General features: G+C 58.0%; 4 protein-coding genes across 5 annotated transcripts in view; all 4 read right to left on the bottom strand.

Moving 5' to 3' along the window:
- Positions 1 to 1,650: 1,650 nt before the first annotated feature.
- Positions 1,651 to 12,181, bottom strand: CACNG8 (calcium voltage-gated channel auxiliary subunit gamma 8). Its single transcript, XM_087827337.1, has 4 exons — positions 12,013 to 12,181; positions 5,080 to 5,163; positions 3,937 to 4,077; positions 1,651 to 2,393 (listed from the first exon to the last, which is right to left on the bottom strand). The coding sequence occupies exons 1-4, from the start codon at positions 12,179 to 12,181 to the stop codon at positions 1,651 to 1,653; spliced, it is 1,137 nt and encodes a 378-aa protein (XP_087683463.1).
- Positions 12,182 to 26,147: 13,966 nt separating this feature from the next.
- Positions 26,148 to 39,766, bottom strand: CACNG7 (calcium voltage-gated channel auxiliary subunit gamma 7). Its single transcript, XM_087827336.1, has 6 exons — positions 39,699 to 39,766; positions 36,887 to 37,111; positions 36,167 to 36,253; positions 35,643 to 35,783; positions 26,671 to 26,816; positions 26,148 to 26,454 (listed from the first exon to the last, which is right to left on the bottom strand). Exons 2-6 carry the CDS (start codon positions 37,080 to 37,082, stop codon positions 26,197 to 26,199), a joined length of 828 nt encoding a protein of 275 aa, XP_087683462.1. The 5' UTR covers positions 37,083 to 37,111; positions 39,699 to 39,766; the 3' UTR covers positions 26,148 to 26,196.
- A 2,354-nt stretch (positions 39,767 to 42,120) lies between these two features.
- Positions 42,121 to 58,299, bottom strand: PRKCG (protein kinase C gamma). Its single transcript, XM_087827335.1, has 18 exons — positions 58,130 to 58,299; positions 57,745 to 57,776; positions 56,738 to 56,820; positions 52,407 to 52,518; positions 52,170 to 52,301; positions 51,588 to 51,744; positions 50,894 to 51,028; positions 50,604 to 50,691; positions 50,292 to 50,321; positions 48,403 to 48,555; positions 47,782 to 47,970; positions 46,790 to 46,881; positions 46,645 to 46,707; positions 46,383 to 46,521; positions 45,087 to 45,167; positions 43,929 to 44,036; positions 42,543 to 42,683; positions 42,121 to 42,309 (listed from the first exon to the last, which is right to left on the bottom strand). The coding sequence occupies exons 1-18, from the start codon at positions 58,297 to 58,299 to the stop codon at positions 42,121 to 42,123; spliced, it is 2,094 nt and encodes a 697-aa protein (XP_087683461.1).
- A 2,929-nt stretch (positions 58,300 to 61,228) lies between these two features.
- MYADM (myeloid associated differentiation marker) overlaps positions 61,229 to 67,808 on the bottom strand; it is a 6,959-nt gene continuing 379 nt past the window's right edge. The window contains exons 1-3 of one of the 2 annotated variants that reach the window (XM_087827334.1): positions 66,884 to 66,985; positions 65,245 to 65,310; positions 61,229 to 63,489 (exon numbers count right to left, since the gene is read on the bottom strand). In XM_087827334.1, coding sequence (XP_087683460.1) covers positions 62,519 to 63,487 — 969 coding nt within the window. In that variant the 5' untranslated portion in view covers positions 63,488 to 63,489; positions 65,245 to 65,310; positions 66,884 to 66,985 and the 3' untranslated portion in view covers positions 61,229 to 62,518. Of the gene's footprint in view, positions 63,490 to 65,244; positions 65,311 to 66,883; positions 66,986 to 67,808 lie in introns of those variants that run through there. The other variant, XM_087827333.1, reaches the window with a different exon arrangement.

Here is a 67,808-nt window from a genome sequence, read left to right as displayed (position 1 = left end):
TCACACGCCTTGCTGCCACTTCCACTCCTTCACCGATGCTCAGCACAACACGGCTCTGTGGTTTTGGTTTTTTAATAGAAATAGAATCATGTCGAGCCTGTGCTCAGCCTGTGGAGTCTAGACAGTCACGTTTCTTCCTAGGGCTAAAGGCCCCCGGCCTGTTCTGACCTCACCCTTGTTAGTTAACCTGCCCGCCTCCTCGGAGCATCCAGGCCAACCTGGGAGTCCTGGGGCTTTTGTGCAGCCTTTGTCCCTGTTCCATTTCTTCTCCCAACCCCAGACTGTTTCAAAGTGACCCCCGCTCCATCACCGTCACCCCATCTGGCTCGCTTTTTAAAGCAGTTCCCTGGGACTGAGATTCTCTCCCTTGCCTCTCCTATACTTATGTGATTATTTGCTTTTCTCCCACGAGTGTGAGTTTCAAGAGCCAGTGCCCGTGTTTGATGCTGAATTGCAGGGCGTCTCTGCCTCTCATCTCAGAGTTCCTGCCTCCCCTTTGTACACCATTCACGTTGCACTCCCGCTGAGGGCCATTCATTCCAGGGCTCCCCACTGCCCCCAGAACAAAATCTAAACTCCTCGCCTAACCTACAAGTCCCTGGGAAGCCTGGCCCTGTCTGTGCCTCCAGCCTCATCTTGTTCCATCTGCACCTGGTTCACTACACACACACACACACACACACACACACACACACACACACACACACAGCCTTCCCTGGAAGCTCCTCCTGCCCCAGGGCCTTTGCATATGCTGTTCTCTGGCTGAAACACTTCCCCTGCAGCATCACCTGGCTGCTTCTTGCCATCCTATCCGTGTAAGCTAAAATACCCCTTCCTTTTAAACTGGATTAAGCCCCACTTCCCATGGAGCATATTGTAGCATTTTGGATTTTTCCTATGTCCTAACTGTAATTTACTGTTTGTAGACACAATTCCTTGATTAACGCACACGATGTAAACTCTCTGAGGTCGGTGGGGACCCTGTCTCTTTTCCTCCCTTCTGTAGGCTCAGCATTCAGCACAATGCCTAGCACTTAGGTACACAAATAAATTGCTGGTAATGACTGAACCAGTCACTCTGTGCCTGTTTACATCCTCGCAGTGCCGTCCTGGTACACAGCAGGCGCTTAATAAACCCTTGCGCCGTAATGAACGGAAAGCGAGTGAACGTCCAGGCCTCGTCGCTCCGCCTTTCCGCATCTCGTCTCTTCACCTGACTCTTTATAGAGAGCGCGTATATAGTTTGTAGGTATAACGATATATTTGTGTGTTATGGGCCCCTCTCCAGGAGTTGGGCTGGGCTGGGAGTCCCTCCCTCCCCCCGCCCCGCCCCCACATGCACACAGCAAAACATTAAAAAGAAAACATCTCAAAACTGCAAAAAACACCACAGCCCTCCCCCCCCACCCAATCCCACAAAAAAATAAAACACGACGCTCCCTCACGCGGGCCCCTCCCTTCCCCTCCCGTCCCCCTCCCTCTGGGTCCCTGATCCGAGGGCGCGGGCGCTCCCGCACGCCTGCGGGGCGGGGGCGCGGGGGGAAGGCCCAGCAGTCTCCAGCGCGCTCACGGGGAAGGAGGGGGCCCCCGACCCCTGGCAGCCCCGTTGCACGCGCGCCCGCGCACGCGCCCCGGCGCCCCCGCGCGCCCCTACACCGGCGTGGTTTTCCTGTTGAGCGTGTTGGTGTTGGAGGCGGCGGCCTCCTTGGCCAGGGTCCCGGGCGCGGGCGCGGCGGGCGCGGGCGGGGCGGGCGCGGGCGCGGCGGGCGGCCCGGTGACCGTGACCGTGACGCCGCCGCTCGCCTCCTTGGGGAAGGCGTTGTGCAGCGTGAGGAAGCCGGGCGCCCCCCCGCGGTCCCGCTCGGCGCCCGCCCCGCCGCCGCCGGCGCCCGCGCCCCCCGCCGAGCCGCCGAACGCCCCGCCGCCGGCGCCCGCCAGCCCCGCCGCCACGCTGCCCTTGGACGGGTCGCGGCTGAGCGTGTACATGGAGATGTCCGTGGAGGCGAAGCCCGGGCCCCCGGCGCCGCCGGGAGACACGTCCCGCGACGGCGACGGCTCGCTGGAGCGGGAGCTAGAGCGGGAGCGGCGGCGGTAGCGGAAGCGGTAACTGGGCAGACGGAGGATGGCCGAGGGGCCGCTCCCGCCACTGCCGCCCGCGCCCCCGCCGGCCTTGAGCAGGTCCGAGCGAGACTGGCAGTGCGCCTCGCGGCTGCGCTCGATGTAGATGTTGACGGCCAGCACGCCGATCACCTCGGCCAGGATGAACGACAGCCCGCCGAAGTAGAAGGACCAGCCGTACGAGTAGTGGCTCTTCTTCTCGTCGTCGCGCTTGGGGCCCGGCTCGCCCGCGTTGGCCGAGATGTACACGATGACGCCGATGATGTTGCTCAGGCCTGGGCGGGGACGGTCAGAGGGAGCCTCTAGGCCACCCCGGCCCCGCCCCGCGCCCGCCCCGGGCCCGCCCCCGGAGGTCTAAGCCCCACCCCGGCGGTCTAGGCCCCGCCCCAGGTGGTCAGTCCCCGCCCCCACGTAGCCTAAGACACGCCCCAAGTGGTCCAGACCTCAGCCTGTCATGTCTAACCCCGCCCCTAGATAGCCTAAGGCCCACCCCCAGATGGCCCAGGCCCCGCCCGGACTGGCCTAAACTACACCCCCAGATGGCCCAGGTCCCGCCCGGACTGGTCTAAACTACACCCCAGATGGCCCAGGTCCCGCCCGGACTGGTCTAAACTACACCCCCAGATGGCCCAGGCCCCGCCCGGACTGGTCTAAACTGCACCCCCAGATGGTCTAAGGCCCGGCCCTTATTAATTCAGACCCCGCCCCCGACGGTCCACATCCTCCGCCCCAGCTGGTCCACGTCCCGCCTTAAGATGGCCTAGGCCCCGCCCCCCGGGTAGCCTAGGCCACACCCCGCAGGGCCCAGACCCACCCTGGCTGGCCCAGGCCCTCCTCTGATTGGTCTAACATCACCCTTCCCGTTAGACATCTGGGTTTCCCCGAGGCCCACCCTCTGCTAGTCTAAGCTCTTAGTGAGGGGATCCCGCTCCGACGCCAGGCCCTGACCCCGGCTGACCGAAACTCCTTTCATGGTTACCGTACCCGTCTGGCTGCCTTCTCTCTTCTAGGCCCTCCCACCGCTAGTCTAAAGTGCATCCTTATTGGAGCAGGTCCCATTTCCACTCTAAGTCCAGCCTCCGGATTGCTCGACAGCGCCCCCCGCGGGCCTAGGCCGGACTCTTCCCCAGTCCCAGGCCGAGCAAGCCCCGTCCCCTGCAGGTCTTGGTCCATCCTCAAAGTACCCTCAGCTTTTGATGCTAATTCCTCTCCCTTCTCCGGGTTCCCCCACTTCAAAAAAGCTCTGCTCCCCCCCCCCCCCCCGAACTTCGCAGCACTACTCATTTCGGGTAGAAAGGGCGTCTTACTCCTTAATGAGCTGCCTCACTCAGAGCTGGTCTGGAGGGTTTCCCAGGAGCAGCTCCTTCCTAAAGGATCCGCCAGGAGCCACAAGGCCCTACCCACTAAAGTAGGCTCCTCCCCGTCTGCGTCCAGATCACTTTCTCCCTCTGAGGGCTGGTCTTCCACTGTCCAGCCCGCCCCTCGGTCTTCAAGACCCCAGTGATGTCTGAAAGCCCAAGCTGCTCCTCTTGCGTCAACAGAAGCGCGGGCTTTGGAACCTAAACTCCCCGCATCCCAGATTACGCGCTAGACACCTGTCTGTGCTGGGTTCACTCCCCCGGAAACAGCGCGAAAGCGACACCCGCCTTGCCCAGCGGGTGGCGGTGGAGCTGGGGAAGAGCCTAGGCGGGCTCCCGGCCCCAGGGGGCGCCCGGGGCACGGTGGCTTTACACACACACACACACACACACACACACACACACACACGGCGGCGTGGGTGGGCTGCCCCGACGGCCGCCCCCTCCCTCTGCCTCTCACCTGCTGCCACGAACAGGATTCCTGCGCCCAGAATGATGTTCCTCTTGGACTTGTAGACCCGGGAGGCCGCCACGCACACGCCCCCCAGCAGCAGCAGGATGGCGCTGAGGATGGGGAAGATGCTGGAGGCCCGGACGACTCCTGCGAGGGAGAAAGGAGAGCACGGGGAGACAGAGGGAAGGGGTGGGCGCCAGGGCGGTCAGACCTGCCTGCCCCCCGCCCCCCAGGGCTGCGCCTCGGGCCTCCTCTCGCCGCCAGGGTTCCCCCTAGTTCTGCAGTTTCCCTCTCTGCCTGCCTTCCGGCTGTTTCATTCATTCTTTTTAACACTCCTCTATTTCTCCGTCTGATTTCCTTTTTCTGTCCCCTTTTTCTTTCTTCCTAGGTCTTTTTTTCTCTCTCCTGCCCCCCCCCCCTTTTTCCCTCTAAATCACCCCCTCTCTTTCTCTGAACTTCTCTTTCTCTGGGGCCCCCTCCCTTTCTCTTTCCCCATCTCATGGTCTCTCCCCCTCTGCATTTCCTTCCTTTCCTCCCGACCCCTCTATCAGACCTGTTACTATGTCTCCCCCTCCTCCTCTCCTTCCTGCCTGGCTGCCTCTCTCTCTGGGTGTCTCTTTTCTCTCTCCCTCCCTCCTCTCTCCACCCCACCCCCTTTCTGTCTGGCTTCACTTATAGCTCTGGGGTTCTCTCCTTTCTCTCTCCCCCTCTCTCTGCAGTCCTTTCCATCCACCCCCCAAACCCTAGGCAAAGAGATTTTGCGATTTCTGAGCTCGGCGGAGGCCACAGCCAATCATAATTCAGGATTTGCCGCGTTCTCGGAGCAGCTGCCAATCGCATCACAGGCTTCCCCAGCCCGCTCCCGAGAGTGGCCAGATGACAGCCCAGGGCGCAGCGGCCAATCCCAGCCCAGAGAGCCACAGTGCGGCGGCCAATCAGCTCCCGGGATCCCTCCTCAGCCCGCCCCGAGGTGAGAGGAGGGGGCGGGAGAGGGACCTCTGGGCCAATCCGGGACCAGAGGATCTCAGTGTCTGGACTTGGATTAGCTGGCACGCTCATCTCTGCGTGTCCACCTGACTGCCAGTCCCCCCCCCCCCCGCCACCCTCCTTCCCCGCAGTCCCCCGACTGTGTCCCTGACCCCAACGTACGGAGCAGATACTCCGCGCTGTCATGGTCGTAGTCAGTGTCCTCCGGAAAATGGTTGATCTTCACGCAGACGCCTCTTTTCAGCCCTGGAGGGGGATGGGGGCGACTTAAGAGTTGGGGGAACCACCTGTGAGAGAAGACCCCCCCCTTCCCCCGACCGCCCCCCCTCTCAGTTGGAAGACAAAAAAGTCCTGGCTCCTGACCCTTTCTCAACATCTGGGACAAACTGTCAACCTCTCTGACCTCAGTTTCCTCACCAGTTTTTAAAAAAATAAATCCCTGGCCTGTGTAGCTCAGTTGGCTGAGCGTCCCCCGGGGCACCGAGAGGTCCCCCATCGGATTCGCAATCAGGGCACATGCCCAGGGTTGCGGCCCGGATCCCCATAGGGGGCGTGTTTTTCCCTCATCATCTATGATTCTCTCTCTCTCAACCCCCTCCTTCCTCTCTCTAAAAAAATCAATAAAAACAAATTTTTTAAAAACTGGGGTGGGGGGGTAATCCAAAACTCACTAAAAAGCCACAAGGATCTCTTCCTCTCTGGCCTCCTGCTTCCCCCGCTACGAGAAGGCGTTGACTTCAGCAATGTCAAGGCGCCCTTCTAAGCCTGAGCCCGCGTCTGAAAATGCGTGGGAAAGCCAAGGAGGCGGCCGAGGGCGAGGAAGACTACATTTCCCATGAGGCCCTGTGAAGCCTTGAGTCCCATCGTGGGGAGAGCAGCCCCGGTGGCTCATGAGAGTTGTAGTCTCTTCGGTCCTGCGTATAAGGAGAGGGATTCCCAGGGTCTCACCTGGAGCCCCCGGGAAGGCGAGGGGGTGATGGGAGCAAACAGAGGCATGGGGGGGGGGGGGCTGGGGGTGCCTCTAAGGGTCATTCAGCCTCACCCCCTTGGTCCGCCCCAGAACCCTACCCTCAGATCCTGGACCGCGCACCTTTAGGAAGCTCTCATCTCCTACTCGAGGACAGTGCCTGTTCTAACACACAGCTGGAGGCTGCTATATAAATACGCGTAAATATAAACACATTTCGTTCCCTCGATTCTCCGGGCTCCTTCCACACTCCAGGCTGTGAGACAGTCCGCTCAGACTCTTCACTGGTGAAAACTTACCCTGCAAGGGGCAGCTCACGGGCGCCTCCTGGAGGAAGCGGGGCCCGGGCCCGCGCATACGCACAGGCATTCACTCCTCCCCCTCAAGTTCAGCGCGGTTCCCCGTCTGGGGTGCAGCGGCTCCCTGTGCTACCCCCTTGGGGCATGCAACGGGTTGATTGAGGAGGGAGCAAGCTGAGAGTTTCTGCAAGGCGGGGGTGGGGTGCATGGCGTCTGAATCGTCTGTGTGTCCCTAGCTTTGCCTGGCTCAAGAAATGGGTGTCGGATGGATGGATGGATGGATGGATGGATGGATGGATGGATGGATGGATGGATGGATGGATGGACGGACGGACGAACGAACGAATGAATGAATGAATGGATGGATGGATGATAGAAGGATATTCAAGGCAGATGACAGGGAAAGGAATGGCAGTAAAGACAAGGACTGGGAAGGGGTATAAGGCAGTGAGTAATTCTGCTAAGAGCTAACATTGTTAAGTGGTGGATGAGCTCATCCGGAGCTCCCCAGAGTCCCATGAAATAGATAACATTATTGGTGTCCTGCAGTGGCCAGACACCGGGAATCAGAGTCCCACTGCTTGACAATGAAGCCCCACTCCATCACGCCCTTGTTCTGTGACCCTGTTGGCGTTATTAGGTCAAATGGCTTCAGTTCCTTCACCTATAAAAAGGGAATGATAAGACCTGCCCCTCGCAGGGTTGTTGTGAGGGGTGAACTCAGGCAGAGGTTTAGCTCTGCCTGGGTCACAGTTAAGTGCTCGGTCACCATCAGTCGACATCTCCACTGTCGCGATGAGGAAACAGAGGCACAGGAAGGGCCTCTCCATTCTCAGCGGATGGTGGTGGAGGCAGATACAGCAGTTTGCCTGCTTGGGTGTAAGCACGTGGGCTGTTCAACACTGTACCCCCAGCACCTAGAGCGATGCCTAGCACACAGCAAGGGCCCGATTAATGTTCTTATGGAAGGACGATTGAATGGGCCAAAAAGCACGTGAAAATGTATGCAACATCACTAATCATTAGGGAAATGCAGATCGAGACCACCACGTGCCGGGCTGGTGTTGCTCAGTGGTTGGAGCATCGTTCTCATCACCAAGAGATCACGGGTTCAGTTCCCAGTCAGGGCACAAGCCCAGGCTTCGGGCGCCATCCCCGATCGATGTCTCTGTCTCATCAATGTTTCTGTTTCTCCCTCTCCCTTCCGCTCGCTCTCTAAAAACATATTTTTTTAAAAACCACTATGAGATACCACCTCCTAGCCATTAGGATGGCCACGATAAAAATAAAAGAAAAAACAAACAGAAAGTAACAAGAGTTGGCAAGTATATGGGACCCTTATGCACTGTTGGGGGCATGTAAAATGGAGTTGCTAAGGAAAACAGCATGGGGTTTCCTCAGAAAAATTAAAAACAGAATTACTATATGATCTAGCACCTCTACTTTGGGGCATATACTCAAAATAATTGAAAGCAGGGTCTCTAAGAAATACACCCGTTTTCATAGCAGCATTATTCACAATAGCCAAAAGCGACTCAAGTGTCCATCAGTGGGTGAGTGGATAACACGCAGCGTATACATTCGATGGAATATTACTCAGCTGTAAAAAAGGAGGGAAATCCTGACATAGGCTACAACGTGAATGGGCCTTGAGGATATTATGCTAAGTAAAATATGCCCAACGCAGAAAGACAAATACTGTATGGTTCTGCTTCTATGAGTTACCCAGAGGAGGCAAATTCAGAGAGACGGGCTGGGGGAGAGGAAACAGGGAGTTATCGTTCCATGGGGACAGAGTTTCAGTTTTACAAGATGGGTGACGGTGATGGCTGCACAGCACCGTGAATGTGCTCAGCACCACTAAGCTGAGCACTGAAAAATGGTTTAAATGGCCCTGGCCAGTGTGGCTCAGTGGTTGGAGCGTCAACCCGTGCACCAAAGGGTCATGAGTTCGATTCCCAAAGGCATGTGCCTGGGTTGCAGGTTCGATCCCCAGCCCCGGTCCGGGAACGAATTGATGTGTCTCTCTCACATCGATGTCTCTCTCTCTCCCCCCCTCCACTCTCTCTAAAAAGTCAATGGAAAAAATATCCTTGGGTGAGAATTAATTTTTTTTTTTTAAAAAAAGGTTAAAATGATCAATTTTATGTTATGTGCATTTTACAATTTTTTTAAATGATTGACTAAATGAATGAATATACACTTTTAGGAGGAAAGTCTTACCCGTCAGCACCTCCGTTGCAGAGGGGTAGGTAAGATTAGGGGTTCAAGTCCTCTCCTTTCCTGAGTGGGACCACAGTGCCTCTCTCATGACATTAATGACAATTAAATGAGATTGAGCATGGAGAGCACAGGGCACAGGGACCCTCTGAGCAGAACAGTGGTGACAGAGGCATGACAGCTAGCACTTCCTGAGGGCTAACCACACAGCAGGCACAGCAGGCTCTGCTCCAAGCCACGGAGAGGTAGTGACACACTCAGTGCTTACGATGAACCCCAGGGGAGCGAGGCGATGGCAGCCCCTTGCTCTACAGATGAGGAAACTGAGGCACGGAGTGGAAGAAGCTGCCAAGTCCCACATGGCTGGTAAGTCAAGGGGGAGATGCTGGAGCAGCTGGGCTTCAGAGGCCAGCATATTGAGGGCAGGGGAGCGCGGTGGCTTTGGTGGCTTTGGCAGCTTTGGTGGCTAGGAGCACAGGCTGTGGACGCACATGCCAGGGACGTCACTTTCCAGCTTTGTGGCTTTGGGACTTGAATGCTCCAGAGCCTCAGTTTCCTCATTTGAAAATTGGTGACGAGCCGGCCGGTGTGGCTCAGTGGTTGAACGTGAACCTATGAGCCATGAGGTCAGGGTTCGGTTCCTGATCAGGGTACGTGCCCGGGCTCGATCCCCAGCAGGGAGTGTGCAGGAGGCAGCTGGTCAGTGACTCTCTCACCTTTGCTCTTTCTATCTTTCTCTCTCCCTTCCTCTCTCTGAAATCAATAAAAACATATTGAAAAAATATATAGACATATTTATGAAGTGATGATGATGTGGTTCGATAAGAATTCAATGGAACACCCAGTCCAGCGCAGGACACATGGGGTATGGGGCTATGTGTGTGTCATATGACCCGACTGGGCTGGGGGCTTTCCATGCGCAGTGATGGGGTGATGTGTCCCCAAGTCTCCCCCAGGACCTGCCTAAGTTGGGGTGAAGGGGGAGCAGGCGAGGTGAGGACAGTGGAGAAGTGGGTCCCAGCTGGCTCTGCCCCTCGCGTGTGGGGTGGCCGTGCGGCTGACTCACTTCCCCTTTCTGGCCACCAGCTTCCTGCTCTGACAAACACAACTGATAACACCTTCCCCTGGCTCAGCCCGGAGGCCTGCAGAGTGCTGAGCACAGGGGCTTTGTGGAGGCGACTCAAACAAATGGTCTGTGGGCCCAGGGCACTGTCTTAACAGAGGACCCAGGACTGTAGCTGCGATGCCCGGGGAGGGACTAGGCCCACACAGATGCCGCCAGCACTGGGTGACTCTTGGGCACTTGAAACATGGCAATGGAGATGAGCTGTGAGGGTAAAATACTCACTGATTTCAGACTTCATATGGGAAAAAAATGCATAAGGTTTCATTAATTTTTTACATTGATTCCATGTTAAAATGAAATGTTGGCTCTGCCTGGTTAAATAAAATATGTTGTTAGCCTTCATGTGAGTGCTTTCTATTGTATAAACGATATTCATTGGACCTGTTTCTGTTTACTTGTGTTTTTTAAAATATATTTTTATTGATTTCAGAGAGAGGAAAGGAGAGGGAGAGAGAAAGAGCAATGGTGAGTCATTGATCCGCTGCCTCCTGCACGCCCCCTAGTGTGGGTCGAGCCCCAAACCCCGGCATGTGCCCTGACGGGAATCCAACTGGTGACCTCTGGGTGCACAGGACTCAACCAACTGAGCCACACTGGCCAGGGCTCTGGTTGCCTCTTAAGAGTGGACTAGCTCAGGTGGCAACCCTTCAACTAACTTTTTGGTTTCTGTCTCTTCTCATTCTCTAGGTGACCTCGCCCATTCATATGCCATGACCCTCACTTTGTGTCTCCAGCCCAGAGTGTCCCCTGAGCTCGGGCCTCATATCATATTGCCGACAGCATAGATCAGGGCTCCGCAAACTGTGGCCCATGGGCCAAACCCAGCGAAGAACAGGTTTTATGTTTTTTAAGTGACTGAAAAAGATGAAAAGAGACTATTTCATGGCACATGAATGATATGAAATTCAGATGTCAGTGTCCGCAAGTGAGGTCTGATGGGAACACAGCCACGGGGCCATTCACTCATGTATTGTCTCTGGTTGTTTTCAGGGGTGGTTGTGACAGAGACTACTCGCCACAAAGCCCCAAATACTGACTATATGGCACGTTACGGGGTTTTCACCATGCTGACCCCTGTCCTAGGTGAGAGCTCTAATAGGCAGGTTAAATTTAACACATCCAGCCCTGGCCACGTAGCTCAGTTGGCTGGAGCATCGTCCCAAGAAACCGAGGTTGCAGGTTCGATCCCCGTCAGGACACATACAAGAATCAACCAATGATGCATAGATAAGTGGAATAACAAATCCATGTTTCTCTCTCTCTCTCCCTTCTTCTCTCTCTAAAATCAATCAATAAATAGAAATAAAACTACTTTATTAAAAAAATAGTTTCTGGCACATAGTATAAACTCAATAAATACTGGTTGTTGAATGAACGAACGAATGAGCCAATGATGGGCAGCACTCTAACTCTATGCCCTGCCCCGTCCTAGGGGTTAGGGGTTCCAGGACGCAAGGCCGCCTTCTTGGCTCTGTGCCTGCTGCTCAGTCAGACCAGCGAGGAACCCTGACCAAATGCCAACTAACGAGAAAAGCAGGTGGGGTGTGAGGCAATAGGGAATGGAGGCGACTGTGGGGAAACGGACACGCACACACACACCCATGTCTTATCCAAAGAAGCAGCTGCTACTCAGCTACTCAGGTCCGGCGAGTCATGGCCAGGGCAGCCCCTGTGTTGTCAGTCTTGGGCTAGTTCAAAAGAAGCCGGAAATTGGATTTTTCCATGTGAAGCCTCTCTGTTTTTAAACATTGGCAACTGATTCAGATTTTGGTTTCTGTTAAACACTCCACATGCCAAACCAAGCATATCTGCAAATCCCGTCCATCAGACTTGAGTTCTCTTGGCTCTGTCCCATCCCAGGCTGGGTGACCTTGGGCAAGTGACTTAACCTCTCTGAGCCTCAGTTTTCTCATTCCCAGGAGGAGGGCGGCACCCAGCTCAGAGGACTAAAGGAGAGGATAACATTCCCTGCCCATCCCGAGTGCCCAGCCCAACAGAGGAGGGATGGGTGCAAAGGAGAGAGGGAGGAACGGGGGAGGAACCTCCGAGGGAGCCCTGGGCCAGGCGAGGCCCACAGCCTCAGGTCGCCGCCAGGGCTGCGAGGCCCAAAGGTGAACCCCAGAAATGAACCCAAGAGGTGAACCCCAGGTGGATCGATGGCAGGCCCCGGGGCACAGAGGCAGAGGGAGCCCTAGGAGAGGGGCCTGGAGAGGGGGCGAGAGTAGGGCCCAGGGAAAAAGAGAGCGGGAGCGAAGAAGGGGCGGAGGGAGGGTGGAGGGGGTGAGGGGAGGGAGAGAAAGGGCCTGAGCCCAGGGCCAGTGAGGCAGGGCCCCAGGCGCACGGGCGGGCCAAGGGGTCAGGAGGGGCCCTGAGCGGGGCGAGGGGCGCTCGGAGGACCGGGTGGGGCGCGGGGGAGGCGGAGGGCGCACCCAGGCAGGGGCCAGGCCAGGGTGCGGGTGCAAGGGGGCGGGGCGGGCGCCTACCTTCCAGGCAGCAGATGCGCCAGAGGCCCGAGTGCGTGAGGCCGCCGGGGTCCTTCTTCTCGGGGGGCCCGCCGCGGGGGGGCCCGTCGTCGCCCGCCGTGAGGTTGGTGGTGTTGCAGATGAAGGCGCGCGTGTACAGCCAGTAGTCGGTGCTGATGGCGATGGTCATGAGGCCGAAGGCGGCGAAGGCGCCCACCGTGGTCACCAGCACCTGCACCCCCTTCTCGCACCACAGGCCCCTCTCCTCGTTCCAGCGCTTCAGCGACTCCAGCTTGACCGCGGGCAGCCGGGGGGCCGCGGGCCACCACCGGGGCAGCGGGGGCGGGGCCGTGCCGGCGGCGGGGGGGCACAGCGCAGGCAGAAGCGGGGGGCCTGGGCCCGGGGGCGGGGGGCGGCGCGGGCGCGGGCGCGGGCGAGGCTCGCCGGAGGGGTCAGAGCGCGGCCATGGTCACCGGCTGCCGGAGAGCGGGGTGAGGGTCAGGAGGCCCCCGCCTCCCCGCACACCCTGGGCCCCAGCCCCCAGGGCCCCCAGTTCCCCGGCCGCCCACACGCCCGCCCCCGCGCGCCCCACCGCCTCCCTTTCTGGGACCAGGTCAGCCCAGCTCAGGGGCCTTCCCGCCACCCCCACTCCAAGAGGCACCCACCGCCCCGGCTCTAGGACCCCCCAACCCTCCCCTCTGCTCACTGCCCCCCTTCCTCACCCCAAGGACCCCTCCTCTCCCTCCCTCCCTCCCTCCAAGGCCCCCTCACCTTCTTCCCCTCCTCTCCCTCCTAGCCCCCTCCTCACCCACCGCGTCCCCTCCCCAGGAATAGAAATCCCTCAGTCTCCTCTCGGCCAAAGAGTCTTCCCAAGAACCCTCACTGTTTGCACAACTCAGGAGAATCACGTGGTTACCAGGAACACCAGCCCCCCAAACACAGGCTCCTCCCCCGAACCCCTTCCCCACCATGCCAAGGGTTCCAGCCTCCAACCCACCTTGGAAAGGTCCCCAGAGCACCTGGGGAGAGCTGACACCTGGGTCCCACGGGAGGAATTCTGGCTGATGGGTCTGCTCTGGCGTAGCCCAGAGCATCGCAGCTTTTCAAAGCTCCGGGGAGGGGGGGATTTCAACGGGCCACCAACACCACATTAGCCCCACTGGTTTAGAAGAGTGCCCCCACCTCCCTCACGGCCCTTCTAACAGCCCCTCCGTGTGCCTTGGGCTCCCTCCACCCCTACCAGGTCTTTGACCCAAGGAGACCCCCCACTCTTTCCTTTGCCCAAAGGAGTCTTCCGGATCTGGCCCCACCATCTCTCTACAACTTAAAGAAACTCCTCATGACCACCACCTCCCCGTCTCCATTAAGGAAAATTCCCTCCATGAGCTCCATGGCGTTTTCTACTCACAGGAATCCCTTCCTCCCGACCCCCAATTTCTCTCCATTCAGAATCTCCCAAGCTCTGACCTGTACCCCACCGCTGTCCGAGGAAGCCCAGCTCCCCTGCCCAGCACCCCCACACTCCATCCCACTGCCCTCCCACCATCCCCCACTGCCTCCAACCCTCCCCACCAGGAGGCCCTTATTATTCCATCACAGGAGGTGGACCCCCCAACCCTAGCTCTCCCCAGCTCCCCTGGACTCCCACTCTCTCCTCAAGTTACGGGAGCCTTCCCCCACCCCCTGCCTGGCTTCTCTGACATCATGAAGAATCCCCTTCACTCGGGCCTTTCTCCACCGGCTGTGACTCCCAGCACCTCAGCTGCTCGGGAAAACCCCCTTCCTGTCCCCTGCAGGCTTCCCTCCTTGGGGCACCCCCAGGACTGCCCAGCTACCTCACCTGTGTAGGAACCTACACCCAACACGCATTTTCTTCCAAATCTAAAAGGAGCCCCTTGGGGGACAGTGCCCCTGAGAAAAATTTCATCTATGGGACCACAACTCTTTCAATGAGGCATAGCTCCCCCTCCCCCCACCCCAGGGTCCATTCATTCCCGCCGCGGGGACCACCCCGCGCCCCAGCCCGCCCTCTCCGGCGGCCCCAGCCCCTGCCAGGCGCGGCCCTCTCCGCTCCCACTCGGTTTCCCAGGCTCCCTCCCCAAGCCCCTTTCAGACTCAACAGCCTGGGAGCCATGGGGGGGCCACGCCGTCCGGACCAGGGTGACCTTGGCCTCTTCCGACCCGTCGGCCGGCCCCCACTCGGTCTGCTCCCAGGGGTGGCTGAGAAGGTTACCTATGGGGGTGTCTCCATGGCAACTGGGCCCAGTGACCCACACGTGCTCCCTCCCCCACCCGGCTCCTGCGCCCACACGCAGCCCCTGCCCGGCCCATTCGCCAGGCACGGGGCTCTGGCACCCCAGCACCCCTCCCAGGTGCTGCCCCTTCCTCCCTTCACTCTCCAGGCCGGACACCCAGCTTCCTCTGGCCCCTGGGCCTTGTCCCCCCATCTGGGCCCCTGGCCACCAGCACCGCCACCTCCACGTCCCAGCACATTTCTGCTCCCGCCTGGGTGAGCCTGTGACCCAGGAGTAGCCCTCCTCCGGCCGGGCCCCGCAGCCCGGGACCAGGAGGGGGTGGAACCGGGGTAAAGGAGGGTATTCTCCATCAAACAAGACTTGAGGATTTTTCATTGTATCCATTTGGGGGGCAACCCGCCTGGCTGTAGGGGCTGTTTCTTTAGCCCATCTGTCAGCGCCGGCAGAGGAGGAGGGGGCAGGGGACCCCCGATTCTAAAGCTTCCGGATGGGACAGGGGTCACCGTCCCCTCTCCCTCTGAAGGGGCCCAGCTCCTTCCTCCAGAATTAGGGGGGTCACAGAACCTTCGTTCTACATCCACCCACCTCCGATTGATGAAAAGATCTCTCACCTCTGGTAACGATAGGTCAACTCTCCGAAGCTCTGAGGAGGGGACGGCGAGCCCCTGTCGGCACCCCCAGAAACACTCTGTGGCTCCCCGCTCTCACTGCTCCCCCTCCCCCAGAAGCGAGGGACCCAGGCGTCCGACCTGGTTGGGGGGCGGAGATGAGCAGGTTCACGGGAGAGGGGGTGCTGAGGTGGGAGGGGAGGCTGGGGGGTAGCTCCGAGCTGGGGCCCCAAGGGAGTGGGGGGTCGAGATGGGATAAAAAAGGTGAGGAGACAATTTGGTTCTCGTGTCGCCGGGTAAAGTGCGGAGCCGGAGGACGAGAGAGGAGGGAGGAGGGGGGGAGCCACTGAGGATGGGGGAGCCGCGGGGAGGGGTGGGGGAGAGAAGCGATTGGGGGGCAGGGTCTGGGTGGTAGAAGGAAGCTGGGGAGAAAGAGAGAGACCCGGGGAGGGAGGGAGAGAGACGAGGAGAAGCGGAAAGAGAGACTTGGAGACTGGGAAGCAGAAATGGGGGAGGGAGAAATTTGGGGGAGGCAGCGGCTGGGAGCAGAAGGAAGTTGGAGAGAGACACGCACACACCCAGAGAAATATCCAGAGAGAAGGGGACAGAGGCAGAGACCCAAAGAGAGAAGCCGAGAGGCTGGGGGAAGGGGGGGGTGGGGGAGGGGGGCAAGGGAGAGGATGGGGGGGCCGGGTCTGGGTAACAGAAGGAGAGAAGAGACAGAGAGTCATCCAGAGAGGGGGAGGAGAGACAGATGGGGAGAGACAGACAGAGAGACAGAAAGGATGGGGGAGAGGGAGGGAATACGGGGGAGAGACTGAGGATGGGGCAAGGTCTTGACAGAGAGAGGGAAGCTTTACGGAGAAAGAAAGGGGGCGAGGGAGAGAGAGGGAGAGTGAATGGGAGAAATTTAGGGGACAGGGGTGTGAGTGGCAAAAGGTGCCTGGAGACAGAAAGGCAGGTGCCACAGGAAAGCGAGAGACCCAAAGAGAGGGACAGATGGAGAGAGCCTTGACCGGCCAGGGAGAGACCCAAGGAGCGAGCCGGCGGGGGAGACCCAGGAGGAGGCATGGCGAGGAGGTGCGGGCAACGCGAGAGCCACGCAGGAGGCCGGGGGGAAGGACCCCTGCCTCCCGCGCCGCACCCCCAGCCCCCGGCCCTGCCCCACCCCCAATTCACAGCCCCCGCCCCCACCCCCACTAGCCTCCATCGCTCCACAGCATCGCTCGCCGCCACCGCCTCTTCCTGTCGTCATGGCAACAGGATCCAGGCGCCCAGCCAAGGCTGGCACCGCGGCCGGAAACGAGGGGAGGGCCTTTCAGAAAGGACCCCGGGAGCTCGCCCCTTTCCCAAAATCCCAGGGAAGGCTCAAGCTCCCCGGCCTTCCCCCCCCCACCCCCCCAAGTGGCAAAGGCAAAGATGCCCTGAAAATAAAAAGGTATTTACAAGGTTAGCAAGCTTTCCAGCTGCACCAACAATTTTTTTTTTTTTCTTACCCCCTCCCCACCCCTAACTCAGCTCGATTTCCCCAAGATGGGGGCAGGAGTGAAGGGCAAAGGTTAGGGCGCCAGGAGCTTGGGTGGAGGGAAGCCTGTCAGAAATCTGGGCTTGGGTGCAAGGGCTATGAAAAGAATTGGAACTGCCGGTGGGCAGGGAGTGAGACCACTCGAGGGGGAAAGTCAGATGAGAGCAGAAAGTTTGGTCTTGGGTTCAAATCTCAGAGATGCCCCTGTGTGTGACCTTGGGCAAAACATCTCCTTTCTCCCCACTATAATGGGGGCCACGCTGCCCCCAATTAAATGAAAACACCAAGGAGAGCAGGTCTTTGCACGCAGCCCTGGGCTAACAATGATCTCGGGGCCCTGTCCTGCTGACGCTGTCAGACCCCAAAAGCTGGCCAGCCGGCCGAGCCCGGGGCCGGGCAGCTTGCAGGCTTCCTTGTCTCCCGGAATTCTTAGAGAATCCTGGCCCGTGGGCACCGATGTTCCCAAATTACAGGTGAGCAGACTGAGGCCGGGAGATGGACAGTGGCTTGCCCGCATTCCCCCAGGAATAAAAGGCAGAGCTGGGACGGAGCAGCCTCTGGGCGGGGGTTGCCAGGGGTGGTCAGCAGTGGGGGAACTTCAGAGTCACTTAACCAGCCATTCCCTGGGCAGCTCCTCCGTTTTGGGGGCTGGCAGGAGACAGAGGTGGCCTGTGTCCCCCACACAGCCAATCGCCTCCCCCGGAAGAGCTCAGGTGTCCAGTGGGGTTTCTCTAGGCCAGTTGAATTACTCAGGGAAGGAGTTTCGAGAAGCCTGAAGACGCTCCTGGAGTAGAAGCGAGGAAACGCCAGCCTCAGGTTAGGGGCTGGAGCTGCCGGCCCGCCCGAAGCGCCCGCCCGCCACGAGGGGCTGCAGCTGCGGGCGCCGTGGGGCCTGGTCGGAGCCCAGCGCTGGTGGTACAGGCTCTGGGTGGTTTGCATGGTAGCCCTGGCGATGGGTCCGGGCCAAGGGCTCCTCTCCTTTGTTCCCCGCGGGGTGGGGGTTGCATGCACCCTAAATCAGAAAGCGGAACAAGAACAACCAAAGCAGCTCCTTCAGAGGGGGAAGAACCAGGTGATAGAATCAGCCAGGGTTTCTAAACCTTGGGACTACTGGCACCTGGGCCGGATGATTCTCTGTTGCGGGGCCACCCTGCGCATTGTAGGAACTGGAGGAGCATCTCTGATCTCCACCCACTCCATGTGGGGAGCAAGGGGGTGTAATAAAGAGAATTCAGCCTGTTCCACCTCAAATCCTCTTCCTTATTGGAAAAGGCTTTCTTTTTTATAATCCTCACCTGAGGACGTGCTTCCATTGATCTGAGGGAGAGAGGAACATGGATGTGGGAGAGAAACATGGATATGCTGCCTCCTGTATGCACCCCGAGAGGGCACTGAACCCGCAGCCTAGGTATGTGCCCGGCGGGAATCGAACCTGCCACCTCTTGGTGCATGGGATGGCACTCCACCCAGCTGAGCCACACTGGCCAGGGCGAAAGTCTTGTAATGGTCATTGTTTTGAGAGATGGAGAGCGAAACATTGATTTGCTGTTTGCACGTTTATTGGTTCACTTATTTATGCATCACTGGTTGAGTCTTGTATGTGTCCTTGCCAGGGATCGAACCTACAACCTTGGTGTATCGGGGCAAGGCGCTAACCAACGAGCACCCCGGCCAGGGCCCGGAAGAGCCTTTTCATGTTTGTAGCTGTTTCTTCTCTTACTTGCCTCTATATCCCTGAATAATTATCTTCTGGATGCGTCAACATTATGGATGGTTTTCCCCTCTGATAGGTGAGGATTTAACTCATCCGGACCTCACTTTTCCCTCTTTTCCTCCCCATATAAATATTTTTAGTTCCTCTGTTGGTTAATTTGGTGACATCAAGCAACAGGCTTATATCGTGATTTCTTGTTTCCGGAGGCACCTCTCTCTTTTTGTAACAGCTTTATCAAGATAGAATCCACATACCACACGATTCACCCACTTACAGTGTACGATTCAACGGCTCTTAACTATAATCACAGGATAGTGCAACCATCAACTTTAAATCCATTTTAGCACATTTTCATGAGCGCAAGGAGAGACCACACACCCCTGAGCCAGCCATCGCTCCCAGTCTCCCCACACACCCCAGCCCCAGGCAACCACCAGTCTGCTTCTGTCTGCGTAGACTTGCCTGTCCCAGACACGTCGTATAAACAATGTTTGGTGGCGACTGGTTTTTCTCACTCGTTATAACGCCTCCGAGGTCCACCCTTGTGGGAGCAGGTGTCATAGCTTCATTTCCTTTTATTGCCAAATAATATTCCATCGTATGAATAGGCCACGTTTTATTTACCCACTGGATAGTCCCATTATTTCCACATTTTGGCTGTTGCCAGTAATGCTGCCACGAACACTCGTGTACGAGTTTTTGCGTGGACGTGTTTTCACGTCTCTTGGGCATATGCCTAGGAGGGAACTTGCTGTGTCACAGGCTGGGAAATGAGGTAGCATCTTTGGACTTCATTTTGTAAGACAGGAATATTAGACCCCCCGGTCACCCCGTCAGCTCAGGGGAGCACCTTTTAGAAGGGGGTGTCGCAGATGATGCAGGTGAGCTCACTCCCAAATTTGCCTGTCAATTCATCTCACATGAGTCAAAGTCTCCAATGGGCTTGACCCAGAGTCCTAACAACTAGACTCAGAGGGAAGTCTGCTCAGCCCCTACCCTTGAGAAGGCCCTTTACTCTCACTTCCCCTGGCCCCTTGTGATAGGCAGAACTCTAAATGGACCCCCAAGATTCCCACCCCCTGGTGTACATATCCTGCAAAATCTGTGAATAGGGCCAAGGCCACCGCACGATTAGGTTACATTATACGAGTGGGTGAAGTGATTTTGCACAGGTAATTAAAATTCCTAATCAATTTACTTGAAGTTAAGCAAAATGGAGATTATCCTGGGTGGGCCTGACCTAACCAGGTGATCTGTTTTAAAAGGGTCAAGAAGTCAGGGAGACCCCAAGTAAGAGATTCTCCTTCAGCCCTGGAAAAAGCAAACTGCCTTGTTGGAGAGAGGGCCATGTGGCGAGGACTCGAGGGTGGCAACTGCTAATCGAGAACACAGGGACTCAGTCACACAGCCGCAAGGAAACAAATTCTACTCGGCCTGAAGAAAGTGGGCCCCTGGGTGAGGGCGCATCCAGCTGACGCTTGAGTTCAGCCTCGGGAGGGCCTGAGCAGAGGGCCCGGCAGCGCTGTACCGGGTTCCTGACCCACGGAACAGATAATAATAAACATGTTGCTTTAAGCCACTGCCTTTGTGGTTTGTTACAGCAGCAGCAGGTCACTGATACACCCGTCCACTCACCGTGCCCTCTGAAGGCCACACAGGCCGCTCAGCAATGTTGCCCTAGCGCTCCCCGCTGCCTCCCTGTCCCTCGCCCTCCGTGTGGACCCCTCTCCCTTCTGGATGCCTTTCGTACCCATACCCTCTCTCTGTCCTGCTCTTGTCTGGACGGTGCCACCAGCCTGCCCCCCTGGTCGCCCTCCATTACAGTTTGTCCTTGGCCCCTGAAGGCTCTTTCTAACATTCAGAGCTGACCCTGTCCCTCCTATGCTTAAAATTGTCCTCTGGCTCCCTATTGCCCTCTGGAAAAAAAATCTAAACTCCTCACCTACGTCCTTTGCCAAGATCGCTAGTCACGTGTCATGCCACCCTCCCCGCTCCTGTGTCGTGCAGACTGGAGACGCCCCCCACCCCATGCCCAGCACCTTCATGTTTTTGAGGATTCTAAGTGTGGCTCCCTTGCCTGGAACCCCCTTCCATCTCTCAGCCATCGGACAAACCCTCTACCTTCTCTGGAAGATTCCACTTACATGCTTCTTCCTCCAAGAAGCCCTCCCTGACCTTCCAGGGCTTCATCAGAGGTTACAGCTGTGCTTCCACCACGCCCTCTACTGCCCCCATTAGAGCGTAGTCACCCTGGGCTGTGATTGGTGCCTCAGTGGGTCTCCCCGAGCAGAGCAGCAGTTGTTCAAGGACAGACACGGGCCTGGTTCACGTCCATGTCCCCCAGAGCCCCGCCCTGGTAGGCAGGAGACCTCGGTCCGCAGGTGCTGAATAGATGGATGGAGAGATGAAGGACGGAAGGGATGAAAGACTCGGGGAACAAACGGGTGGGTGCAGATCCCAGGGTTCCTACCCTCCGGCAGCCAATTACACCCTCTTGTCCCTGGCCAGCCCCTCTGCCGCCTCGCCTCGCATCCTGAGCGCGCTGTCTCCCAGGTGCTGGAGTGTTTGTCATCAACACCAGCTGGGCCCTTTGTGTTTCCTCAAGGGGGACAGAGTGGTGGCGCGTTTTCCCGCTGCACCAGGAAGAGAGGATCAGCGTTTCTGAAACGTCCTCGTTCGGGGTGAAGTGGAAATATTCCAGCGCTAGGGAGTCAGGTGGCCTGGGTTCCAGTCCGCACGCTTCCTGTCTCCCTGAAGCACCCAGCGCCAGACCCTTCTCTCTGCACCTTCGGCCCGTTGTCTGTAACAGGGAACTGCAGTTAGCGCTCTCCCGCTGGGGGGGGGGGTATTCTGGGGGCTGTGCTTCAACGTCACCCATCCCAGGAACTCGGGCGGGGCTCTCTGGGTGTCTGGGAAGCCCGTGGAATTATCCACCAAATTTTGTAAGTAAAGGGTATTCTCTCCTGGGGGCCCATTGCTTTGATCTGCTTCACAAAGCGACCCCTCATCCCCTAAAGTTAGGAGTCACTGCTTATAAATCGATTGAGCAAAATCTCATTTGTGTTAATAAAAATAAAGGGAGCCCGGCTGGTGTGGCTCAGCGGTTGAGTGTCGACCCAGGAACCAGGCGGTTATGGTTCGATTCCCGGTCAGGGCACATGCCCGGGCTGCGGGCTCGATCCCCAGTCGGGGGCGTGCAGGAGGCAGCGATGGGTGTTCCTCTCTCATCGATGTTTCTCTCTCTCTATCCCTCTCCCTTCCTCTCTCTAAAAACCAATTAAAAAAAAAATAAAGGCAGAAAAAATGAACAAGGGAGAATATGCGTACTGTGTAAAGCAGGTTTTTCTCAACCTCTGCTCTAGTCACAACTGGACCAGATAATTCTTTTTATTTTTTTAACAACATTTAAAAATATATATATTGGTTGATTTAGAGAGAAAGAGAGAGAAACAAGGATTTGTTGCTCCACTTATGTGTGCATTCATTGGTTGAGTCTTGTATGTGCCCTGATGGGGGATCGAACCCACAATCTTGGTGTAGCAACAAGATGCTCAAACTAACTGAGCTACCCAACCAGAGTGCGTTGGCTTATATTTCTGAAAACTTACTGCAAGTTCAGCCTCATTGAAGAAAACTGAGTTCTCATATCTGCTTCTGCATTTAATCTGTTGCGCTACCACCCATCCTAAGTCACCCAAAGACTCTGCACTTGCGCTCAGGAGAGGCCCAGAGCGAAAAGGCAGATGGAATCATGGTATTACTATAAAAATAGTTCGGGCCTCCTGGAGCCCTTCGGCACACCCCAGAGATGCCTGGGGTGCCTGGGCCACCCTTTGAGAACCACCAGTGTGTAGTATTGTTCTGCAAATAAACAGTGCAAACCGCTGTACGAAGGGTGATGAACAGATGGAGCTGCGGGGCTTCCAGCGCACGGAGGCACGCAGCCGAGTGGGTGAGCGGGGTAAGCGCGCGGGCTCGGGGGCTCCCAGGGCTCAGGCCTTCCCTGGAACACTGACTAGCTGTGTGACCAGGAGGGAGTAATGAACCTCTCTGCGCCTCAGGATCTCACTTATAAAACGGGATGACAATAAAAGCACCGACCTCCTTGGGTTATTGAATGTAAAGTGCTCAGGACTTGAGTGCCAAGTGGAAGGTACAAAGGAAACACTCCATAAATTATGCAGCTAATTTATGCAAAGTATTGTTATGAAGCCGCCTTAAAGAACAGTGAAGCAGAGTTATGTAACTGATACTAAGTGATCTCCAAAATACATGGCCGTGCGGAGTTGAAAGGTACAGAATCGTGTGCATATTATGCTAAATACTGAGTCCAACACAGCGCACACAGGCACTGTGGCCACCGGTGCGCGGCTGTAAGTACAGGCACGTGCGCTTCAGTGTGCAGAGAGCACCCCTGAAATCATACGTTAGAAGATGGTAGTACCTCGGGCGGGGGCATTTCCCATGTCGAGAGGTCAGAAGCAGTCCTGGCCCATGTGGCTCAGTTGGTTGGGCATTGCCAGGTGCTCCGAAAGGTTGCAGGTTGGATTTCCCATCAGGGCACATGCCCAGCTTGCCGGCTCCATCCCTGGTAGGGGGCATGCAGGAGGCAGTCAGTGAATGTTTTGCTTTCACATCAATGTTTATCTCTCTCTCTCCTTGAAGTCAATAAAAACATTTAAAAATATCAAGCTAGCCCTGGCCAGTGTGGCTCAGTTGGCTGGGGACCATCCTATGCATCAAAAGGTCACAGGTTTGATTACTAGTCAAGGCATATGCCCAGGTTGCGGGTTGGATTCCCGGTCAGGGGCTGAGCTACTGGGCCAGGGCTTGTTCCTTTATTTATAAGGAATTCTGTGAAAAGTCAGTCCTACATCTGACCTCTCTTATTTTTTTAAAGATTTTTTATTGATTTTCAGAGAGAGGGTAAAGGAGAGGGAGAGAGACAGAAACACCAATGATGAGCCATTAATTGGCTGCCTCCCGCATGGTGCCCCCTGGGGGTTGAGCACACAACCCGGGCACATGCCCCGACCAGGAATTGAACCCTGACCTCCTGGTTCATGGGTCAATGCTCAACCACTGAGCCACACCGGCAGGGCCTAGTTTGATTTTTTTAAAGAAGATAAACGTTAAGACTTTGGGTTGTTACCTTCTGGAGAAAATCAGCTAGTTTCCAGAACTGGAACACAGCCTCCCATCCTGCTGGCAGGACAGACAGCACCAATCGATCAGGAGGACAGACAGCAGCAATCGATCAGGATTGCAGACAGAATCAATTGATGGGGACATCCTTCCCAGCTGAGCAGAAGTTCAAAATTTTTATCAGCACTGTGCTCCAGGCAGCCTCGGGGAATTGATTCATCTTGACAATGAAATGGAAAGTATTTGCCATCCCAAATCCAGAGCGTGACCACCAGAAATTCCCGAAACCACTGAAAATGACTCAGACTGTTTTCCCCAGGGAGTCTGGTCCTGCTGAATCTTAATTCTTTCCTGCGAAGCTACACCACTCCCCCTGTCCTCTCCCTGTTCCAGAAGGATTTGGAATCCTTCTAGCCCATCCCCCTTCTTGTTACAGAAAAAGAAACCGAAGCTCCAGAGATTAAGACTTGCTCCAGCCCAGATGGTGTGGCTCAGTGGTTGAGCATTGACCCATGAACCAGGAGGTCAGGGTTCAATTCCCAGTCAGGGCACATGCCTCGGTTGTGGGCTCCATCCCCAGTAGGGGGCGTGCAGGAGCAGCCGATCAATGATTTTCATTGATGTTTCTCTCTCTTTCTCCCTCCCTTCCTCTCTCTGAAATCAATAAAAATGTATTTTAAAAAATGAGTTTGCATTGATTTCCTAGTAGTAAAATGTAGCAGCCCAGAGAATAGACTCTGGGGTTAGACAGACCTGGGTGTGAATTCTCCTTTGCATCTTGCCAGCTGGGTGACCTCACCTCCTTGAGTCTCAGTTTCTCCATCTGCAAAATGGGGCCTAATTCACAGGACGGCAGGGAGAATCCAGTCAGGTGCCCAGCACTACGTCTAACACTGAACCTCAACTTGATAAATGTGGGCATGGCCTGAGTTTCCCCCGGAGGCCAAATCAGACAAGGCAAAGAGCACTGGCAGGGTAGGTCAGTCTGTAGGAACATCATCACATACACCAAAAGGTGCTGGGTTCGATTCGCGGTCACTGCACATACCCAGGGTGCAGGTTTGATCCCTGCTGCAGAAGGCAGCTGATTGCTGTTTCTCATGGATGTTTGTCTCTCTCTGTCTCTCATCAATAAAAAGCATATCCTCCAGTGAGGATTTAAAAAAAAAAAAAAGACAAGGCCAAGAACGGATGGGCTAGCACCGTGTTGTTTCCTTTAACCCCCAGAACAAGTTTATGCAAAGTTCAGGCTGTTTTTGTGTGTGTGTGATAATCCCGTAGGAGAGGGACCTGTGAGGCTCACAGCAGGTGTGCAACAAATAGCAGCAGTTCCTTCTCAGCCGGACGACTGAGCCGCACACCAGGGGGGCCCACCGAGCCCTCCAGGCTCGAGGTGCTGCCAGCTCCCGCCCCTGCGGTCATTTCACCTCCGGGGCCCTGGTGAGTCCAATAAGCTCAGCGCTTAGGCTTCGGGAGAAAACGCAGCAGCGAGCGTGGAGAACGGCCGGTGAGGGCCGGTCCTCTGGGCGCTCGGGGAACAGCGGGAGTTCGTTTTATTGCTCCTGAGCGTGTCACCTGCTGTCCCGCACGCTTTCCACCGACTGCGTGGTCAGGTGCAGCTGTAGACAATGGCGGGCGCCGAGCAGTCTCACTCCCGTCGAACCTTAGCCCTGACCCAAGGGCGGACGCCTGGCCCGGCCCTCTGGCCAACGCCCGCCCCCGCGCAGGCAGAGACGTGTTTGAAATAAAGTTTATTGAAGTTTCTGTTGGTATTTACATATGATACACGGTAAATAACAGAGCCAGGCCCCCCCCCCTCCCTCCCCCCAAGGCCCCCCTCCCCCCAGCCTCGTTAAAAATCGCTGCGTAAAGACAAGTTAACTGCTGCGGTCCCCCCTCCCCCCTCCCCCCTAAGATGCAAACTAAAAGCCCCCGACCCTCCCCGCCTCCCCCCACCCCGGGGGCCTTTCTGCTTCCGTGTACGACGCTGTGCGGCCTCGCCCCTCCTCCCCTAGTAAGGGGGGGCGAGCTTCTGGGACACCCCCAGTCTGTCCAAGGGGGAGGACCGACCCTTGAAAGAGGCCAGAGTTGGGGGCCTGAGAGGGGGAGGGGAACTTCAGTGACGGGGGCTGCCCGAAAATGGAAGACTTCGAGGTTTGGGGGGCGTTGGCCCCCGCTACTGTCTCTCCCTCCCCCGACGGGGCCTCGAGGGGGAAGAGGCGGGCGCGGGTGTGGACACGGCGCGGGGCTCCCTCGCCCTGGGGCCTCCGTGCTCGCCGGGCAGGGTGCGGCGCTGGGCGCACCCCAGGGTTTCGGACAAGCGGGCGGGAAGGGAGGCGGCAGCTAGCAGAGAGGAAGGAGGGGAAGCGGGGACACCGGGGAGACAGCGCCCCGAAGGGCCGGCAACCCTCAGGAGGCCGAGGGGAGCCCCGCCGGGGAGGAGGGGGCCTCCCAGGGGAGCAGAGAAGCGTGCGGGAGGCCGGGTTAGCCATGCCCACGCCTTGAGGCCCCAGCCCGCCGGGAGCTGGGGCGCAGCAGAGGCCCCTCACTGCGCTCAAGGACCCCAAGGTCCGGCGGGGAGAGCGGCCAGGAGAGAACTGGGGCAGGAGGGAGACAGGGCGGCTGCCGGCCGACTCCCCAGCCCAGCGCCCCTCAGGGAGGCGGCCAACAGTGGGGCTCCGGGGAGGGGGGGCCTGCGTGGGAGAACCCAGAGGGGCGGGGCCTAGGGGAAGGGGCGGGGCCTAGGGGAAGGGGCGGGCAACAGAGGGGGAGGAGCCATCCAATGGCGTGGAGCGGCGGGGAGAGGGGGCGTGGCTACTGGGAGGGGAGGAGTTATGGCGGGGCGGGGGCGGGGCCGAGGCGGGGGCGGGGCCCAGCGCGAGCGGAGTCCTCCAGGGGCAGGGAGCCCCGAGGAGCGGGGGGGCCCCCCAGCAGGGGCAGGGAGCCCGAGCCCGGGCCTCAGCAGGGCGAGGTGGAGATGTGCAGGTGGTCGGGGTACTTGATGGCGGGGGGGTAGTTCTGCGTCATCTGGATGGACACGTCGCTGGAGATGTCCGAGGGGCTGCGGCCGCGGCGCCAGGCCTCGGGCTGCAGGAACTGGCCCGAGTAGTCCGAGCAGTCGCTGAGGCGCGGGCGGTAGAAGGCGGGGTGCGGCCGGTACATCTCCTCCTCCGCGTAGCGCTTGGTGAACAAATACACGGACATCACGCCAGCCCCCTGTGGCGAGGCAGGGTCAGGGTTCCAGAGGCCGGCGCCTGGCTGACTGTACCCCGAGACTCAGATCCCAGGCCCAGGTCCCCAGCCCCCTCGCGCAGAACCCCGAGGCTAGGTGCTCGGCCACCACTCCTAATCCAGAGCCTACGCCCCCAACCCAGGAGTCGGCCCCCCGGCCCCTCCCCATTCAAAACGCTGGTATGGGCCCCAAGACATCACCTCTTTGAGCAGAAAAGAGGAAGCGGCGAAGGCAAACGACCACCCGTAGCGATAGTGGAAATACTGCTCGGAGCTGCTGGGCCTGTTCATGACCTCGTCGTTGATGCTGGAAATGTAGAGAACCAAGCCCACCACCAAGGAGAGGCCTGGGGGAGCAGAGGGGCGCCCTTGCTGGTTAGCAGCGGACCCCTTTCCGCAGCCCCGTGCGGCCCTGTCCCTCCCACCGCTGCTCTGTCCCTCCCCTCCCTACTCGGGCCTGGATGAACTTCTGTCTCTGGAAGCCCCTTGTGTGCTGGGCCTTGGCTGGGTGCAGGGATCCCAGAAATGAATCACCCTCCTTCTCCCTGACCTCAAATTTGTGTCCAGGAGCTCACGATGTCACGGGGGAAGGCAAATATGGCCATTGGTCAACAGGCAGGGTCAGGGTCAGGGTCAGGGTCAGGGGAAACCAAGGAAAGCTTCCTGGAAGAATGGCCCTTGTCCAAAAGCCCCCATTATACTGCTCTAGGCACAGGGACCAGCAGGGGCAAAGGATGGCTTAAGGAGGCTCGATTCCTGGTCGGGGGCACCTGCCGGGGGTTTCGGGCTGGATCCCCGGCAGGGGGCCTGCAGGAGGCAGCCGATCAATGACTCTCATCATTGATGTTTCTCTCTCTCCCTTCCTCTCTCTGAAATCAATAAAAGATATATTTTTTTAATAGAAATGAAGATACAAGTCAAAATGGGGTAAGGCAAGGAAGAACTCTCAGGTGCTCAGGTGCAGTTTAAGCTATTTTACAAATATACGTCATTTCCCAGCTTTGTGTCCTGAAGGATTCCAGAAGCAGTGTCTCCTCAGCAGCAACGAGCATGCCTATCACCCAGATTTTGGTCTCTAATATCATCCTTCACTATATAAGGAGTGAGGGCTCCCAGGAGAAATAGCTAACTCGAAGCCTGGGGAAGTGATGTAAAAGTGTACACATGCCACGAGGTGAGGAAGTGCTGAGAGACAGAGAGACAGAGAGACAGAGATGGGGGGGAGAAACAACAATGTGAGACACAGAGACACACTGGCTGGCTGCACACCAGGGCTGGGGATCAAACCTGCAACCCAGGTATGTGCCCGTGCCTGCGAATGAAACCCACAACCCTTTGGTGCATGGACCACAGAGCCACACCAGCCAGGGCCACACTGAACTTTTAAAAATGTGAATGCATACTGATATATTGATAAAATAAATCTAAGTAAAGAAGAGAGGATTCTTTGCAGAGCTAGAAAACACCATTTTGCAACCTTAGTAGTAACGTCGACTTCCCCTATTGTAAAGGAGCCTGACGAGGCACCAGCTTCACCAGGGGCCGGCATCACGAGCGGCAGGCAGACCCACACCGCGGCCTCCCGGGGGACCCTGCCTCTACCGCGCTTACGTAGCCTTCCCGCTGGAGGTGCGGAACCTGCACCCGCTCCCGAGGAAACTGGGGCACTGTACAACACAACCGCTGCACCCTCCAAAAGGTGTCGACACGAAAGACAATTTTTTGAAAGGCACAGGAACTATATGAAAGATTAAAGGAGACGGAAGAGACACGGCGACAAGGAAATACGAGGCGTGATCTTAGACTGGATCCCAAATCAGGTGGGGGACAGGCTATGAAAGACGCACTGGGACAGCTGGTGGGACGGAACATGGACTGGGTGTCGGCTCCAGCGCTGCATGAAGGGCGAGCTCCTGACTGATGGTTGCACTGCGGCTGGGAAAGGGAGGGCGCAGGGCTGAAGCGTGTAGGGGCGAAGTGCTGGAACTTACGTTCAGACGGTTTCACAGATGGATACACAGATGATATAGATGCGTGATGAACAGATACTAATACACAAATACAACGGAGAGGGAAACGGATGAGAGACAATGATGATAAAGTTTAATATGTAGGTATAGATAAATAATCATTAGATTAGCGAGATGAGTGACAGACATGAAAGAAAGCTGGATAGATGAGAGGTAATAGGCAGGCAGATGATAGATAGATAGATAGATAGATAGATAGATAGATAGATAGATAGATAGATAGATAGATAGATAGATGCAAATGTGCCAAAATGTTAAAATTTGGTCTAGGTGAAGGATATATATGAGTCCACTGTATTATTTTTGCAACTTTCCTGTAGGTTTAAATTATTTCCAAAATAAAAAAATTTAAATAGGCATCCCTAAGATTTAGAAGTAAATACAGCGTAGGGAAGATAGTCAATAATATTGTAATAACTTCGTATGGTGCCAGGTGGATACTAGAGTTATCAAGGTGACTACTTCAGAAGATATATAAATGTCTAATCACAGGCTTGTACACCTGAAACTAATATAATACTGCACATCAACTTTAATTAAAAAAAAAAAAAAAAGTATCCACAAGGTGCCAAAGTGTTACCCGCAGGTTATTGATTCACTGTCCGGAGAACAATGTCCCTTTTCAAAGGCGAGCTCCGATGCCCACCCCCTTTACCAAGCGTTCAGACTCTGTGCCCCCGACGCGATCTACTCCCCGCAATAAAGGCATAACGAGCCCAGCTCCTCCGAAGCTTCCTGCCAAACATGTTTAACCGGAGCCTCCGCGATCTAAGCTGGTCTAGACATAACTTCCAGGTCACAGAAAACACAAGGTAAGAGGAATAAATTAAATGATGCCACGAGGAACCGATCAAACAAATCCAGGGCGTGGGCTGCTCCACAAGAGAACAAAGGTAAGAGCCAACCAGGGAGAGCCAGGCACGGCTACGTCTCCGGGTGTGCTGTCGGGCGGGAACAGCACCGCCCATCCAGCAAGTATTTTGCTTGGTAACCCTCACCCGATATTTTTTCCATTCGTTTTTTTAAAGAGAGCGGGAAGCAGTGAGGGAGGGGGAGAGAGAGAAACAGCGATGTGAGAGAGACGCACGGACTGGCTGCCTCCTGCACGCACCCAGCACGGGGCGGGACTGAACCTGCAACCCTGCGGTGAGCAGGCCGACACTCTAACCACGAGCCACACCCGCCAGGGCTATAAAGTATTTTGGCAGAAAAAAAAAATTTAATTAATTATACCTAGACCTGATCAACAACCGTGTCACAGAAAACTACAGGGCTGGGTCGACATATTAAACCGCGACACGGGAACGCGACTGGGAAAATCAAGGGCGTGGGAATTCTACAAGACAAATGGCCAGCTTTCTTCAACAAATAAATGGCAAGGTAAAAGCAGGAGAGGGGCTGTTACAGACTAAAAGAGGCTTCGGAGATCTATCCACTGCACACACAAGTGGAACGTGGATCCCAGTTTATAGCAAAGTAACTGTAAAAAAGGCCTTGATGAGGCAGGTGGGGATGCTGAAGGCTTACTAGATATTAAATGATATTAAGCAGCTGTTCTTAATAGTCTGGGCATGATTACGGTGCCGTGATGTCTGTGTTAAATAACAAGATGCTTATTTCCCAGAGAGAGACTGAGATGCTGGTGGGTAAGACGGTTTCACGCTTGAGACTGGCTCTAAAATAATGCGGCGAAGTGTAGAAGGGAGGTACAGCAGTGTGGCTTAAAAAAGGAATCGCCATATGTTGGCAATTGTTGAAACTCAGTGAAGGATACGTGGCATTTCTTTATACTATTCTTTCTACGTTTTTGTAATGAAGTACATTTTAAAAGTCAGCGTTGTAAATAAAATAGTGGGAGAACTAGTGTAGCTTAAAAGAGACATTAACCCAATACTACGTGTGAACCTGGGTTAAATCTTGGTTCTGGGGGAAAGCTGTAAAAGGCATTCTTTTTAAATTTGTTTAAAGATCTCTCTCTCCCCCTCTCTCTAGAAATCAATTAAAAACGTGTGTGTGTGTGAAGAATGCTCAGCCATCAGGTCATGCCCATTTTACTCCCTGAATCTCTCCTAAATCTAAACCCCCTTTGGGAACCCAAGCCCACTGACCCAGCTAAGGCTAATTCTCCATGCCTGCCCCCAAATCAGCGTCTCCCTGCTCTAGAAACTGGCTCTTTCTAACTCCCAAACTGGAGTCCATCCTTTGTTGTCAAAACTCCCCCTTGGCTCCCTCCTATACACAGGAAAATACTCACTCCTCAGCCTGCCACCCCCGGCTCCGGACGCCCTGACCCTGCTCACCACGCCCGCCTCGCCCCAAGTCCCATGTTTCACGTTACGGTTCCAGAAAAACAAACGTTGTCCATCAGGAGGGCCAGGAGCAGGGGTTGATGAGAAGGAAACAAGCGCTTACAGATGCAAAGGCCTGGCCTGTAGTTTTGCTCTTAGCCGCTGAGCATCGCACAGAAACGACGTCAGCAGGCGGGTTCTCCTTGCCCTTTTCTCCTCCCTGGCCATTGCAGAGGGACTCTAGCTCTCCAAAAATAACCTCCTTCCCCTCTTTCTCCCTCCCTTTCCCTGTAACCCAACTCTCTCCCCACCCCCTGCCCTGCATCTCTTCCAAAATTCCCAGCGCGCAGGAGGCGAGAATCAGCTCCACTGGGCGCGGGCGAGACCGCGGGTCAGCACCACGGAGAGCGGCGCCGCGCCCCAGGGTCGCCGCCCGGGGTTGCGTCCCACAGGAGGCAGCGCTCTCGCTTCTCCGGCGAAAGCCTCCCTCCCCCTCCAGCATCATCCGCTTGGGTGTCACCTCCGGTTGGAAGCCTGGTCACCCCCACCCTCCCCAGCACCCTGCTGTGTCAGGGACCGCATCTCCCCTGGGACAGCGCGCCCTGCCCTGCCCTTATCATCTGTTCCCTCCACAAATAGTTCAGCATGTACTTTGCACCAGCAACTCATCTAGGCTCGGGGGTATTTGTAAAGGTCCCTGAGGCTCGGGGTTTACATTCTGTCGCGCACCCAAGTGTCGCAGGTTCGATTCCAGGTCAAGGGCACGTACCTGGGTTGCAGGTTTGGATGCCCGGCCCCAGGCGGGGCTTTGTGCGGGAGGCAACCTATCAAAGGTGATTCTTTCTCCCCGCCACCCCCCTTCAACTCTCTCTAAAAAATAATGAAGATGAACCAAATAAAATAAAAAATTAAAAAACAAGGAATGGGGTAGCAGAGGGGGCAGGGCGACATTGCACACTGTTGCCAGAGAGACACAGGGAAGAGGGGACATTCCCGCCCTGTGAGAATCAGGGGGCAGGGACTGCCGAGCACAGAGGGCCAGTGAGTGTAAAAGTCCCCGGTGAGGCTGAGGTTTGCATTTTCAAAGAGTAGCAGGAGGCCAGCGTAGCTGGAGTTATAAGCAAAGGAGAGAGTGTCAGTGGGTTAGGAAATGAGGCCAGGGATCTGAGCAGCAGCCAAACCGTGAAAGGCCGGCATGAGGAGTTTGGAAATATTCTAAGTGCATCAAAGCACTGGAGAGTGTAGTGGCCTGCGACCAGCTTCCACGGGTGGCGGCCGGGGGCTGTTCCGAGAGTGGCTGCAGGAGGTGGGCTCTCATCTAGGATTCGGCATGTCTCCAGTGCCCAGCACCGGGCCCGGCCTGCAGGATGTCCCTGTCAGTGCCTGATGAGTGAATAAATGAGCTTGGGCAGAGCACCGCCTTGAGGATCAGGGGCTAATACGGGCCATGCCCGGGAAGCATCCCTCTTATGACCTGGAAAGAAAGGAACCAATGCCATTCCAGCCTCCCCACCTGTCTCACCAACCACGCCGGTCAGCCAGCTGGTTCTATCGCTTTCTCTGGTCACCTTCTTCTATCTCAAAGCCATCCAGCCTCCTTTGTCTTCCCAGCTCAAACCTCATCTGTTACTGCTCGGACCGCTCCGTAAGCCTCCTCGGTTTTCCCGTCTCCCTCTAGTGCACCCCAACACAGGTCCCGAGGGATACCCAATACCGACTGTGGCCCTGTCCCTCTCCTGCCCCTAATGCCTGCATTGCCTTCTCCAGGACTGAATGCCAACCCCACCATTTCCCAGACCTCGGCTACTCCTGTCTCTCTCCCTCTCTACGTCTTGGTCTTCTCATTGGGAACATGAGGTGGTTGGACCCGACCGTGTGGTTCTAAGATCTGAGATACTGGTACAGCTTCCATCCTTTCCTCTCCTAAATCGCCTTCGTCTTTATGATTGTATGGGGCAGTATGTGCCGTGGTCAGCTTAACCTCTGGCTGCTTCTGTCTCCTCTGCTGGAAAACGGGAACAATAATAGTGATGTCTGCCTTACCAGGCGAAGAAAAATAAATAACCTAATTGGCATAAGGCACATCCAAATTCCCCAACCCATGGCACTCAATAGTGTTCATTATTACGCTTGTTGTTGTTACTCCTCCTACTTATGTGTGTAAAACTACCACGTGTTAAAAAAACAAAACTACCACATGCTGAGCAGCTACTATTATAGACCAGGCCCTGGGCTGGTCCTTCACACCCGTGATCTAGACCAGGCGTCAGCAAACTACAATTCGTGCCACCGAGTGTTTGTATGGTTTGTGAGCTAAGTGTGGTTTTTACACTTTTTAATGGTGTGGGGAAAGGGAACACAAAAATTTCATTCCATCACTATTTCTGCCCCCTTTACCCTTTCCTAGCCCCTCCCACCCACACCTTTCCCTCTGGTAATCACCAGACTGCTGTCCAGGGTGGAAAACACACACTGCAATATACAGATGATGTATTATAGACTCGTACCCCTGAAACCTATTCCCAAATAAAATATAAATTTACAAATGTCACCCCAGTAAATTCAATTCTAAAAATGTAAAAATAAAAAATTTCATGACCCACGAAAATTACACTGAATTTAAAATTCAGGGCCCATAAATAGTATTAGCAGAGCTCAGCCATGCCCATTGCTTCACCTCCGGGTGCTTTGCTACAACTCCACAGCTCACAAAGTCAGAAATACTTGCGATCTAACACTTGCCGACCCCTGCCCAAGACTTGTCCACTCAGCAGTTCCACAGAGGATGGCTGTGGCACACACAGGGAGCATTGGGATTTGAACCCGTCTTTCCAGGCTCACAGCGGCCCGTTCCTTCAGCCGCTACACCCACAACCTTGAACGTACACAATGGATACCTTGCGGCGGGTGCATATGAAACAAACTCGAGGAACGAGTTCAGAAAGCGGAGCTCAATCCCCTCCGACTGCTCTGTTGTTACATCAGAGGCCAGACTGACTTCCAGCCCCGAGAGCATCACTGACCCTCAGCTTGACCTTGGGAAGTCGGGACCGGTGCTCTGGTAGACGCGTGGCTTTTGTGATGAGAAAAACCCTCAATTCTAACCCAGCCCTGCCATTGACTAGCTACGGCTCCTCTTCCGTTTCCATTTCTGTGAAACACAAACAATGGTATTTTCTTTCTAATGTTTTGGGTCGATGAAATAAAGTCTCCATGCCCCACTTTCTCTCTCTCTAGGCCACTATTTTTTTCCATCTGAAAAAAATGATGAGACCTTTCGCTCTGACACTCGGGGATGGTGACAACCTATGCGTCTTATTTTAGCTCAGTGTCTGGCTCCGCATGCTGTGATTCAAGTTCGCGCAGAGGTTGCACCCTGGTTTCCCTGGGAAAAGTCTCGTCAGCGCAGGTTGGAGGCCTGAGGGAGGTTTAGCCTAGAGAGAGCTGGGTGGGAGCAGCGAGGAGACTGGGGGAAGGGTGTTCAAAAATCCACCTCTATTTGCAGAGCCACCACAAAATGGGGAGCCAAGTGGGGGCCCCAGGGAAATGAGATGTACGACAGGGTTTGTTCATAAAATACCAGCTGGATTAAAAGGACCCGAATAGCGCTTAATTAAATTATGCTGAGTTCATTTGAATTGAAATGAAGAATTGAGTCAGAATGGATTCGGGTCAGGTAGACCAGATGGGTGGAGTCAAACGTATTAGAGCTGAGTTGAGCGGCCGACCTGACGAGGGGGGCCGGACAGACCAAACTGAGCTGCAGTTTGGAAGAGGGCAACACAGAAGGACTCCACTCCACACCTCAGTGCGCTCAAGTCCTCAGGCACCGGCCTATGCTGGAATCTTGGGCAACTCCCTGCACAGTTCTGGGCCTCAGTACCCCCATTTTATTAGGTGAGTGCTACTAATAACTCCCGGGCAGAGATGTTATAAGAAGGATGTGTGATCATTTATAGCTCAGAAGATAAAGAAATAGAGACACATACTGAATTCTAGCTGATGACCTGCATAATGCAGTATTTAGGGTAGAGTGTACTGATGCATCAACTCACTTTGGAATGCACAAAAAATAGTGAGATAAAGCTCTGGCCGGGCAACTCGGTTGGTGAGAGCATCGTCCTGATACACCAAGGTCGCAGGTTTGATCCCCAGGCAGGGCACATACAGAATCAATCAATGATGCATAGATAAGTGGAACAGCAAATCTCTCTCTCTCTCTCTCTCTCTCTCGTCAAAAAATTTTTAAATTAATGATAATAATAAGATAGGTTGATGGATGGGAGAAATATAGATAGATGAACAGATTCAGAACAAAGCAAGTCTAGTCATATGGTAATGGTTGACTCTAAGTAGTGGGTCCATGGGTGTTCAGTCCAACATTTTTCGCCTTTTCTGTTTGAAAATTCAGATAAAATGTTGCACAGGAAATAAAGAGCCATGCAATCTGTTACTTGCTAAAATATCAGGAGTGGTTAAAAATACAGCCTCTGGAGGGAAAATTCATGAGTTTGAGCCCCAGCTCTGCCTCTCACTGGCCCTGAGCAATGACCTCATCTCTGAGTGTTTGTTTCCACATCTGTGAAATGGGGCTATTAATAGCGTTCATCTCACAGGGTCCTGCGTATCAGCACAGAGCCTGGCACCTAATTAGCACCTCATAAGCATTCGCTATGACTCTGCGGGACGGGCACTGCTCCCTCCATCTCACAGAGGAGGAGTGGAGCCCAGAGAGGTCCTGCAGCGCCTCCAGGATTACACAGCAAGGAAGCGACTTTCTTGGTGGAAGAGGGAACCACAGGCTCCTGGAACCTAAAAGAGCCCCCCGGCCCTCAAGTCCTTCCCTTGGGCCCACCTGATAGGATGAAGAAGATTCCAGAAACGAAGGCCAGAATGGTCCTCTGGGGGCGGATGTGGCCGATGTTGCTGATGACGAAGGCGGTGAACACGAGGAAGAGGCTGACCATGGGGAAGGGGGTGGCTGTGCGCACTGTCTCTGGGGGAGGGAGGGAGGGGAGAGACGGGGGTGAGAGGGGCAATCTGGGGCACCCCTCCCCCCTCCCCTGACCTCTCCGCTTTCACCGTCCCGCTACCTCTTTAGGTGGTTTCTCCCCTTTCCACAGACTCTTTCCCTTTCTGGTAATTCCGCTACTGACCCCAGGCCCCCACTCAGGCCACACCTCCTTGGGTTTGACCCCACCCCTGTTGGCCCCACCCCGCCTAGGCCCCGCCCATTCGACCCGGCCCCACCCCCTTCCCAACCGCTCTGCCTTCTCCGCAGCCCCCCCCCCCCCGGTCCCCCCCCCCCCCCGTCCCTCCATCCCCCCAGGACCTGCCCTCTGATCCTGCCCGTTGCCTAGGCCCCCAGCTTCCCCTCACTCAGAATGTTCTCCGTGTTTTCCGTCACCAAGTTGATCTCCGGTTCAAGGAAATACTCGGAGGCCACGCAGCGACCCTTCTCCCGACCTGGGGGCGTGATAAGAAGGCAGGGCTGGATGAGAGCCTTCTGAGCTCGGGGGCGGCCCGGGGCGCGGTGCCCAGTGGGGAGGCCCCGGGCTGGGGGTGGCCTCACCGAGAGTTGGGGGGAGATGGGCAGAGGTCGCGGAGCGCCTGCTGCCCGCTGCCCCAGCGACCAGGCCCCTGGATGGAGGACAAGGCTCGAACCCTGGGTCGCAAGTGAGGAGGGGCTCTGGGCACGACCCCTGGGCCCCTAAAGACAATGAGGCAGTGGGTGGCAAGGTTTCTCGCAGGGGGGGTCTCTGTGGTCGTTGGGCAGCGTGGGTTTTTTATCCTGTTCATTTAGCCCTGGGACTGTCCCGGGGACAAGCTCTGCGCCTAGATTACCACTTCTAAGGGGGCAGAGGGGGAGACTCTGCGGTTCCCAGGGGTCAGGCGCCAGGAGATTGTGTGAGCACTGGGGCTCCCAGATCCAGGGAGTAGAGGGCTAGAAACTGGGTCTCCATGTAGGACTCTGACTCTCCAGGACAGAATGAGGATCGGTTTCTGGATTTCTGGAATCCAAGAGATGGAACCAAGGACCCTTGGGCCCCGCCCAGGCAAGGCAGGGGCCGCTGGGCCGAGGGCAGGCGAGGTCCGTACCTGCGAAGAAGCAGACGCGCCAGAGGCCGGCGTGCAGGGCCATCTTGACCTCCGTGGTCTGGTTCTGCGGCAGCACCGTCCCCTCCTCCATGTACAGCCAGTAGTCAGTGCTCACGGCGATGCCCACGAGCAGCAGGCCGCACGCCCCGAACACGCTGCTCAGCAGGGTCAGGGCGCGGCTGCTGCAGTGACTCATCGTCAGCGGCGGGGGGCGCCCTGCGGGGCCTGAGGACCAGAAGCTGCCCTGGAGAGGCCTGATGGGACCCACTGGACAACTCACCCCCACGCACCCACCTGGGACAGAGGCCCCGGGCCAGAGACACCAATCCCCAAACCTCTCCAATCTGACCTCTGTGGGTTTGAACCAGTGACACCAACTGTTGACCTTCAACCCTAGAACTGGCCTTCCCGAACCTGACACCTGTGCTCTGGCTCTGGGTCCTGATCAGAGACCACACACCAGAGCCCCAGCCCCAGGATAAGGCTTCCAACCCTAATCCAGGGACTGAAACTTGACTCCAGCCACGTGTCTGGACCTGGGTGCCAAATATCATGACTTCAGGTAGAAATTCAGTTTCTAGACTCTCAACCCCAGAACCAAGCCCTCCAACATGAACCTTATGCGCCGACCCGAGACTTTAACCATAGACGCTAGACTCCACCAGGATCCCTAAGCCTGAGCCTGGTCCTGTGACTCAGAAGTGATTACGGTGACCAGGCATGCCAACACTAGGGCCAGGCACACCTTCCCAACCTCGACTGTGTCCTGGTGCAAGCCACAAGCCTTGAATACCAATTTCAACAGGGCTCACGACCTCAACTCCAAGCCAGGACCCAGATCTCTGGACCCTGAGTGTTGAAACTTCAACACTGGATGCTGAGCAATGTGACCTGTGTAGAAACCCAACCCAAGCCACCCAAGTTTGACTCCATTGTCTCACTACTTTCCCTTGGGCTCTGTCTCTGAGTAGAAACCAGAAATCCAAGTGGGTCACCAACAAAGGACCTAATCCCATGTCCTAGACTCAGGCCCTTGACCTCAGGCCTACCTAAGACCTTGAGCACAGGCCCCCACCTAATTAGACTCATATTTTGATCTTTAACACACAATTCTAACACCAAGAACTTGACCCTTGACCTTCTAACTCTGATCCTGTGTCTTGACCTCAATTTGGTACCCCAATCTGAGATTCCAGAACCCTAATTCCCCCCAATCCAAAATCCAGGCAGGCCCCTGAACCAGGGATGCTGGAACTCCATCCCAGACTGCTGGATCCCAAACACTGGGACCCAGGAACCAGGAACCAGGAACCAGAATTTTGGATGGGGACTCCAGAATGTCAAAACCATGATCTGGGAACCACCCCCCAAATTCAGCACCCTAACCAGAGCACCCCAGTCAAATGGGTGACCCTCCACATTGGGGATCAGTGCCCTGAACTCTAAAAACCCCCATCAGGAAGCCCAGGATCCCATCCCCCTCATCCCCCATCACAAGACCCCGGAATTCTCTACCAGGGATCCTGGACTCCACTTCCCATGCCAGGACTTCTCATTACAGACCCTCTTCGACAGCCAACCTGCAACTCTGATCCCCGTGACACTGCAACCTCAAAACAAGAGATCTCCAGCCCATAGCAGGGGGGACCCCCAATTCCAATCAGGAATCTGGAGGTTCCAACAAGGATGCTCCTCACCCCTCTGTCCACCACCCTCACCACCACCACCGACTTTCCCCCTAAACTACACAAGTCCATGATTTGGGGGGCTCACCATGGGATCCCCACCCTGTCTCAACGAGACACTTCTACATCTCTGAACACCAGAGTCCTCATCAGCTTTTAACAAGGAAGGTCGAGAGCCCCAGATGGCTCCCAACAATGCAGCCAAGATTTGAGACCCACTTTTTTTTTTTTTTAACCAAAATGCTGGTGGCCTTGACACTCTGCCCCACCCCAATAAGGAGTCCGAAACAACTTTCACCGCCGCCCTCCCCCCAGCATGCGCGCCCCCACCGGCCCGGCCTCCCAGAGGGCTCAGGGGTGGAGGCTGGCGGCGCTCAGACCAGCTTCCCTCCCATCCCCCGTCCCATGGGCTTGACCGCCAGCTGCCAGCTCCTCTCTGGGTCGGCCCAGCTCGGACGCAACATTAAAACCCAGTCTCCCGGCTGCCTGGGCCCGGGCGGCTGACCTCAGCTCCCCCGCGGACCGGCCCGGGGGCCGTCTGCCCTCCCCCTCGGGAGCCCCTCCTCCGAGCCCCGTCCCGCTCGCGCCACAGGCCCGCCCGCGCCCTCCGCTCGCCGCCGGCCCCGTCCACCCGCGGGGACCCTCCCCCAGGCCCGGAGGTCCTTCTGCGCCTTCCCTCCGGCCTCTCCAGGACCCCAGCCTTCGCATCCCCCGGGCCCCTTCTCCAAGCCCAAGTCCAAACTCCATCTCCTTTCAACCTCGGGGGAGAGGGGGGGCCGTACCCCCGCTTTCCGGGGGCCCCTTCCCAGACTCGCACCCTGCTCGTAGCGGGCCAGGCGCTCCCCCTCCGCCAGGACCGCCTCCCTCGAGGCCCCGGCCCGCGCCCCCCCGGGGGCCCAGGGTCTCCGCGCCTCGGACACGACGAGCAGGGTTGTCCCACTCCGGACCCTCGGACCCCGTCCTTCGGGATTCCCGAGGCCCAAACGTCCCTCCTTCCCCCATTGCCTCCCGAGCCGCCGGAATGCCACCCCCCGGAGCCCCTCGGGCCCCCGTCAGCCCCAGCCCGCGCCCCCCAGCCGCCTCGCGGGGAGCCCCCACCCCTTCCCGGAGCCTCCCCGCGCGCTCACCTCGCTCAGGGCTGGGCGGACGCTCCGGGCCGCGGGCCCCGCAGCCGCATGACCGGCCCCGCGGCTTCCCCCGGCCGCCGCCGCCGCCCCCGGGGTCGCCGATGCCCGCGCCCCCCGCCCCCGCCCCGGAGCCCGGCGTCCCGGCCCCCTCCGGGCCTCCCACCCCCCACCCCCCGCGCCCGCGGCCTCACTCGGCGGACGACGCCGGGAGCTGCGACCCGCGGCCCCTCATTGGCTGCGGCGGAGGAGGGGAGGGGCGCGGGGGGCGGGCGGGAGGGAGGGGTGCGGGGGGCGGGCGGCGGGCCTGGAGAGTGGGGGAGGCGGGGGGCCGGGCCGGGACGGAGCCGAGCGCCGGCGGGGGCCGGGGGAAGCCCGCGGAGAGCGCGCAGGGCCCAGGCGCACCGGCCCGGGCTGGGCGAGCCTGCGACCCGCGGTCTGCAGACGGAGGGACACGAGATGCCCGAGAGGGGCGGGGGAGAGGGAGAGGAGGGGCGGGGAGCGGGTCCCAGACCCCCGCCTCCCGGCGCAGGGGCTCTGGGGCGCGGCGAGCGGGGAGGCCAGGCGGCGGAGACGGGAGGCGCAGGGCGCGCTCAGAGGCCGGCCTTGGGCGGAGATGCTGGGACCCAGGCACCTTGAGCCAGGCGGAGCCAGGGACCCTGAGAGGAGAGACAGCGGGGCAATCCTTGGGGTCCCCTGATGGGGCTGGGGCGGAGCCTGGGGTCTGGGCGGCGGGAGGAGGCGGGAGGGGGCGTCCCGGGCCGGGGTCCCCAGAGCAGCAGGCGGGCGCAGAGCGGAGCCGGGTCCTGCAGCCGCCGCGGAGCCGGGAGCCGGGCCAGCCCCCCCCGCCGTGATGTCAGCGGGGCCACTCTTAAAGGGGCAGGCCCCCGCCGAGGGTCGGAGCGGGGGCTGGGGGCCGCGGGCACTGGGTGGGGGCACCGCGGCCGTGCTGGGGGAGACAAGGGAAGCCCTAGTATCCAGCTGGACGGAGTCCCGGAAACTCTAGAAGGACGAAGAGACGCCGGGGGCCCCCCGAGGGGGCCTGCGAAGCTTTGGGGCTCAGTCCCTCTAAACACAGACGTAGGCACACCGCTCGACCCGCCTGCCCCGTCCAGGGACTACATTTCCCATCAGCCCTGGCGGCGAGGGGTCGCACTTGGGGGAAGGGTCCACCGCGGTGTCTGCCGGGATGTGTAGTCCATTTGCAGGCGCCCCTCCGCTCGGCTCCCCCCACTCGCAACTGGGTCAAGGGAAGGAGGCCCGGACGGCGCCTCTGCCTGCTGCCTCAGTCTCCCATCCTTAAGCTCCCGGGTTCTGGTCGTTTAGGTTTGTGTGTCGTGGGGTCAGTCCCTCTGATCAAATCTCCGGGTGCCCCAGGGGTAGGCTCCCCGGCTCAGGACTTCCCAGGGTCTGCGTGTCCGTGTGTCTGTGGGGCTTGCGCGGTGCTGAGTACGCGCGCTAGTCTCTCTATGCCCGGGGTCTCCCTGATGCTGTCACTGGGTTGCCACCTGCCGGGCACACGTGCCCTGCGGCCTCTCTGGGTCTGTCCCTCTCCATCTCAAGCCGGGAGTATCTTCTCCCTCCTAGCCCTGGGCGCTTTCCCTCGCCCTCCCGCCCCCTCCATTCTCTCTGTTGTTTCTGTGTGCAGTCATTGTCCCACCTCCGCACCCCCTTAGAAGAAAAACACCCAAACACCTCAGCGTCAGCATCCCAAATTTATTCTCCAGCAGCTGTGGCTGGATGGGAGAGAGGCAAAGAGAAGAGGAGCTGAGGGGAGGGGGGTCCCCGAGAGTGGCAGGCATGGGGTGGGGGCGGGGTTCCGAGCAGGACTGGAGCCATGCACCTGGCAGGCAGGCTGGGATGAGTTTCGGATGGGGGAGTCTAGAAGGAAAGCTGATTGAGAAGAGTCGGGGAAAGGATCCCCCGCACACCCCAGGCATCCCCGGAGCGTGGACGAGGGCACTGGAGCATGGGGGCACAGCCTCCCACTTACTCCAGAATGGGTGGGGGTGGGCGGGGTCTCGGAGGTGGGGGCCTGTCCTGCAACCCGAGTCTGGAACAGCCCACCCCATGAGACTATTTCCCAGAGTGGGACAAAAAAAGAGGCAGAGGTTCTACCAAGACGGAGGCTAGAACCCCATGGAGTTGGGGGGCGGGGGTCTGGAGCCTGGTGGAACAGAGTCCAGAACACCGAGGCGGGTGAGAATCTAGGGCTCAGCGCAGCGGAATCTAGAGCACGGGAAGGCTCTAGAGACTGTGTGGAGTTGAGAATACCAGGGACGCTTGAGAGGGGCACCTAGCACCCCAGGGGCAGGGGCCGGGACGCTGGGGAGCAGGATCTAGAATTCGAAGGGAGGCGGTGGAGTGGGACCCAGGCGGGCGCGGCGGAGGGAGCCGTGGGGACGCCTAGTGGCGGGAGGTGGGATTACATGACCGGCACAGGCGCGGGGCTGGTGGGGCTGCGGGCGTCGGGGTGCACGAAATCCGGGTTCACGTAGGTGAAGCCCTGGAAGTCGGCCTGGTCGATGCTGGCCAGGACGAGGCGGTCTGGGGGGGTCAGCGCTGGCGCCGCCCGCGTGAAGAACTTGTCGAAGTTCTCGCCGCTGCGGCCACACTGGGAAACGCGAAAGGAAACGTGACGCTCTGCCCGCTCCTTGGGTACCTGTCTCTGTCCCCCAAACCCGTCTCCTGTCCCCTTTAGACCCCTGCACGTCCTCACGGTCTCTGTGTCCCCCTTCAGGGGTCTCGGCAGAGGGAACCCCGCCCCACCTCCTCATATAGGTCTCGGTGGAGCTCCTGGGTGCCCCGCCCCGGGGAGCAGGGTTTGGCTCGGGGAGGGTGACCTACTGGGCGGGGTCTGAACGGAGGTGGGATCTCCAGCCGCTCCAGCCGTTCCCAGTCGATCCAGCGGAAAAAGCCATGAGTACGGATGGTGGGCTCCCCGTCAGGCCCTGAGCCCAGGCGCTTCGCTGGGTGTTTGGTTAGGAACTGTGGGGAACACAGAGACGGACAGACAGACAAGTCCCAGACAAGGGGGCCCAGAGAAAGAGAGAGGGAGGGGCAAGGACAGAGGAACAGAGAGTCACAAGCATAGAGATCCCGGGACAGAAAAATAGCAAAGGGGGGAGCAGCGAGGGAGAGGGGGGATGAGTGAGAATGGGGCCCATGAAACCCAAGGGACAGGCCGAGAAGGAAAAGCCAGGGCGTGAGGTGAGGGGGCCAGTGAAGCCCAGAAAGAGGGCATGGGGACAAGAAGTGAAGCAGAGAAGGGAAGGGAGGGTGGAGGGAGAGAGGGAAAGACAAAGGGTGGAGACCCAAGGGACAAACCCCAGAGAGAAGGGCAAAGACCCGACATGAAGGCAGAGGCTCAGAAAGAGGAAGGGGACAAGGGAAGAGTCCCAGAAGGGGGGGGGAGGGAGAGAGAGGGAGATTGAAGGCCCTCCCCCCAAAAAAGGAGGGGACAGGGATAGAGAGGAGAGCCGGGAGGGGGGTAGGGACCCAGAGAGCACAGGCAATGCAGGAAAGGGGGCAGGGGACAGAGACCCAGGAGAGAAACCCTCAGAGAGGGGCAAGTGGACCGATATGAAGGCAGAGGCTCAGAAAGATTGGAGGAGAGAAATCCAGAGGGAGGACAGAGATGCAAGCGGCAGACGGACATACCAGAGGACACAGAAAAAGGAGAGACACAGGAAGCCCCATCACAGGCAGATGGAGGCAGGGGGCGAGACAAAAACCCAGGGAGAGACAGTCAGAGAGACGTGGAGACAGGAGCCAGAACAGAAGCGTGCTGGCACCTATGGAAAAGCTGCTACAGGTACGTTCCTCCTCCTGCATTAACTCCAGAGGGGACCCAGGCTCCCAGAGTGTCCTTGACTTGCCCAAGATCCCCCAGGAGGACAAGGGGCGGAGTTAGGTCCATCTGGCCCACCTGGCTCTGGAGGGGCAGGCCCTGGCCTCCAGCCTTTCCTGCAGTGAGCTGGGGCATGGGGCAGTGGAGGGGGAGGGGACAGGGGCCAAGCTTGAACTGGAGGTGGCAGTGAGCAGTAAATTATTGTTCTAACCAAATCAACCAGTGTTACGTAAACTTTTACAGCAGATGGAGGTGAAGGGACTTGAGGAGTGGGCGCCTCTTTCTAATAAATATGCATAGAGAAGCTGCGTGGGCAGCCCTGGATGGCAGGAGCGGGACGCCTGGGTCGTGGGCCTGGACAATCTGGGAGTCAGGGCTCTCACCCCCTTGCAGATGGCCACGGCCTCCCGGGAGAGCGACTTGGGGTAGGTGACAGTTTGTTCCATGATGGCCTGAAAGAGCTCCTCCTCATCTTCCCCATCAAAGGGGGGCTAAGGAAATAGAAAGAATAAAACATCAGAGACTTGACGGATTACCTCTCCCCAAGTTCCACACCTCATCCCCCACATGAATACAAGACCCCCCCCACTTCCTAGGACAACATGTGAGCGAACCACCAAAGCCTTATCTCCCCCCCCCCACACACACACACACTGATTTTCTATCTCAGATGCTTCAGCTCTCGCACGCTTTGCTGCCCTGTCTCTTTTTATCTGCCATGTAAATCAGCAGGGTGTTGATTAGGCAATATGTCATTTAAACAGAAGGCAGAGAGAACTGCAGGAAAAGCTGCACAAGCAGTCAGGTCGGATAAGTGGTCTCCGGTCTTCTGGGGTTAGGAGGAGCAACATCAAGGATTCTTAATGTGGCGTCTAGAGAGTGTTCATACAACTGAGGGGGCCCGTGGACTTGGATGGGGAAGATGCATCTTTATTTTTTAAATGTCTAACTGGGATTTAGCATTCCTGTCCACTATGAACGTAGACAACAAACCGCAACAGCAGGACTTGTGGCTTCATCAACAATAGAAACCACAGATATATTTTAAATCACATGAGAGTTGCAGATACCGGTCATCTCCACTTCAAAATTACTGGGAGGACTTCCTATATACTTCCTATTCCTGCAAGATATTATTAGTAGTAGGACACTGCATGTATGTCCACATCCCAATGTTTAATATTTAGGCAACTGTATATATTGAAATTAAATTTATTTAGTTGGTTAAATTAGGTTTGATTAAAATTTTAAAATATTAGTGATCCTATTTTAGTATGGTTGATTTCTTTTGTAACCCTATTGTTTTATTTTGCGCATTTGAAAACATGTTTCAGCGAAGCGGTCGGTGGCATCCCGGGAAGACAATGAACGCTTCAGGACCTCGGACAGCGCTGCCTGGGCGTGACCTTCCCGCCTCTTCGCACTTCCTCAGACTATAGCCCTTCCTGCGCAGGCTCGCCCTGACACAAAGGCCATGTGAGAAGTGGCACCCCACTGCGTGTTGCCTCTAGCCAAGTCATCCTCTCCCCACCTTCCCTTACCTGTCCCGCCAACATCTCGTACAGTAGAACCCCAAAGGACCACCAGTCGACAGATTTCCCATAGGGCTGGTAAGCAATGATCTATGGGAGAACAGAAGGCAAGAACTCATGCTTCGTGCTTTAAGAAGCACAGGACCGCCTGACCGGTGTGGCTCAGCGGTTGGGCATCGACGTAGGATCCAGGGGATCATGGTTCGATTCCCGGTCAGGACACATGCCTGGGTTGCAGGCTCGATCCCCAGTGCAGGGCATGCAGGAGTCAGCCAATCAATGACTCTCTCATCATGGATGTTTCTCTCTCCCTCCCTCCCTCCCTCTCCCTTCCTCTCTCTGAAATCAATAAAGATATATATATATATATATAGGACCCTTCTGGCTTTACCCCCTCAGCACCCTATCCACTTTAAGGGCACTCAGCATAAACTCTCCCCACCCAGAATATCTTGGCCAGAGCTCCGTCCTTTGGGAAATCTGAGAGACAAACTTTACCTACTTAGAATATTCCTTTGGTCCCAAATACAAAGACAATCTAAGGGCTAAGTCACAAGTTCCACCCACCTAGAACATTTAGGTAACTGGACCCTCTCCTTACAGTATCAGGTACACAAGGGCTCAGTTTCAGAGACCAGAGATTCTTAAAACTGGATGCATTTCAGATTCACCTAGGGGGCTGTTCAAAAATAGATAGTCCCAGCCCTGAAGAAGTCCAGCCTCCCCAGGAGATTCTGATTACCAGCCAGGTTTTTCAAACCATTGATCTTGGTCACTCGGGCACTAGCATTGGATCACCTGGAAAGATCAAGGATGGCACCACCCCCACCCCCTCCACCTCCAACTGGGGTCAGGACACATTCTCCACCTATGCATGCAGTCAGCGAGTCAGCTCCACCCCTTTGCAAAGCCAGAGCATACCCTGCCCACTGGAAATATTCGGCCTCCACAGGCTTAGTGTTCTAGGGGGACGGGCCCCACCCCCTCAGCCTAACTGGAAATTGTCTCCGCCTTCTTAGAATAGTCCAGTAAGAGGCCCTGTCCTCTTGCAATTCCGAGGAGCTGGTCCCACTCTGTAAGAACATTCGCCCACAGGTCCCTCCCACTTTGCCTATTTAGAGACGCAGCTCCACCTACTTTGAAGGCTCCCTGCACAGGTCTCTAGGTGCTGCTCTGGGGTAGAACACCCACCGCTGCGGTAGAGACCCCAGGGTCAGGTCCCCCCGCCGCGTGATGAGCAGCACATGTCCAGCCACACCCACTCAGCGGACTTGGGGAGCGCCCAGGGCCGCGGAGGGAGGTTACCTCGGGGGCTATGTAGTCCGGGGTCCCGCAGAAGGTGCGAGTCGTGTTCCCAGGGAAGACGTTCTCCTTGCACATGCCAAAGTCGGTGATTTTGATGTGCCCCTCCGCATCCAGCATCACGTTGTCCAGCTTCAGGTCCCTGGGGCGCCGCGCGGGGGGAGCAGGAAGAGGGAGAGTTGGACGGGCTGGGGCCGCGAGTTCGAGTCCCTCGCCCTCCCTCCGGGCGCCTCCTCCGGCTGCGCGGACGGGCGGGGCCGCTCACCGGTAGATGATGCCTTGATTGTGCAGGAAGAAGAGGCCGATGGCGATTTCCGCGGCGTAGAACCTGAAGACGGGGCGGGGGGTCGGAGGTCAGCGGCTGCGCCCGGGCCCCCGGCCTCCCCGCCCTCGCCCGGGCCGAGACTCACGCGGCATGGGGCTCCTTGAACTTGCCCAGCTGCTGGATGTGGTACATCAGGTCGCCCCCGGTGACGTACTCCATCACGAAATACAGGCGATCCTGGGGGGGGGTCGGGGGGGGGCGCGCGGGCCTTAGACGCGAGGACGCGCCCCCGCACTCAGCGCCGCCCCGCGCGCCTCTAATGGGCGGGTCCTGCCCGCCGGAGGGTGAAAGGCTGGGGGTCCACCCAATCAGGATCCCGGGTAAGCTGGCCACGCCCACCGGGAGGCCAGGAAGGTCCTAATAAGGCCAACGCAGAACTTCCGTCGGCCCGGGGCCCCGTTCCTCCGAACTGCGGGTGTCCCGGTCCCGCCCTCTCAGAACCGAAGCTTGAGATGTACGAGGTGGGGGAGGGGAGGGGAGGGGAGGGGAGGGGAGGGGAGGGGAGGGGAGGGGAGGGGAGGGGAGGGGAGGGGAGGGGAGGGGAGGGGAGGGGAGGGGAGGGGAGGGGAGGGGAGGGGAGGATGCGGGAAGCTGGCCACGCCCACTCGGAGCTCTTGGAGGTGGTCACGCCCTCGCAGACCCCTGGCGGTTCGGACTCCGCAGCCTTGGGAAGCCCTTTGTGATGAGTCCTTCATTCAGAATCTAAGAGTGGCGACCTACTTTCGGAGCCTAATTCTGGGCACACCCACTCAAAAGACAGTCTTCACGCACTCCTTTACTCCACAACCCTCCACTCAGACACCCACTCTGCACTCGAGACGCAGCTCTCCGGGGCCACGCCCACCAGGGCCCCACCGCCTGGCCACGCCCACCATGCCCCACCCCCCCGGTCACGCCCACCCAGGGCCCCACCCCTGGTCACGCCCACTCGGGCCCCACCCACCGGCCACGCCCATTCGGAGTGGGCGAAGCTCCGTGGCCTGGCCTCAAGCTGAGAATCCTGCAGCAGGTGCCAGGCCCACCCAGGCGAGCGCGAGGCCGGGCTCTGCAGCCAGCCGCCGCCCCCTCCGCCCTTACCGGGGTCTGGAAGGTGGAGTGGAGCTGGGTGAGGAAGTGGGGCCGGCCCCCCGGGCCTCGGCCCCCCAGAGCCAGCACGCGCTTCTCCACCAGGGTGCAGTCCACGTCGTCGTCCTGGACAATCACGTCTTTCTTCAGGATCTTGATGGCGTAGAGCTCATCGGAGCCCCTGCGCTCAGCCAGCATCACCTGGGGACAGAGGCCCGAGAAAGGCCCAGTCTGGGGAACCCCAGGGGTGCAGGTCCCTGCCCCTCCCTATCAGGGACACAGAGAAACAAAATCCCAGGTCCTTCCTCACCCTCTCCGGGGGTCTGGCGCCCCGACTTTGCCAACCACTCCCTCAGGAAAAGCAATCCTAGTCTCTCTCCCTCTCTTCTTTTTTTTTTTTCAATTTTTATGAGTTTATTTGAGCCAAATTGATACATATTCCACGGAGCAAGTTCTCAGCCCTGCAATCCACATCCTATGTCTCTCTTCTCCAGGGATCTGAGGGGCCCCCATCCAACCCTCTTCGGGAACTCAGTAGCTTAATGTCCCTCCCCTCCTATCCCTCGGTAAGGACTAGAAATGGGACGGCCCTCCAGACACCCTCCCCTCCCCCCACGGCCCCAGGAATCCGACCTTCCCAAAGCTGCCTTTTCCAAGAACCATGAGGAAGCTGAAGTCGGAGATATGCAGCCGTCCAGGGCTCGCCCCGAAGAAACAGCGCTTGGAGTCCGTGGGACTAGGGGATGGGGAGGGGATGGGAGAGGAAGAAGGACCCATCCGCACCCGCTGCGAGAAAGGGGAGAGATCCCGAGGTAGTCAGATCCCCGACGGGGATAAGGGGGGTGCCCCTAAGAGAGACAGCATCCAAGAATGAAAAGGATGGGGAGAGATGGAGAGAAAATAAAAGTTGTCCCCGCCCCCTCCTTGGCTTAAGAACTTTCTATGACTTTCCAGAGCCAGAGAGTTTATTTATTATTTAACTAACCCTCAGAGACCTTACTGTATGCCATTTACCCTCCGGGAAACCCTGCTATCACCCCACCTCCCATTTTAGAGAAGGGGAAGCTGGCACAGAGATGTTAAGTAACTTGCCCCAAGTCACACAGCAGATAATAAGCCGAGGCAGAAATCAAAGTCCATTAAAGCCAGATTATGTCTGCCTCCTTTCTGTTTCTCCACCATCACCCAGCACAGAGCTTGGAACACAAGAGGTCTCAGCAAGGGGCCGCTGAACGGATGAGGGAGTCTCAGGAGCTGAGTGCTGAGTGCAGTTCCTATTGCTCAGCCTTCCGAGCAGACCCAGGATCTGAACACCACTGCGCCCCTGGGCCTGCTGCTTTCACTTCTGTTGGCATAACAGCCTCCCTCCTCTCCCCACAATTCGGTCTCTACATGGAGGCACTCATCTTGTTCAAATGGATGCCCTCCCATCTCATTCTGTTTAAAAGCCAAAATCCTTCCACTGAATGGCAAGCTTCCCCCCTCCCAATCTTCCCTCTTGGACTTCAGCTCTGCTCCGCCCCACCCCCAGCCTGTCCTCCTTGCTGTGCAACAGACATTGCTGGCCTGCCCCCATCTCAGGGCCTTTGCACCTGCTGTGCCCTCCGCCTGGAAGGCTCTGCTCTCCTCATGGCTCACTCTCTCACCTCCCTTACATCTTTGCCACATGGTACTTTTCCAGTAAACCCTTCTCTACTTACTGCAGTTAAAACCACAAAAGCTTCTCCCTCCTTAATGTTTATTTTTCTCCACATCTGTTCTGCTTCCTAGCATATTATCATTTACTTTATTTTGTTCCATGTGTTTCTCAATGTGAAGCCTCGTGGGGGCAGAATTTTTTCTCTCTCTTGTTCAACACTCTATCTCCAGTGATTAGGATCATGCATTACCCGCAGAGGGGCTCAACAAAGCGTGTTATGAAAGAATGAATGAGGGAGAATGCGTGCCAAAGGACGTCCCTCTCCTTTGCCTGGGAAACCCTGCAAGTCCTCCAGGACACACCTCTCTGGGAAACTTTCTCTGATTTTCCCAGGTACTTCAGGGACCTCCCTAGTGTCCAGTGCCCAAGGCCCTCTATTATCAAATATGTCCCTTCTGGTGGTGAACTTCTCTATCTTTGTCCTACAGTGAAAGAGGGGGTCCCAGGCAATGGCCTGTTTGTACTCCCAGAACAGGTGTTCAGTGAGTGAGTAAACAGATGGAGGACAGAGAGTCCACAGTGAAAACAGAAAAACTCCAGGGTCAATTCTGGTGGCACCTCCTCAGGGAAGTCCTCCCTGATTACTGCTGGGCTAGCCGATGCTTCTTTAGCGCCCTGGGCTCCGCTTTAGCCCATCATCCTGGGATTTAAGTATCATGTCTGTGACTGTGTCCCTACCTTGGGGAGCTGCCTGAGAGCAGATTTACCTACCATCAGATATGTGCTCAGCCCATGCGTGTGGAAATGAACACAGACATTAGGGGACAGAGACACAGATCCCAGGAGTGACACTGTCTCCATTCCAGGCCTCAGCCCCACTCACCTCATACAGTTCCAGGGGGTAGTTACAGGCCTGGGGGCAGGGGAGGAGAAAGCCAGAGTCAGAGCCCCGGAGGAGAAAAAGGTCGCCCCGGAGTAGGAGGTGTGAGTCCCCAAACGCCCAAGCCACGGGGATGCAAAGGAACTCAAATTCCCATCAGACCCAGAGGCAGGGATCCCCTAGAAAACTAGGGGAAGGAGCCCCAGGGTCTTCTGGGAATTGTAGTCCCAGGACCGGGGGGCGCTTAGGAAAGGCCCGCTCTGAACTGAGGGGGGCTGGGCTGGGCTTTCCGTGGGGGAGCGGGGGCCTGGGTACCTCAAACTTCTGGAGGAGGCTGCAGTTGTCAGCATCAGCCACGGGGACATTGTAATACTCGCCCTCCTCCTGGTTCAGTAGCTTGTACCTGACACGCAGACAGAGACCAGAGCGGGGTAGGGAGGGGGGAGCGGGGGGGGGAGAGGCGGGGAGGGGGGGAGCGGGGGGGGGCAGAGACATCAGAAGGGGAACAGAGACACAGAGAGACAGACACAGAAATAGAGAGTGAAATAAGGGGGGGCGGGAGAGACTGGCGTTGGGGCACACCCGGGCCGCGTCCCGGCCCTCACCAGCCGTCCACGGGCGCCTTGAGCAGCTCTGACACCCCGAAGGACATGGCGCCCATGAAGTCGTTGCGGGAGGTCCGGTCCCAGTCCCACACCTCCACGCTCAGCCTGCGCTCCACGTCGCCGGGCTTCAGGTTGCTGGGGGGGGGGGGCAGGGCGAGGGCCCAGCTGCGGGCTTCTTTCTTTCCGCGCCCCCCGCGCGCCCCCACCCCTGCGCTCCCAGCCCCCTCCATTCGGCCTGGGTCTCACTCTGGGTCCCCCCCCCCGTATTGATTTTAGAGAGGGAGGAAGGGAGAGGCAGAGAAACATGGATTTACTGCTCCGCTGGTTTATTCACTCACTGGGTGACTCTTGTGTGTGCCCGACCAGGGGCTGATCCTGCGACCTCGGGGTGCCCGGGCGATGCCCTGACCGCCTGAGCTACCTGTCCAGGGCCTCTCTCTGCCCCTCCCTCTCTGCCTCACCCCTAAGCGGGCTGCGATGGAGATTCAGTCCATGGACACCTGTCTGTCTCAGCTCCTGCGTCTCCACCCCTTCTCCCAGTCGCCCCGTCCGTTCTCCCCACATTTCCTGCCCTTTCCTCTGCGGTTCCCTGTATCCCAACCCTCCCCCGGCTGCTCTCTGGGGGCCTGTGAGCCACCGGGCCCTCGGATCGTCCTCTGTCGGCTTCACAGCCTCCCCTGCACCCGAGGCTCACAACACAAAGGTCTCGTTCCACACAGGGTTCAGCGTGGCTTTCACTGTCCGGGTCTTCTGTTTTGTCAGGTTCCGAGGGTCAGGGATGAGCTTCAGTTTCACGTAGGGGTCGGACAGGCCGTTGGGGTCCATCGGGATGAGGTTCCGGGCCTCGCCGACTGAGCGGGGAGGTGACAGGGGGTAGGTCGCGTTCGGGACCCGGGAAGAGGCCCCCCAGCCCGCCCCGTCGGCGTCAAGGCTTCCAGGCTCTCGGCCGCCTCTCTCCCGCCCCAGGCGTCTTTGACGTCGTACCTCTCCAGAACCCAGAAGACAGGGCATGAAGCCCTCGGACCCCCCAAACCCGACCCTCCTCCGTGAGGACCCAGGAGTTAGGACCTGGACACACCAGCAGGTCTTCTCCCGCCCCCGCCCTCTCAAGGACCTTGGCGCCTCCAAAGGGCATTTAAAGGGCCTGAAAGTTGCAAGCGGCGAGGCCGGCGACCAGCTGCCGGCTAGAAGGGGCGAGGTCCGGTGTGGGCGTGGCCTCCGAGGGGCGTGGCCTTCCCGGCCCGGAGCCCACGGGCGTGGGTGAGGGGGGCCTCACCCGTGATGTGGATCTCATCCGCAGTGGGAGCCCGGATTTCCAGCTGCAGGCGCCCGCGGCGCTCCGTGTGGTCCACGCCGCACAGGGAGGGCACGCTGCGCACACAGCGCCGGTGCACGTTCATCTCGCAACCTGGGGTGGGTGGGGGAGGGCGGGGGACACAACCCGGGACAGCGTTTCAGGCCCAGCCCCAGCCCCCGTCCCCGTGCCCGGGCAGGGGCCCCAGCGCGCACTCACAGGAGCACTTCATGCCCTGGTGCACCAGCCCGTACAGGAGCGAGCCGCAGTGGTCGCAGAAGGTCGGGCTGCTGTAGCTGTGCAGGCGGAACTTGTGCTTGTTCCGGGGGTCCTGGGGCAGAGAGGAGTCGGTCAGAGGGGGGCAGGGTCGCCTAGAGCCCGCACAGAGCAGCCCTGTGAGCGCTCCCCCCTTGCGCCTGGCTCTCCCAGTCCCGCTGGTGCTCTGCCTCACCCATTCATTCTGCAGCATTTATTGAGCATCTACTGTGTGCCAGGCACTGTTCTGGGCGCCGGGACCCAGCCATGAACAAAGAAGTTAAAGCTCTTGTCCACCTACAGCCAACATACTCAATGGGCAAAACTAAAAGCGTTTCCCTTAGGATCAGGAACAAGACAGGGGTGTCCGCTTTCCCCTCTTTTATTCAACATAGTACTGAAGTCCTAGCCACAGTGATCAGACAAGAAGAAATAAAAGGCATCCAAATTGGAAAGGGGGAGGTAAAACTGTCATTACTCACAGATGACACGATACTGTGCATAGAAAACCCCAAAGACTCCACAAAAAAAACTACTAGATTTAATAAATGAATTTGGCAAAGTAGAAGGATACTAAATTAATATCCAGAAATTGGTGGCATTTTTATACACCAATAATGAACTCTCAGAAAGAGAAACTAAGCCCAGCCCTTGTGGCTCAGCGGTTCAGCATCGACCTATGACCCAGGAGATCAGGGTTTGATTCCCGGTCAGGGCACAGGCCCGGGTTGTGGGCTCGATCCCCAGTAGGGGGCGTGCAGGAGGCAGCCGATCAGTAACTCTCTCATCACTGATGTTTCTATCTCTCTCCCTCCCTCTCCCTTCCTCTCTTTGAAATCAATCAATAAAATATTTTTTTTAAAGAAAGAGAAACTAAGAAAACAATCCCATTTACTATTGCAACAACAAAAAATAAGGTACCTAGGAATAAATTTAACCAAGGAGGTAAAAGACCTGTACTCAGAAAACTACAGGATATTGAAGAAAGAAATAGAGGCAGACAGCAATGAGTGGGAGCATATACTGTGTTCATGAATTGGAAGAATGAACATCATTAAAATATCCATACTACCCAAAGCAATCTATAGATTTAACGCAACCCCTATTAACACATGCACACACACACAGAGTCCTGTCCACATGGCATTTGCTTTCTAGGGGAGGGGACAGAAAATAAATGTGATGCATAAATTACTGTATGATGGATGGTAACAGGTGCTCTGGAGACAAATGAAGCATGGAAAGGGAATGCTATGGGGAGTGGGAGGTGCTGGAATTTGAAATAATGGATCCATCACAACGCATCACTGACAAACAAGGTGGCATTTGGGACACAGCTGAAGGAGGGGGGGCTTCCAAAGTCCCGTAACCCCTACACCCCCACCTCACACAGGCTGTTTTTTGAGGACTGTGGGCCACTAGGAACCCCTGATCATTCACTGTCAGCTTGTTTCTGTCCGCCCACTGACCACCTGCCTTCTCTGAGCCCCTGGTGGGATGGAGAGTCTGACCTTCAATTATAGGGCCCCAGGTGTCCTAAGTGAAAGATTAAGTGGAAACCACACAGCAGGGCCTAGTATGTTGAGTGTGCTCAGTACTGTTACTCTTGCTGCTGTGGTTATTATTAGTGATTTTATTGCAGCCCCCACATAGCGCTGGGTGTAAATAAGAAGCTAGGCCACTTCCCAGCTGTGTGATTTGGGGCAAGTTCATGCCCAATTTTGAGCCTTAATGTCCTCTGCCCAGTGGAAATAAACAATCTATATCTTGAAGCAATGCTGTCTAGAGTCCAATTAAGCAAGAATTTAGGACACCAGTAAAGCACTCTCCACACCTGGCAGAGGTCTGAGTGTCAAATCATTTAATATTTGCCTCTTGCAAAGTATGCATTGTGAGTTATCTGAGGGCGAAAATTCAGGACACCCTTGGACTTTTATTTATTTGACTGTCTAGTGGGGATCCTATTTTGGATGATACTTGCATGGTGGGAGGTGCTGGAGTCTGCCCTGATCTCCTTCAATGCTCTGGGCTTCTAAGGATGTTCAGCTGACCCTGAATCAAAGGTTCCTGCCTGACCCAATGGGATACGGGGAGCGAAAGCACTCAGCAGGGTGACGGTGCACACACACTCCACAGATAGGAGCCGTTATTATCCTCAAGGTGAAAGTCACTTATCTGAGATCTGAGAGTGCTGGGGCTCCCGTGAGATGGATCAGAGTCCACATTTTTACTCTGCCCACTACCCAGCTGCGTGGGCTCCTCCAGTCCTTCCAGAGACCCAGGCTTATAAAATAGGGAGGAGTGAGCCCTCCCTGCAAGGGGTCTTGTGAGACTAACTGAAGTCATATTGGTGAAGCCTCTAATACATCTAAAGCCCTTGACTCACGTTACTTATGAGATATGAGATCAAAAGCATTAAGAAGAGCCCTGGCTCAGCTGGTTGCAGGGTTGATTCCCCATCAGGGCACGTGCCTGGGTTTCAAGCTCAATCCCCAGCAGGGGGCGAGCATGAGGAAGCTGATCCATGTTTCCCTCTCATCGATGTTTCTATCTCTATCTCTGTCTCCCTTCCTCTCTCTCTAGAAATCAATAAAAAAATCTTTAAAAAAAAGCATTAGGAAGAAAAAAGACGCCAGATGGATGGAGAGGAAGGACCACCTCTTCACGATTTGCCTGTTTCCTCATGGGTAACAGTAATAATTTTGTCTCTTGCCATGTGCCAGGCATGGTCCCAAGTATCTGACTCATTTACTTCTCAAAACAATCCTGTAAGCTGGGCATGAGGACCTCTCTCATCCTCCAGGTGACACACTCGGGAGGCGCAGAGGGGCGAGCTACCTTCGGGAAGGTCACGGGACCCACACGTGGTGGAGCTGGGACTCGAGCCCAGGTGTCTGGGCTTGGGACCCCCGCTCAGAAGCAGCCAGGCCCAGCACCAAGCCTGACGCAGTTTCCCTGCCACACTGTGTTCACGAAACCTGGCGGGTGTGTGCAGTGGACACTGGGCAAATCAGAAGTCGCGCTGGCAGGAAAGGTGGGCAGGCGAGGCGGCCCACTGATAACACCTACAGGCGCTGGTGGACAGTGGTGCTCAATATGTGTTCTATGAAGTCACATCCTCTGTGGAAACCTCAATTTTCTTCACCTGACAAGCTGGCAAAATTACTCATAGTCAACTGCGTGTCTGGCTGCTCTGCCTCTTCCTCCACCTACTCATCGCAAAACCATCTCCAACCCTGCGTCAGACCCCGGGGAGACTCGGAACCCGCCCGACTTCACCGAACTCTCAGGACGGGCCTGGGATGTCTACATTTACGCTGTCCCACGGGGTAGTCACTGACCACATGTGGCTATTTGAGTTGGAATCGATTCACATTAAACGGAATTTTGAGGTCCCTCCCTCAGTCACAATAGCCCCTTTCAAGTGCTCCCTGGCAGTGTGGCGGTGGCTTCAGGGTGGGACACACAGGCTAGACTGCCAGCCCAACTTTATAGGGAGGTGGGGGAGGGGCCTGAGGTTCAGAGAAAAGAGCCCCTCGGCCAGACACAGTGAAGGAGGGACTGGGGGTGGCTGTTTTTGAAAGCCCCTGATGGGGGCGGGGCAGGGAGGGAAAGAGAGGTTGTAGAGATCTGTGCGTGTGCACATAAACTGTATGTGCAGGCGTGCTGCAGATGGGGATCTGCGTGTGCAGGTGTGTGTGCACGTGCACTGCAGGGTCTCTGGGCCGGCCTCTCTCAGAGCCTCAGCTGTTTTCCATGTCCACCGTTTTCTAGTCTAGGCTCTCTCTGAGTATCTGCACCTGTGTGTCTCTCTCTGAGAGTCTCTGTCTGTCTCTCCCAGTCTCTCCAGGTGCCCTTTTCCTTCTTCCTGTGCTTCACTGTCCATCCCCCCCCCATTTCTGTCTCTGGGCCTCTATCTTTTCCCGAATCTCTGAGATTCCCTCTCTTCTTACCTCAGGATCTCAGTACATGTTCTTTCCCTCTGCCCCTCAGGTCCCTGTTTTCAGATCTCCTGAGCACTGGCTCACAGCCCACCTCCTCCGGCGCCAGCCTTTGGTCCCCTCACCCCTTGCCTCCTCTGTGTTCCCCACTTGTATCCTCAGCCTGTCTCAGTCCCCTCTGATTCCCCCTTTCCAGGCCAAGGGCAGGGAATCTGGGCCAGACTAGCTCCCCCTATCTCTCCAGCCCCCCTCCCCTCCCAGCCTTAAAAATAGCAGGAGAAATTGGGACGGACGCCTAGGGGGTGAGGGCGGGGCGCGGCCTGAGGAGGAGTAACCAGGTGTGTGGGCACTCACATCCGTCTGGGGGCCCTTCCCAGCGCCTGGACACTCGAAGGTCACAAATTCGTGGCATCGGCGGTGAACCACAAAGCTGCAGACTGAAGGTGAGAATCATAGAGACACAGAGACAGAGAGAGACCCCAACGGCCAGAAAACCAGAAAGAGAGAGAGACACCCCGCTAGAAAGAAAACCAGAGAGAAAGAGAAACAGAGAAACTGGAAGATGGAAATTTAAGAGATGGACCCAAAGACAGAAACAGAGATGCAGAGAAACACAGAGCACAGAGAGGCCAGTGCACACACACAGAGACAGACACAAAGACGGAGGGGGGGGGGGGATAGGAAAAGACGGAGACACAGAGACAGAGACAGAGACAGAAAAAGACAGAGACACAGAGAACAGGACCCCACAGGCAGCAGAGACAAAGCGAGGAGAGAGGAGAGAGCGCACACAGGGGTGTCCTGGACAGAACAGGGAGCAGCAACTTGGGCAGAAGTGAGTCTGGGGGCGCCGCCGCGGCCGCCCCCCTCCCTGACTCACTCTGTTCCCAGCATAGCAGCTGGTGCTTTAGGACTCGCCCCCCTCTCCGCCCCCCATAACCGCCGGCCCCACCCGGCCCCCACCCGCCCATTGGTGACCCCACCGGGCCTGCCCCCAGCCTAGGACGATTGATGTTGTCATGGTGACGGCATCCTGGGGGGTGGGGCTCTGACTTTGCATCTTCAGCCCCCCCCTTCAGCTCCCCTTTTCCAAATCTCCCTGTTCCCATGGCAACAGATTCTCCAAATATCTGTCCCCACCTGGAGCCGGCCAAGGGAGGGGCCCCCAGCACCACCTCCGCGGTGGCCCTGCCATCAGAGCTGCCTCCCTGCCACAGGCTGTGTCTCTGCCACACCCCCCACCCAGGGCTCCCCCGCTCCTCTCTGGGGACCAGAGAACACGTGTGTCGAGCAGCCTCAGCTGTGGGGCCCCGGCCTCCACCCTCCTGAGGGTCCCGGGAGCCCAGGTCCCCAGCTCTTACCTTGACATTGCAGGCCCTGTTTTCCAATCCCCCTGCAAGAGGCGAGACCCGAGGTCAGTGCAGAAAAGGGTAACCTGAGTCCCCTCGCGTCCGCGAGCCACAGGCGCCCTCTGGCCCTCCTCCCGCTGGAGCCAGCCTGAGCCCCAGCCGCCGCCGCCTCCGAGATCCCAGAAATTCTGCCCCCCAGCCCCTCCTCCCTCACACCCAGGAGCCCAGGACCCTCCGCATCTACCCCTCTGACCCGGGATCCAGGCGCTCAGACCCCCCACCCTAGCACCGGGGGCCAGGACGACAGCCCCCTCTCCCCTGATTCCTCAGGGACCTGCTGTGACAGGTCTCTGCCCCTGGTGCCCCGGTCCCTCGGGCCCCAGCCCCCGTCCCTCACCAGATGAAGTCGGTGCAGTGGCTGCAGAAGGTTGGCTGCTTGAAGAAGCGAGCGGTGAACTTGTGGCTCTTGACTTCGTGGACCACCTTCTGCCTCAGAGCCCCCTTTCTGCAAAACAGGGGCCGGGGGCCCCCCTCTGAATCGCCTCCGCCGGGGCCCAGGCCTGCCATGGCCCCAGGAGCGTCGCAGGGACCAGGTTCCTGCCTTTCTGGGGAACAGGTGGAAGGGCGAGGAGCCGGAGACTCGGGAAAGCCGAGGAGCCACGGGGAGATCCCGAGGAGGGGAGGAGAGGGGTGAGGCACCTCCAGGGGCGAGCGTGCGGGGCGGGCGGCGGCGCCCGGGGCGCGCGCAGGGGGAGCGGGCGAGCGGGGCCCGGGGCCCGGGGCAGGGGCGCGGGCAGCCGGCGGCACGGGCGGCGGCGGTGGGAGCTTCGGCTCCGGCACCTGCTGAAATGTGGGAGCCCCGGGTGGGGGGAGGCGTTGCCATGACGACCGAGGGGCGGGGTTTCGGCTTAAAGGCGTCCCCCTCCCTGAACACGGGGCAAATGTCCAAAAATCCTCCCCCCTAAATTCCCCCCACAAACACACGTGCGCACCGCGTCCCCCGCCCCGGGGCCGGCTGGAGGGAGGGGCATCCTCGGGCCGAGCCCTCCCCCACCCCGGCCCGTCGCCCAGCCCGCCTGCCCGCCCCCTGGGGCCCCCGCGGGCTCCGCCAGCCCAGGGCGGCTCCCCTCGGCCTGCGTCTCCGTTACTCTGTTTCAACCCACAAACTCCGCGCTCGGGGCCGGGAGCCAGGGAACAGGGCGGCTTCTTGGTGCCTCGCTGTCTCCGACGCCACCCGAGCCCTGGCCCCTCTCAGGGCCTCTTTCTACGTCTCCGTCCCCCTGGGAGTGTCCCCCTCGGTGCCCGGTCCTCTCCTTGGATTCCTGGCGCGCCCTGTCTCTGTCTCTGAGCGGGCGGGTGTTTCTTTCTCGTGTCTGAGAATTTCTGTTTGTCTGTTTTCGGCCATGTGCGTCTGTCACTCATCCTGTGACCCTCTCTGGGTCTTGGTCTCACTGCCCTTCGCTAGGTCTCGGTGCATGCGCCCCCTTTCTGTGCCGTCTCTCCCGCCCTCAGTCCTCGTCGCCTTCCCGCCTCTCCCTGTCCCTGTCCCTCTCCCTGTCCCTGTCCCTGCAAACGCCTCCGTCTCCGCCGGTCTCTGCCCGGCTCCCCTCTCCCCCCTCTCGGCGCCGGTGCCTCTCCTGGCCCCGACCCGGCCCCTCCCTCTGTTCCGGGGGGCTCTCTCCCTCTCCCCCTCGCATCGTTGTCCCTTTCTCACCCACTCTCTACTTGTCTGACTGTGAATCTCTTTGTCTCTGGTGGGGCGGGGGGCGGGGGGCGGGGGGCGGGGGGTAGGTCTCTCCCTGCCTCCTGGTCTGCCTGTGATTCAGTCCCTGTTCCCCTCGGGCTCTGGAGTCCTCCGCGCACGGGTTCGAGGCTTGGGAGGGTGCCTCTGAACGTCGGCCCTGGGAGTCCTCTCCCGTCACACACGCCCCGCCCGCCCCGTCTCTCCACCCGCGGCTCTGCCCCTCTCGGATCGCGCCGGGTCCCTGCTCCCAGCTGCCAGCAGCTTCCTACCGCTAGCTCTGGGAGCCCCGCTGTTGCCAGGGGCAACCACGGCCAGCCGGGGCGGTGGGGCGCAATGCATTCTGGGATTTGTAGTCCAAGTCTGTGGTCCTTCCGTTCTCGCTACGCCTCTGAGAACTTCTCCTCCCGGCATGCCCCGCGTGGCGAGGCGAGGTGGCGCGGGGCGGAGTGCTGGGGCGGTGCCCCGGGACTTGGAGGGCCCTTCGCACCTGGTCTGGGACTTTTTGGGGTCTGGGTCGCCTTCCCGAAGCTGAAGGGAAAGTGAGGGAATCCAAGTCCTCTCCAACATGGGGTCCTCTGGCCTTCCATCCACCTCCAGGTGGCCGCCGTGCCCTGAGCAGATCGGGCGGGGCGGCCTTGGAAACTGCCCTGGGAATCCCAGCGCGCTCGGTTCCGCCGCTCCCGGGGCTCGTCCCCGTCACCTACTTCCCGCTTCTAGAGCGGTCCTGGAAGGTTCAAGCATGGGGTGCGGGTGGGGAGCGAGACCCCAGCAGCAGGGGGAGGAGACAGGGATTGGTGCAGGTCAGAATTCTGGGGTGCACGCTGCAGCGATCAGGAGGCTATTCCTCACCAGCAGGGGGTGTCCCTGCTCCAGCCAGCTCTTCCCCCTCTTCCGGCGAGACCCTCCCCTCCCCTCCTTTGCAATTTCTCTTCCCAACTCCTTGGAGGGTGCAGGCAGAAACGGGAGGCACGATCCTGGAATTTCCCGGGATTTCTACAGTATTTATGATGCTTCTCATAACGGGCCCGGATGACCTTCTGTGGGACAGACTCCCTTGATCTTAATCTACCAAGGTCGTCTACTGACCAGGTGTGACAGGGCGCTGAGAACTGCGTGGGAAGTAGGCAGTCAGATCCTGAGGGCCTCCCGTGCCGGGCTGAGGGACTCTGGTATTACCTGTGGGCAAGGTGGAGTGGGGCATGGAAGGAACTGAGCAGGATCCCACCTGGATGCTGGAGGCACCCTCAGGGCCAGGGCGGGCCCGGGGGTAGGATGGTCGAGGAGGAGACTGGGGCAATAGCTGGGGTGCTACAAAATGAAACCTGAGCTGGGTCAGGAACCTGGAGAGGGGATAGATATAAATAGCATTCAGGAGGAATAATCATGGCCATGTTTGAATAGCCACTGAAGGACAGAGAAGCCGGTATGAGCAAGTGTCTGGGTTCTCAGCCCTGAGAGGCCGATACTGAGATGGGGAACCTGGAAAGTGATTTTGGGAGAAAGATGCTGCACTCACATTAGGACGTTGTATTTCTCAGGTGCTCACGGGACTCCAAGGATGGAGGGGTCTTGTTCATTTCTATCCTAACTAGCTCTCCTGGTTTGAGAGGGTAATTTTGAACATCTAGACTCAACTAGTATTTTTCCGATGAGGCCAAAATTGCTTTGGCCCCACCCCTCTTCTCCCACCCAGGAATCTGGACCTTGCCCTGTCTCCTGCCTCCCTCCCCAATAATAAAGCAAGCACAAGTATTCCTTTTATCTTTATATTGAGGTAAAAAATAAAATACAGAACATTATGGATGTGGGGGAAGGGACAAGGCTTCCTTCTATAATTGACAGCAGGGGCTGATGGGAACCAGAAGCTCCAGGGAATTAAAAAAAAATAAAATATATATTTATACATTTATATATATATCATGTTATGCATGTGAGTCCCGGAGAAGCAGGCAGAAGCAGCAGGAAGCAGCTAGCACAGAAACATGGGAGTGGGTATCACACGCCCAAGCGGCGAGATTCCTTTGACTTCGGTGACAGCGATCCCCACCTACCCAACGCACCCACAGATTAAAAAAAAAAAAAGGAAACTTCCCTTTTAAGAACAGAACCACCCAGTCATGTTTGCCCTGTGACAAGAAGGAAAAAACGCAGGCTAACATCGCCGATAAGGCCATTTCCTTCTCCCAACAAGGCAGTACCTGCTCTTTCAATACCGAGGCTGGGGCCCCACGCCCCTGCCCCTCACAGATGCTGCACGCACCTTGACGCCCAGAGAGCAGTATCTGGGATGGAAGGCAGCCCTCGCCGTTTGCTTACTTTAAGACAGCCTCCAGGCAGGGGGTTTTAGTAAGCGTGGCAAAAATTCTGGCGAGGCTGGGTGCCAGGAGGGGCCTAAGGACCCAGGGTCTGTGATTTAAGCCTCCAGCCCACTGGAAATGATTGACCTCTAGGGATTTTTTTTTATTATTATTAACTTAAAGGGGCGGTGCACTGTATACCCCCCTCCACTGTGAGAAAGGGGGCCCAGTCCCTAACTACTCCCACCCTCCACCCCCAAAACACACACACACACACACACACACACACCTACTAAGGCACAGCCAGGGTGGGCACATGCTTTGGCAATGAGGCCCTTCAGGAGGCCCAGGGTCTGAACAGCTGCTACGAGGGGTGTGTGATGTGGAGCTCAGCACCTTTGGAGTTGGGGGTGGCAGTTGGGGGGGGGTGAACAAAGTCTCAGTGCTCCCAAGGAAATCGGAAGAAGGAAGGCGGGAAGAAGTTGTCAGAAAACAAGGCAGGTGAGAAAACAAATAGGGCTAATGGCCAGAAAAGGAGCCCGCAGGCAAGGAGCGAAAACACAGGCAAAACGGGCGTGGACAGCGAACAGCACAGGGAGCGGAGGGAACGCGGGGCAGGGAGAGCAGGTGAAAGAAATGGGAGCCAGTGAGCTGCCCGCCGAGGAGAGGGGACATCAGAGGAGCACAGAACTCGGGGAAGTCACCTGTGGAAAGAAGAGGGGCTCGGGAGCTCCTGGACAGAGCCTCAGACCCTGACAAAAACCAGGCGGGCGGAGTACACCAGGTCGGCCACATAAGCCAGCAGGTTGATGGCCGTCAAAATGGCCACAGCCAGGCGACGGTCCCAGGGGCACACGTAGCGGATGTGGCTGCTCCTGCAGCTGGAATCCTTCCAGCGCTCGGGATAGCCGCCCATCCTCTCGTCGAACTGGTAGAGCGGCCAGAGGACCATGGCCGAGGCGTAGAAGAGGACAGAGAGCAGGGCCAGGCCCGACAGGAAGCTGGGGAAGGGGATGGGCAGTGCGTTGGTGCAGTCGAAGAGGTTCAGCAGGATGGCCACGGCGGCCAGGACGAAGCAGATGGCGTACACCGACACGCACCACTCCAGCGCCGGCTTGTGCTTGTACAGGTAGGGGTCGCTGATGAAGGCGAAGATGATGCAGGCCACGAAGGTCTCCACCACCTTGAGCAGGCCCGGCACCGTGGCCATGTAGCCGGTGATCTCGCCGGGCCGGGCCCGGGTCCAGGCCACCTCGGTGGCATAGGCCACACAGGCGATGCAGGAGAAGGCCGTGGCGGCGATGGCATGGTCCCTCGAGCGGCCGTGGGACAGGAACTGGACATAGGTGGTGGGGTAGATGATGGAGGCCGAGAGGCAGAAGAGGGCGGCGTAGCAGGCATAGGTGATGGGGAAGTTGCGCCAGGACAGTGGGAAGCGAGCCTGGAGCCCACCTAACTCCACCAAGATGATGAGGAAGGTCACGGCGAAGCAGAAGCACCAGGCAAACATGCACCAGTTACCCGAGAACCCCACCCACGCATTCACGCTGGCCACCAGCGAGAAGGCCACGCAGGTGGACAACAGCTGGAGCAGGCGGAGCAGGCCCAGGGGCTGGGTCAGGGCCCGAGTGGACCCCAGGATGGTTGGGGAGCCCAGGCCTGAAGACGAGGTCGTGGTGGTCGTGACGGTCGTGCGGGTCACCGACACCGGCATGGCTGCAATGGGGACAAAGCAAGCGTCCTGAGAAGGCTCCAACTAGGAGAATTTAGGCCCCCAGCCTTTGCCTCCGCCAGGGGGAGAGAGGAACCTGGACTCTAGCTGGGGGGGTAGCCCAGACGCAGGCCTTTCCGTTTTCAAACTGGGACAGTCCCAGGCCTACTAGGATGAGTTGGTCAATGCGGTTGCAGCCCCTTCCTTTCCTCTGGCCTCAGGTGTCCCACCTCTCGGGTCAGGGCCCAGTCTAGGTCCCTATTTCTCTCCTTGTCAAGACGCTCATTTCCTCTCCCTGCAACCCACCTCCAGTAAAGCCCTAGAGATTTAGTGGGGGAGGGAGGGGAGGGTAAAGGGGGGGATAAATGGTGATGGAAGGAAGCTTGACTTGGGGTGGTGAACACAGAATACAATATACAGATAATGTATTATTGTTCCCTGAAACTTATGTAATTTTATTAACCAATGTCACCCAATAAATTCAATAAATAAATAAATGATAATAATTTTCAAAAACCAGAGTTTTCTTTCCTTCTTTTTTAATTTACTGATTTTAGAGAGAGAAAGGGAGAGAGAGACCCGGATTGTTGTTCCACTTATCATTGGTTGAGTCTTGGATGTGTCCTGACCGGGGATCAAACCAGCAACCTTGGCCCACGGGGACAATACCCTAACCAACTGAGCCACCAACCACAGAGCTTTCTTCCCAGACCCTCAAGGCTGCCCTCCTTCCCCCGGGGAATCGCCACCCAGCATTCAAGACCCCGCTCTCCAGCACCCCGTCCCCTGCCTCTCCCACCACTCCTGCGAGAACCAGAGACTCTGTACTGGATGACCTCTTAATAACCCCTCTCTCTCTCAACTTCCCCTCTTTTGGGTGCTCAGGGCTCCACACCCCAGCCCCTGTCCAACTTCCTCCTCCACCTGAGGCGGCCTAGACATTTCTGGCCTCCGAGGTTCACGAGTCCAGCTTCCAGGCGCGTGCATTCTCAGGGACCCACATGGCATCCGAGCTGGATTCCAGCGGGCCCCTGGCACAGGCCTCCCCTCTCGGCTGCACCCCCTCCTTTCCCCACCCCCACCTCAGAGAGCAGGAGTCTTGGGAGAACTTCGACCGAAGGGAAGTGGAGCTTCCTGTTCCCTGTCCCCTCCCTCCCTCCCTCCACATGGAGTCCAACACCCCTCAACCCCACCCCCTGCCAGCTGGCTCCCCACCTTCGGGGAAATTCAGCTCCCAGACTCTCACTGTCCAGTGCGCCGGCCCTTCCCCTGAACCCTCTAGGCCTCACACAGCCTCGGACCCGGGACTCTGAGCGCTCGGCAGCGAGCACACCTGTCACCTGCACTCCAGGAAACCCGCTTCCCCCGCACTCGCTCCAGATCTTCCCTCGGGCCCTAAAAGGTCCCCAGGCTCAGCTGCCACTCCCAAAAACCTCAGAAGGCCCGTCTCAGCCCCCAGGAAACAAAACTTCCCCTTCGAGCGCCAGGGGCCAGGCTCTAACCCCTCGGGCCCCTCCCCGCACAGCATCCGCCCGAGGACGCAGGAGCCCAGCCACGCGCCACGCGCCGCCCTCAGGGACGCGGGAGCCGGGCCCGCTCCCCGGAGCGCAGGCTCCAGGCACGTTTCCCGGGAACCAGGAGTCAGAGACCCCAGTCCCACGTTCTCTCAGACCCAAGTGTTTAAGACGCCGCCCTACCCAGCCCCCCAGCCCCCCCCCCCCGCTCGGACCGCGGAGTCCCGGCGCCCCCAGTCCACTCACCAGCGGTCTCAGCGGAGGACCCCGACGGAGGAAGATCCGGCCGTGCGGGCGGATGAAGTCAGGCACCTGGGGAAGGTTAGTCAGGCGAGAGGGACCCGACGTCAGCGCCCGGCTCCGCCCTCCGGGGACGCGGCCACCGGCCGGCCGGCGCGGGAGGCGCGCCCCCCCAACCCCTAGGACGCTCTCCAGCAGCCCAGGCCGCCCCTCCCCGCAGAGGCGGGGTCCGGGGGTGGGGGTGGAGTGGTGACCCCAAGGCAGCCCCGCCTCCTCGCCGGTCCGCAAACCGCGGGGGTGAAAGCTGGGCCCGCGCGGGCTGAGACCGCCGCCCAGCCCCGCCCGCCAGGCGCGGGGGCGGGCGCTGGGCGGGGGCAGCGGGCGCGCGCGGGCCAGCGGCGCGTCTCGCGGCCTTATAAGGACTGGAGTCGGCCCAGCCGTCAGGAATGTGGCGCGGGGGGGGAAAGGGGGGGCCGGGACCCCCGCCCCGCTCGTCGGTTTGGGGGCAGGAGAACATGGAACCCAGGTCTTAGTCGGAAAGGCCCGGACCCCAAATATCTGGGACGTTTAACACGTGCGTTCTGGGTCCCCATGAGGATGAGCCGGGCGCCTGGTCCCCCAAGAGGGTGTCTCAGAGGGGAGTGGCCGGGAACCCCGACCTCTGGGTTCGCCCGGCGGCCTGGAGCCGCGCCCGGTGTTGGAATGAGAAGGGAGACGTAACCACACCTCCCGCCACCTCCGGGAAGGAAGGTGTCGGGGCCACCTGGAGGGCGCCTCCCTCGCGTCCCTCCCTGCAGGGCCCGTTAGGAGCAAGTCGGGGCCGCCCAGGAGGAAGGGGGCGGGCCGGAGCTCGGGCCTCGCGTGGACCGCGGCTTAGCCCACGCAGGTGGCCTGAGGCAGAGCTCGGGAATGCGCGGACCCACAGCAGGAGGGAGGCGGCACCCCTCGGCTTCTCCGCACCGCTCAGGCCCCCCCGGCCACACCTCGCCCTCTCCCCACCTCCAGGCCGAGCACCGCACCCCGTCACTCCACGGGCTGCGCGCAGCGCCCGGGAGCCCCAGCATGTGCTCTCCACACCCAAGGACGCTGGCCTCGGCCTGGTTCACCCTCGGCCTTGGGGCGCGGGCCTCCCAGCACCGTCCGCGCTTTGGGAGCACCCGTGCTGGATCTCAGCCCCGGCCCCCCTTCCAGTCCACAGTGCGGATTCTGCCCCCAGGGTGGGGGGGTTAGTAATCCTCATGCCCAGCCACACTCTTTCCCAAACTCAGGACTCCCACTCCAAGCTCCTGCCGTCCTGGGGACCTCCCCGTACCAGGTTCCAGCCCCTTCAAACAGATCCTCGGAATCCAGGCCCCCAGCCCCCGGAGACCCAGGAGTCCAGGCCCCCAGCCCCTCCTCCCTAAGCCCAGGAGTCCAGGCCCCCAGCCCGTCCTCCCTCAGACCCAGCAGTCTAGACCCCCGTCCCCCCCTCTTCCTTCAGACCTGTGACCTGTATGAGTCCAGGTCCCAGCCCTCTGCTCTCCGGAACCGGGGTCTGGCTCAGCCCCAGTCTTTCCAGGAACTCAGACATCCCGAATCCCAGCGCCCTTCTGCACCCAAGAATCTGGACCGCTGTTCCCACCCTCGGGAGTCCCCGCAGCCTCACCTCGCAGGCTTGCGGCGGCGGAGCGGGAGCAGAGGCGACAGCTGCAGACGGGAAGGGTCTGCGGACTGGGTGGGGACGGTGGGCTGGGAGGGCGCGCGGGCGGGGCCGGGGGCGGGGCCGGAGCGCGGGGCCCCGGGACTCCCCGAAGCCAGGGCTACCCCAGCCCCGCCCCGGGGCGGGCCCACCCGAGGCCACGCCCCCCAGGGGAAAGAATTGAACACGGTTCTCCCGCGCGGCCCGAGGTGGGGGGGAGGGCTGAGGTCACTGTCGCCATGGTGACAAAACAGGAAGACACAACAGCTGGCGAAGTGGGGGCTTCGGGGGGACGCCCTCGCGACCCAGGCCCTGGGCGGTCTCCAGGGGAGGCCCCGGAAGGCCGTTGCCATGGCAATCCGCCTGTTTAGCATTTGTTTAGAACCCAGACCCTCAGCCCAGGTCTCCACCCCGGTCCCATCACTCTCCGAGGCCTCTGCCTCCTGCCCGCCCCGCCCGTCGGCTCCAGCCCAGCCTTCCAGGACTTCTGGGGCGAAGCGGGCTGCCACTGGGCCCCAGTTTCACGGGGTCTGGGGGCTAGGGAGGGTCTCTGTCTCCTGGGGCCCTGACAGAGGAAAGAGGCACCCATTCCTAGGCGTCAGGAGGTTCCCGGGCTGTGGTCCCCGACTCCTGGGTTCCCAAAAGAACAGTGGTTGGATTTTCTATAATTAAGGATCGGAGGGTCCCCTAATCGTTATTTACACTGGGACTGGTGATGCGAGGACTGGCGGGATGGGCCCCTGGGTCCCAGATGTCACATTAGGTGGAGTGGGGGAGGGGTGTTGGCAGCAAAATTCCTGGGATCTAGGGCGGTAGGAATTGGGGGCACCGACTCCCGGGTTCCCCCCGACGCCCAGGCTGGGGACCCAGAGTCTCGGCTCGGAAGAGCAGT

The sequence above is a fragment of the Miniopterus natalensis genome, chromosome 18, assembly GCF_054644295.1.
Source record: "Miniopterus natalensis isolate mMinNat1 chromosome 18, mMinNat1.hap1, whole genome shotgun sequence".
In the NCBI taxonomy this organism is placed as follows: Eukaryota; Metazoa; Chordata; class Mammalia; order Chiroptera; family Miniopteridae; genus Miniopterus; species Miniopterus natalensis.
The sequence above is the reverse complement of the archived record's forward strand: the minus strand, read 5'-3'. Positions and strand labels throughout refer to the sequence as shown.

Excerpts from the sequence above, each read along its gene's own strand:
- CACNG8 (XM_087827337.1), bottom strand. The coding sequence starts at position 12,181 with ATGACCATCGCCATCAGCACCGACTACTGGCTGTACACGCGCGCCTTC. Across the intron at positions 4,078-5,079 it reads CAGCGCGGAGTATCTGCTCC|GAGTCGTCCGGGCCTCCAGC; the intron begins GTACGTTGGGGT and ends TCTCCCTCGCAG. Across the intron at positions 2,394-3,936 it reads AATCCTGTTCGTGGCAGCAG|GCCTGAGCAACATCATCGGC; the intron begins GTGAGAGGCAGA and ends GTCCCCGCCCAG.
- CACNG7 (XM_087827336.1), bottom strand. The coding sequence starts at position 37,082 with ATGAGTCACTGCAGCAGCCGCGCCCTGACCCTGCTGAGCAGCGTGTTC. Across the intron at positions 35,784-36,166 it reads AAACACGGAGAACATTCTGA|AGACAGTGCGCACAGCCACC; the intron begins GTGAGGGGAAGC and ends TCCCTCCCCCAG. Across the intron at positions 26,455-26,670 it reads CCTCTTTTCTGCTCAAAGAG|GGGGCTGGCGTGATGTCCGT; the intron begins GTGATGTCTTGG and ends GCCTCGCCACAG.
- PRKCG (XM_087827335.1), bottom strand. The coding sequence starts at position 58,299 with ATGGCAGGCCTGGGCCCCGGCGGAGGCGATTCAGAGGGGGGCCCCCGG. Across the intron at positions 57,777-58,129 it reads CACTGCACCGACTTCATCTG|GGGGATTGGAAAACAGGGCC; the intron begins GTGAGGGACGGG and ends CGCCTCTTGCAG. Across the intron at positions 56,821-57,744 it reads ACAGGGCCTGCAATGTCAAG|TCTGCAGCTTTGTGGTTCAC; the intron begins GTAAGAGCTGGG and ends TCTCACCTTCAG.